Genomic DNA, 72089 nt, shown 5'->3' with positions numbered 1-72089 from the left:
TACTTAAATATGTGGACCAGCTCTCACCTATTCCAATAAACGAATACCTAAAAAAAAAAACCTACACCTGGCAGATACTTGTATCCCTAAAATGCTGAAAGTTGCCTGACCCTATCGACTCCCCCCCCCCCCTTCTTTAGAGGTCAAATTGGTTCAACGGGAAGGCCAGAGATGGTGGCAAGGGAACCCTATTATGACAATCTGCCAACCTATGCCAACCCTCACAGCATTCACTCTTTTTTCTTCCTTACTATCCTTCCAACCCTACTCCTTTCCCCCCATCCCAGCCTTACCATTCCCCCTCTACTGACCTTTAAAAAAAAATCTCCCCCCCCCCCCCAAGATGTGGCTTATCCCAATGATTTAGCCTTCACTTTATAAGAACAACTTCATGAGGAGACCTACAGCATTATCTTCTGCTCCACGAATGCTACTGTAGTCTGCCTGTTGTTCTCTACCTTCGTAACCTCATTCCACTCCTCCATCCATAAGATCTCTGTATAGTCAGAGCATGACTGAACACCTGGAAAGATGGCCATATGCTAGAAGAATTTAATTTGAAAGAATTAGGAAAATTGTTTTCAGGACATTGGTTCCATTTTCTAATAGTTGATGAGGTCAAATCGACACATTTTGACATTTTTGTCATCTTGTCATAGAGGAGGATAGAGGTTCATTTCTTGAACTAACAAAATTCTATCTGTGAATGTGATTTTCATTTGAGAAAAAATGTACTTATTGCAATGTGCATCCTGAAATTGAATATACCATTCAAATCAATGACATGAATATGCCAAGAACAATTTATAATAATATATATAATATATAATAATAATAGTACTAATGCTCTGACAATTTTTTTAAATTTCGATATGTATGATTGAATGGATTTCTATTGGTGCTTAAGGGCTCCTTCACACGGAGCGGACCGTTTCTCGGTCCGCTCCGTGTGTCCGCCAAAGCTCAGCGGGGATACCCGCTGAGCTGTCGGCGGATAGGGCGGTCCCCGCACACAGTGCAGGGACCGCCCTGTCTCTGCTCCGCTGTCCCCTATGGGGAACCTGATGCAGACGGACCGTCTGTCCGTCTGCATCAGTTCCGCTCCGCCGAACGGAAGAAAAATAGGGTTTCTTCCATTCGGAAAAGCGGAACCCGACTGACGCGGACGCTAGCGGATGCTCCATCCGCTAATGGACACGTCCCTATAGGGATTCATTACAAGTCCGTTAACGGACTTGTAATGAACGGACAGACGGAGCGGACGTCTGAAAGGGGCCTTAGACTTGTCTGAAGATTTTCCTCTGCTGCCTACCCTGCCCTATAAATTCAGTTCCTTTCCTTATAGTTGAGCTCTTCCATGCCTCTTAACAGTTTGGTTGCCCTTCTCTGCACTTTCTCCAGTTGCCCGATATCCTTTTTGAGAACTGCTGCCCAAAACTGAACTGCATATTCCAGATGAGGTCTTACTAATGATTTGTACAGGGGGGGGGGCAAAATAATATCTCTCTCTCTGGAGTCCATACCTCTCCTAATACAAGAAAGGACTTTGCTCGCTATGCAAACCACAGCTTGTCATTGCATGTTATTATTGAGCTTATGATCTACCAAAACCCCCAGATCCTTCTCCACTACGGATCCCCCAAGTTGTACTCTCCCTAGTATGTATGTGTAATAGATTAATTAATTTCCTGACACAATTTCAGGATTAAACCCATTCTGCCGCTTGACCCAAATTAATATGGTGAAATGTGCAATCCAGACAAAAAGATTTACAAATTACCTTTCCAGCTTCTCAGCTCAACAGGAAGTGATTGGGCTTGCCCAGTTAATTTTATTATTGGTAACATGACATCACAAAGTCGCCCCGACTCGCCCCCAAAGTCGTACAAGAATCTTTTTCTAAGTCGGAGCGACTTTCGTCGCCCCTATTAGAACGGTTCTATTGAATACAATGGGACGCGACTTGTCAGGTGGCTGAGTCGCCCCAGTGTGAACCGACATTAAAGGAAGCTATTTAGGGAAAACAAATTGTACCTTTAAAACCCCTTTAACCACTAAATAGTATATTATAAAATATAAAATGTATTATAATTAAATATAAATATAATGACCATACACATTTATAAACAAAACCCCATATACGGTAATATAACATTCTGCATAAAATTGACTCCCATACTATTTCTGTTTTTCAGTTTTTTAAATTCACATAAATCATTTATTAGAATGAAATCTTACACTGCATATTGTGGTTTCCTAACACACACAAAAAAATAATATCCCAGGTTAATTATTTCCCAAATTCAAAAGCCCTGACTGCGAAAAATGCAGATTCCTCTCTTCAATATTAACTCCAGCCATCTGGTCATCTCCGCTCACTGACCTTTCCTGTTTGTTTACTGAGTTATTAATGAGATGGGCTAATTCAATATGCTACATGGACCATATGCTGTTTAGTAAGAGCTACAGTCTACCATCCAAATTCCACGTCTGCACTCTTACTAGATGGAAACCCAATCACATAATCTTTAACATGTTCATGTCATTTCAGATCTCGTCTCCAGTCTTTAGAACCAATTGCCCTCTGGACGATTTATCCTCCTTCAAAACTCCTTTTTTTGCTTTTTGGCATTGCGTTACTTTAACTGACAATTGCGCAGTCATGCATTGCTGAACGAATTAATAAAAAAAAAAAATACCACAAAAAGAGCTTTTTGTGTGGTATTTGACCACTGCGCTTATTTTTTGCGTTATAAATAAAAAAAGACAGAAATTCTTGAAAAAAATAAAAACAAACAATATATAGCCAGATTCAGAGAGGTTTACGCCGGCGTATCAGTAGATACGCCGCCGTAACTCTGAATCTGCGCCATCGTACATTTAAGTGTATTCTCAAATTGAGATTCACTTAAATGTAGCTAAGATACGACTGGGCCGTCGTATCTTAGCTGTCTAGTTCCGCTGGCCGATAGGGGCGTGAACGCTGATTTACGCCTAGAATGCGTAAATCAGCGAGATACGCCTATTCACGAACGTACGCTTGCCCGTCGCAGTAAAGATACGCCGTTTACGTAAGGCGTTTTCAGGCGTAAAGTTAGTCGAACAAAAAGCTGGCCTAGCCAATGTTAAGTATGGACGTCGTTCCCGCGTCGAATTTTGAAAATTTTACGTTGTTTGCGTAAGTCGTCTGTGAATGGGGCTGGACGTAATTTACGTTCACGTCAAAACCAATACGTCCTTGCGGCGTACTTTGGAGCAATGCACACCGGGATATGTCCACGGACGGCGCATGCGCCTTTCGTTAAAAACGTCAATCACGTCGGCTCATGGTTTATTTACATAAAACACGCCCATCTCTTCACAATTTTAATTAGTCGCGCTTACGCCGGCCCCATTTACGCTATGCCGCTGTAACTTAGGAGGCAAGTGCTTTGTGAATACAGCACTTGCCTCTCTGACTTACGGTGGTGTAGCGTATATGCGATACGCTACGCCTGCACAAAGTTAAGCCAGTCTTTCTGAATCTGGCTAACAGTTTACATTTTGTTATAAAACATATCCAATAAAATTTTGAAAAAATCAAAATTCTGACTTTAAATCTCACAATTCTGTAAGAATTCTGTAAAAAAAAAAAAAAAATTAAATTTACAATTCTGATTTTGAAACTCAGAATTCTGACTTTTAATCTCAGAATTCTGACTTTGAAACTCAGCATTCTGACTATCAAACTCAGAATTCTGACTTTCAAACTCAGAATTTTGAAAAAAAACTCAGAATTCTGTAAAAAAAAAATCTGAATTCTTACTTTTAATCTCAGAATTCTGACTTTGAATCTCAGAATTCTGACTTTCAAACTCAGAATTCTGACTTTCAAACTCAGAATTCTGACTTTCAAACTCAGAATTTTGAAAAAAAAACCTCGGAATTCTGTAATAAAAAAAACACCTCAGAATTCTGTAAAAAAAAACACCTCAGGATTCTGTAAAAAAAACCCTCAAAATTCTTACTTTTAATCTCAGAATTCTGACTTTAAATCTCATAATTCTGACTTTAAATCTCAGAATTCTAACTTTCAAACTCATAATTCTGACTTTCAAACTCAGAATTCTGACTTTCAAACTCAGAATTTTGAAAAAGAAATCAGAATTTTGAAAAAAAAATCAGAATTTTGAAAAAAAAAATCAGAATTTTGAAAACAAACCTCAGAATTTTGAAAAAAAACTCAGAATTTTTAAAAAAAAAATCAGAATTTTGAAAAAAAACCTCAGAATTCTGTAATAAAAAAAACACCTCAGAATTCTGTAAAAAAACAAAAAACACCTCAGAATTCTGTAAAAAAACAAAAAACACCTCAGAATTCTGTAAAAAAAAAAAACACCTCAGAATTCTGTAAAAAAAAAACACCTCAGGATTCTGTAAAAAAAACCCTCAGAATTCTTACTTTTAATCTCAGAATTCTGACTTTAAATCTCATAATTCTGACTTTAAATCTCAGAATTCTAACTTTCAAACTCATAATTCTGACTTTCAAACTCAGAATTCTGACTTTCAAACTCAGAATTTTGAAAAAGAAATCTGAATTTTGAAAAAAAAATCTGAATTTTGAAAAAAAAAATCAGAATTTTGAAAACAAACCTCAGAATTTTGAAAACAAACCTCAGAATTTTGAAAAAAAACTCAGAATTTTGAAAAAAAAAATCAGAATTTTGAAAAAAAACCTCAGAATTCTGTAATAAAAAAAACACCTCAGAATTCTGTAAAAAAACAAAAAACACCTCAGAATTCTGTAAAAAAACAAAAAACACCTCAGAATTCTGTATAAAAAAAAAACACCTCAGAATTCTGTAAAAAAAAAACACCTCAGAATTCTGTAAAAAAAAAACACCTCAGAATTCTGTAAAAAAAAAACACCTCAGAATTCTGTAAAAAAAAAAAAACACCTCAGAATTCTGTAAAAAAAAAACACCTCAGAGAATTCTGTAAAAAAAACACCTCAGAATTCTGTAAAAAAAAAACACCTCAGAATTCTGTAAAAAAAAAAAACACCTCAGAATTCTGTAAAAAAAAAACACCTCAGAGAATTCTGTAAAAAAAACACCTCAGAATTCTGTAAAAAAACACCTCAGAATTCTGTAAAAAACCACCTCAGAATTCTGTAAAAAAACACCTAAGAATTCTGTAAAAAAAACACCTCAGAATTCTGTAAAAAAACACCTCAGAATTCTGTATTTTTTTTTATGATGGCCCCAGGGCTCTTCCATACAATATATTATTTATTCAAATTGGTTGTTATATTTTTTGGAATAGCCCAGCCATGCAATACAAGCCATCTCCGACCTGAAAACAATAGGAGGAAAATGTTGTGTTTTATTAAAGATGTCATTCCTAGTGAGATGTCGGAACGGCTGAGGACGGATATTTATGAAGATACTGCAGAGGGTCTCCTGGTTACGGAGTCAGTGAGACGTGATGGAAGCGAGAACATGTCCTGGCAAAGTTTCCCGGCTCCTTAACCTTGATAGGTCAGCGCTCATCTTCTACGGGTGACCTCTGGGGTTTTCTAGAGCAAATCAAATAAATTGGTGTGAGCTCAACTGTCAATAAAAGCCCAGGAGAGCGCAGCCCTCTTCTCGCATTTCCTCCGCTATAAACCCGGCGTACGGTTTAAGTTGCATGTCCTTGTGCTCCTGAATGACTGATAGATTCGAATGGAAACTTTTCTGCACTTTTGTTTCTTCTCTTCCATTTGAAGAAACTTCTCTTTGGCTTAAAGGGAATTTATGTTTTTCTTTTTAACCATTTGGGATCCGCCTGCCGTCAATTGACGGCTACAGTGCGGATCCCAATTTCCAAACCGCCGTCAATTGACGGCCGCCCCTTAGGGCGGTCCCCGCGCGCGCTCCAGAGCGCGCTGCGGGGAAAATCTGTGTTGGCCGTGTCCCTCGGACACAGCCAATTACAGATCGCCGCGAACGGCCAATCAGAGTGGCCGTTCGCGAGGCGATCTGTGCGGCCAATGAGAGATGATCTCATATGTAAACATATGAGATCATCTCTCATTGCCGTTTTACACAGAGACAGCGGTGCTGTCTCTGGAGAGGAGACGGATCTGTGTCCCTTGTACATAGGGACATAGATCGGTCACCCCCCCAGTCACCCCCCTTCCACCTACAGTTAGAACACTAAGCAGGGATACATTTAACCCCTTCCTCACCCCCTAGTGTTAACCCCTTCAATGCCAGTCACATTTATACTGTAATTAGTGCATATTTATAGCACTGATCGCAGTATAAATGTGAATGGCGCCAAAAATGTGTCCGATGTGTCCGCCATAACATCGCAGTCCATTAAAAATCGCAGATCGCCGCCATTTCTAGTAAAAAAAATAATTAAAAAAAAATAATTCTGTCCCCTATTTTGTAAGCGCTATAACTTTTGCGCAAACCAGTCGCTTATTGCGATTTTTTTTTTTTTTTTTTTACCAAAAATATGTAGAAGAATACGTATCGGCCTAAACTGAGAAAAAAAAATGTTATTTTTTTTTTAAATTGGGATATTTATTATAGCAAGAAGTAAAAAATATTGTATTTTTTTCAAAATTGTCTCACTTTTTTGTTTACAGCGCAAAAAATAAAAACCGCACAGGCGATCAAATACCACCAAAAGAAAGCTCTACTTGTGGGGAAAAAAGGACGTCAATTTTGTTTGGGAGCCACGTCGCACGACCGCGCAATTGTTAGTTAAAGCGATGCAGTGCCGAAAGCTGAAATTTCACCTGGGCAGGAGGGGGGTATATGTGCCCAGTAAGCAAGTGGTTAAACTGACATTCACTTTCAAAAAGGGAAAAATTCAATTTGCTGAGTGAAGAGCCTCTGCTCCTTAACCAGTTGCCTACCGGACACTTTCACCCCCTTCCCGCCCAGGATCATTTCCCGCTTTCACACTTTGAACGGAAATTGTGCGGTCACGCACCACTATACATACATGACATTGTGTATCATTTGTTTCACACAAATAGAGCTTTCTTTTCTTATTCCCTTTTATTTTTTATTTTTTTTTGCTTAAAGCGGGAGTTCACCCCAAAATTTTTTTTAACATTAGATGGATGCTCATTTTGTCTAGGGGAATCGGGTATTTTTTTTTAAAATCGAAGCTGTACTTACCGTTTTAGAGAGCGATCTTCTCCACCGCTTCCGGGTATGGGCTGCGGTACTGGGCATTCCTATTTGATTGACAGGCTTCCGACGGTCGCATCCATCGCGTCACGAGTAGCCAAAAGAAGCCGAACGTCGGTGCGGCTCTATACGGCGCCTGCGCACCGACGTTCGGCTACTTTCGGAAAATCGTGACGCGATAGATGCGACCGTTGGGAAGCCTGTCAATCAAATAGGAATGCCCAGTCCCGCAGCCCATACCCGGAAGCGGCGGAGAACATCGATCTCTAAAACGGTAAGTACTGCTTCGATTTAAAAAAAAAATAGCCGATTCCCCTAGACAAAATGAGCCTCAATCTAATGTTAAAAATTAACATTTCCGGGTGAACCTCCACTTTAACAAAACACCCAAAAAATTTGGAAAAATAAAGAACTTTTTTTTGTTTCTGTTATAACATTTTGCAAACAGGTAATTTTTCTCCTTCAATGATGTGCGCTAATGAGGCTGCACTGATGGGCACTGATAGGCAGCACTGATAAACACTGATGAGGCAGCACTGGTGGGCACTAAGGCACTGATTGGCAGCACTGATAGGTACTGATTGGCAGCACTGATGGGCACTGATAGGCTGCACTGATGAATTATCCCTGATGGGCAATTATAGGCAGCACTGATGGACACTGGTGAGGCAGCACTGGTGGGCACTAAGGCACTGATTGGCAGCACTGATGGGCACTGATTGACAGCACTGATGAATGAATGAATGAATGACTTGTATTGCGCAACGCATGCGAACTGAGTCGCCTCTGGGCGCTTTCTCCAGCCAGTGTCTGCTTGGCTGGTGCGGTCATTTTTTACCCCGTAGGATCATGACATGCTAGGGACACACAGTCATACACACAGATATACATATATACTGGGCCAATTTTGGACGACTGATGAGCACTGATAGGCTTCACTGATGGGGCAGCACTGATGAACACTAAGGCACTGATTGGCAGCACTTATGGGTACTGATAGGCGGCACTGATGAGCAATTATATGCAGCACTGATGGGCACTGATGAGGTTTCACTGGTGGGCACTAAAGGCACTGATTGGCAGCACTGATGGGCTGCACTGATGGGCACTGATGAGGCAACACTGATGGGCAACAATAGGCAGCACTGATGGACACTGATGAGACGGCACTAGTGGGCACTGAGGCACTGATTGGCATCACTGATAAGCACTAATAGGCAGCATGGATGGGCACTGATAGGTTGCACTGATGGGCACTGATGAGGTGGCACTGATAGGCAGCACTGATGAGGCAGCAATGTTGGGCTGCGCTAATGGGCACTGATGAGGTGGCACTAGTGGGCACTGATTGGCAGCACTGATAGGCATTGATTGGCAGCACAAATGGGCACTGATTGGCACTGTTGGTGCTGCACTGATGATCAGTGCCCTGATCATCAGTTTAGATGTTCCCTTTCACACTAGCCGGTTACCAGCTCTCCTCACACTGTGACAGAGTGATGAAAGGAAAGCCGATAAGGGAAATTAAGGTAAGGATTCAATACAATTTTCTAGCGCCAGTTCATGGCAGCATACATGTAGTAGGCAGGGATTCTACCACAAGTATGATGCTATGGATTGGTGTAAGGAAACAAAAACTATGGTAAGTATTTGATAACATTTTCCTAATGCCAATTCATGGCAACATACATGTAGTAGGCGGGGGTTCTACCACAAGCAAGGATTGGTGTAAGGAAAGGAAAATTACGGTCAGAATTTGATACAATATTCCATTTTTCTGGCACCAACATGGCAGCATCCACGTGGTAGTCTCCCCACCTACTACATGTATGTTTCCACGGACTGGTGCCAGGAAAATTTTATCAAGTTCTTACTATAATTTTTTTTTTCTGGCGTCAATCCATGGTGGCATACCTATGGTAGTATCCCTATCTACAACATGTATACAGCTATTGATTGACACCAGGAAAGTAAAATTACTGTGAAGCCTCGTACACCCGACCGGTTTTCCCGGCAGGAAAACTGCCAGGAGAGCATTTGGGTGGGAATCCCGTCCGTGTGTATGCTCCCTAGCAGTTTTCCTGTCAGAATAACAGCCAGGAACCCTGCTCTCTATTTTGCCGTCGGGATTCCCGGCAGAGTGTTTCCTGCTGAGAAAACCGGTCGTCTAAACATTTATAAAAATATATATATATATATAAAAATAAAAGAAATAAAAAAATATATAATTTTTATTTTTTTTTATAAAATAAAAGGGGGGTTGTCATCCAGGGCTCTGGGGACCTCCGGACCCCTAAAAAAAAAAATGTCCCTTTAATAAAAAATAAAATAAAAATATATAAAAAAATATATATATTTAAAAAAAAATTTAAATAAAAAAAGGGGAGGTTGCCATATGGGGCCCTGTGGGCCTCCGGGCCCCTGGGGACCTCCGGACCTCTAAAAAAATAACAAAAATTGTCCCTTTAATAAAAAATAAAATACAAATATATTAAAAAAATATACATCTGGGGTCCTGGGAACCTATGGACCCCTAAAAAAAAAAAGGGGGGGTTGCCATCCGGGCCCCTGGGGACCTCCGGGCCCCTTACAGGTGTACTGCATGTACCCCCCTGATGGCCGCCCTGTTTGTGTGTACTTTGAGCCCATTGACTAGAAAGCAAATTTTGATTGGTTAAGACATTCAGCCATTAATTTAAACATCTTGGGCCAGATCCACAAACGAATTACGCCGGCGTATCTATTGAAACGCTGCGTAATTTCAAAGTTCCCCCGTCGTATCTTTGTTTTGTATCCACAAAACAAGATACGACTGAATGAGGGCTCGATCCGACTGGCGTACGTCTTAGTACGCCGTCGGATCTAAGGTGCATATTTACGCTGGCCGCTAGGTGGCGTTTCCGTCGATTTCCGCGTTGAGTATGCAAATTAGCTAGATACGCCAATCCACGAACGTACGTCCGGCCGGCGTTTTTACGACATTTCCGTAAGGCTTTTTTCGGCGTATAGTTACCCCTGCTATATGAGGCGTATCCTATGTTAAGTATGGCCATCGTTCCGGCGTCAAATTTTTTAAATATTACGTCAATTGCGTAAGTCGTTCACGAATAGGGCTTTGCGTAGAATGACGTCACCGTTGTAAGCATTGGCTTGTTCCGGTTTAATTTCGAGCATGTGCACAGGTATACCCCCACGGACGGCGCATGCGCAGTTGAATTTTTTTTTACATAAAACACGCCCCCATCACATCCATTTGAATTGCGCGCCCTTACGCCACCAAAGTTACACTACGCCGCCATAACTTACGGCGCAAATTCTTTGAGGATACAAAAAAAACTGTAAGTTACGGCGGCGTAGTGTATCAGAGATACGCTACGCCCACCGGAAATATGCGCCAGGGTACGTGGATCTGGCCCCTTATGTCTCTTTTAATTAATGATTTTTTAAATAATAGGAAGTAAAATGAACTGATAAACTTTTACGATTCTTCCCTTTCAAATAATTTGCATAATAACTGGCGGGCAGATCCGGTTTTGACATCCATATGCAGCGCAAAGCAACGTAGCATATAGTATTAGCTTATGCAAATCAACTGTGAAAATATTTAGTGATACGCATATCATTAACAAATACAAGAGCACTTCATCCCAACCCAACTGAAATGAACCCACGTAAGTTTGGAGAAGTGGCGTCTCCTTAGAGATTTCCTATGTAAATTGAGAGAAGATTGATAGATTTACAGCGAAATCAACCATGTCCGATCAGATGGACCATTACTAACCGAATTTAACACGCCACCAAATATTGCTTTAAGATCCATTTGCCGTAATGCCAAGATGACATGGATGGTTTCAAAGTTAATACCGGGGAACGTCTTTATACATAATGCAAATTTAATGCAGACAAAGGAAAATAAAGATCCCAAATTAAATCAGTACTTATTGGTGTATGTTATGGAAGATATCATCTGCTTTTCCAGGTGTCAAAAATGTTTGGTGTTGGCTTTCAGAAAAAGACTCAAACATTCATAGAGTAATATTAATCACCAACTCCTTCTAAAACTAATATTGCATGATTGCTTAAAGTGGTTGTAAACCCTTTACAACTGCTTTATGCTACAGGTAAGCCGATATTAAAGTGGATGTAACGCCACTCTCATCCTTTCTAAATTACTGCCATAGTGCTGATCTATAAGGATATTGATGTCTCCTGCATGTATCCTTACCTGTCAAATGTCTCCCCTCTGTCTGTTATAAGAACTGAAAAACTGCAGATTCTGTGGGTGGATCTGTTGTCTGGAGCTCGGTGGGTGGAGTCGTGATGTCAGTAGACTCCCCGTCCTCCTCGACACTCCCCTTGTCAACATGCATTTTCTCCTGTGTATTTCTTACACTAAGGGCCAGATTCTCGTACATTTGCGGCGGCGCAACGTAACACGTTTACGTTACACCGCCGCAAGTTTTCAGTGTAAGTGCCTGATCCACAAAGCACTTACCAGTAAACTTGCGGCGGTGTATCGTAAACACGTCCGGCGCAAGCCCGCCCAAATCAAATGGGGCGTGTACCATTTAAATTAGGCGCGCTCCCGCGCCGGACGTACTGCGCATGCTCAGTTTGGAAATTCCTGCCGTGCTTTGCGCGATGTGACGTCATTTTTTTGAACGGCGACGTGAGTTACGGCGTTTCGTATTCCCGGACGTCTTACGCAAAAACAAAAAAAAATTGAAATTCGAAGCGGGAACGACGGCCATACTTTAACATGGCTCGTGTAAAGTTTAGGCATGTTAAAGCATGACTAACTTTGCGACGGGAAAAAATTACTAGCGACGACGTAACAAATGCGAAATCCATCGTGGATCGCCGTAAATGCTCATTAGCATACCCGACGCAGGAAAACGACGCAAACTCCACCCAGCGGGGGCCGAAGTATTGCATCCTAAGATCCGACGATGTAAGTCAATTACACCTGTCGGATCTTAGGGCTATCTATGCGGAACTGATTCTATGAATCAGCTGCATAGATACGACAAGAGATACGACGGTGTATCAGGAGATACGCCGTCGTATCTATTCTGTGAATCTGGCCCTAAATTCTGTTATGATCACTAACATCCAGTCAAAATCCAGAAAAGTAACCACATGACTTCAGAAAAGGAGTGGGAGTGGGAATTAAAAAATAATGGCTCCAAGCTAGTGCATGAGATATGTAAATAACCTGTCAGTCACAGCAAGGGGGTGGAACGGACTAAAGTTTTTCTCTGTAAGTCCGTTTTATTTCACTGAACAATAAAAGAGGATTGCTCAGAGCTGGATTAACTCTGTGTGACAAGACTGGGCACAGATGATAGGAAATATTTTACTCTACATTGTGACAGCAAAAATAAAAAAATAACAAATTTGGGTTTACATCCACTTTAAGGCTTACCTGTAGCTACCCAGGATATCTCGTAAAGCGGCACGGTTTAGGAGATACCCCCTATCCCCTGCATGTGCCGTTGATTCAGTCCATGTGCCATTACCGGCAGCTCCCGCGTGCATGCGCGGGACTGACGCCATCGTGCCTCCGGCCAATCACAGTGCCAGAGTGGGGGACTAGGACCACTGCGGGGGCTTTGATCTAAGGTAAATAATTCATAATGTGCTAGTAAATAATTTTTCATCATACAGAAAAAAAAAAAAGTTCCCAGTGTGAAGAATTTTTGGTGACAGGTTCTCTTTAGTGAGAGACATGCAGCAGTGATGGTACACACTGAACAGCGATGTGCCCTCTCCAATCTCCCTCACAGCTTGGGAAAATGCAACTCTTTTCCCTCCTCCTGGCAATCTTCCTGGAGTTCAAAAGCTCTTGATTACAGTAGAGTCTCTCTCCTCTGGACTACAGTTCCCACAGTGCAATGTTGCCTGGCTTAGTCTACTGAACTCTTCCTGCTTCAGCAGCTCCCTCCTCTTGCTGATATAGCCGGTAACCAGTTCTGTTACACAGGGCAGCAGCTACAGAGAGCAGCTGCAGCCAGTGTTTTCTTTCACTTCTCAATTCTTAGCCAAGCACCTGGCTACACGTGGTTCACCTGTAAGGGGCCCGGATGGCAGCCCCCCTTTTTTTTGTAAGGGGCCTGGAGGTCCCCAGGGCCCTGGATGGCAACCCCCCCTTTTGTTTTTATTAAAGGGCCCAGAGGTCCCCAGGGCCCCGGATGGCCCCCCCTTTTTTTATATTTTTTTCTATATATTTTTTTTTATTTCTTTTTTTGTAAGGGGCCCAGAGGTCCCCAGGGCAACCCCCCCCCAATTCGTGGCACCCCCTGCTTCTCAATTTACTGCCCCCCGCTTCTCAATAAGCGGCGGCACCCCCCAGCTTCTCAGCTGTGTAAGAGGCCCCATAATTCCTGATGGCGGCCCTGGTGACCACGCAATTGTCACTTAAAATAACGCAGTGCCGTATCGCAAAAAATGGCCTGGTTATGAAGAGGGTAATACTTACAAAGTTGTTAATTACGGGCCAGATTCACATAGAATCCGGCTGCGCTGCGGCGGCGTAACGTATTCCATTTACGTTACACCGCCGCAAGTTTACAGCGTAAGTGCTTGATTCACAAAGCACTTACCTGTAAACTTGCGGCGGCGTAGCGTAAATCCGCACGGCGCAAGCCCGCCTAATTCAAATGGGGCGGGCACCATTTAAATTTGGCGCGTTCCCGCACCGAACGTACTGCGCATGCTCCGTCCGTAAAATTACCCGACATGCATTGCGCTAAATGACGTCGCAAGGACGTCATTGGTTTCGACGTTAACGTAAATGGCATCCAGCGCCATTCACGGATGACTTACGCAAACGACGTGACATTTCAAATTTCGACGCGGGAACGACGGCCATACTTAACATTGGCTAGACCACCTAGTGGGCAGCCTTAGTTTTACGCCACGTATCTCGACGCAAACAACGTAAATTTAGAGCGACGGGCAAAGCGTACGTTCGTGAATAGGCGTAACTAGTCATTTGCATATTCTACGCCGACCGCAATGGAATCGCCACCTAGCGGCCGGCCTAGAATTGCAGCCAAAGATCCGACGGTGTAAGTCAATTACACCTGTCGGATCTTTGTGAGAACTATGCGTAACCTGATTCTATGAATCAGGCGCATAGTTACGACGGGCGGATCTCAGAGATATGAAGGCGTATCAGGAGATACGCCGTCGTATCTCTTTTGTGAATCTGGCCCTACATTTTTTTTTTCTTGTGAAAGATTATTTTAATGAAATTATTTTAAAAGATTGAAAATTTAATTTGAAATGACATTCATGTGTTAAAGGGTGCGGGCGATTTTATTGTTTGGGTTGACCATATTTTAAAGTTAATAATATACATTTTAATGGGAGAAGAATAAAAAAACACCACATCAATAAAATGGTATAGATATTTTACCCAAATTTTCTAACAAGTGGGAATAATTAACGTTTGGATGGATTTAAAGACATGATAAAAAAAAGTTTTTTTTTTTTTAATAGCATTAAAAATGGCAAAACTTGTACTTTTCATGAACCAATTACTAAAACAGGAGTTTTTGTTTTAAAACAAAGTCACAAACTGAAGCCGCGGAATAAATTTTCAGTGTAATTGAGGAAACAACATTCATAAAATAAAATGTTAAATTTAAAAAAGTCTACAAAACCTGCTTACATTCTGACTCCCTGGCAAAGTTTCCCAGTTAGGATGAGTTAATGAGAATATATTGTTATAAATTGTTGCCGGCAACCCTCTGTTTGGAGTCATTACCTCCCAATTGCTGTTTTTTTTTTTTTTTACTGTTTACTGAATTATAATTACTCCACTATTAATTCTCCACCTCTGCGATTTGCAAGATATATTTTCCGATGTTGCATAGACTCTGTTTTATCGCCTCGTGCATACAAATGAGATAGCACAGTTTATGGGGCCCCTGAAAGAAACCATGTAGAAGAAAACCTGCTTCCTACATGTGCTCGATGAGATTTTATAGAAATGTCCTGGAAATAAATGTAACAAGATAGTGAGATGACTATAATGGGTTTGGCAACAAGAAAACAAGATTGAACTTACAAAGATATGGCCAGTAGGCAATTCCTAAACATTGGACGGCGTCTTTTGTGGTTAGTATAGACCAGGGGTTTCAAATGCCATTTCATTGCGGGCCGCATTAGCAGTATGGTTGACCTTAAAGGGCTGGTTGTATCTGGGGTGCTGGGTTCAAGAGTATGTTACTTACAAAGTGCAGAACTCAGGATTATACTATGTACAGAGTGCAGGGTTCAGGAGTGTGTTGTATACAAAGTGCAGGGTTTAGGAGTGTGCTGTATAAAGAGTGCAGGGTTCAGGGGTATGCTGTATACAGAGTGCAGGGTTCAGGGGGTGTGCTGCATACAGAGTGCAGGGTACAGAATTGTGTTGTATACAGAGTGCAGAGCTCAGGAGTGTGCTGTATACAGAGTGCAGTGTTCACGAGTGTGCTGTATACAGAGTGCAGGGTTCACGAGTGTGTTACGTACAAAGTTCAGGGGTGTGTTGTATACAGAGTACAGGGTTTAGGAGAGTGTTGTATACAGAGTGCAGGGTTCATGAGTGTGCTTTATACAGAGTGCAGGGTTCAGGAGTGTGATGTATACAGAGTGCAGTGTCCAGGGGTGTGCTGTATGCAGAGTGCAGTGTTTAGGGGTGTGCTGTATACAGAGTGCAGAGCTCAGGAATGTGCTGTATACAGAGTGCAGAGCTAAGGGTTGTGCTGTATACAGACTGCATAGCTCAGGACGGAGAAGATGCATCTCGAAAACGGTAAGTACAGCTTATATTTTAAAACAAATAGCCGATTCCGCTAGACAAAACGAGCATGAAGCTAAGGGGATTGTTTAAAAAAATATATTAATGGGTGAACTCCCGCTTTAAATAAGAATTGGCCTTGGTGGGCTCCTCTTGAAGCTGGGGGAAACCCAATGTAATGCCTTCCTGCAATTTAGCTGAACTCACTCGCCTCCTCTCATTTCCTTTCTCTCTCCTCCATTCTGGCTGAAGCTCTCCTTATTGGCTGTAGGTTTTGACTCTATGCATAGATCATGAATAGGATCCCCTGAGGAAGCCATCTGATTGACGTTTTATTGATCCCTGCACATGGCCCAGTATATGAGGTGTGCTCCTGCCCCTTTAACTACTTGCCGACCGCCCACCGCCGTTATACGTCATCACTTTAGAGATGAATATCTCGGTAACGGTAGCAGCTGCTGCCACAATCGAGATATTCATCTCTTCTGTGGGCGGCCGTGTTAACGATAATGGCGGTCTCCGCGGCGAATCCACCGCGAGATCGCCGTTATCGGTGGCGGGAGAGGGGCCCCCCCCCCTCCCGCCGCTGTTCCGCGCCCTCCGCCGCTTACCGGAGCCGTCGGTAGCGGCGGAGGAGATCGCGACCATCCGGCAGCTGAGCGGGGACGGGACTGAAGGAAAAATCTCCTTCGCCCGTCCCCATAGCTCGGCTGGGCGGAAGTGACGTCAAAACGTCAGTCCCGCCCAGCGTCTTAAAGAAACAATTTTTTTTTTGTCATTTGAAAAAATTACATTTCCAAATTTTTTTTTTTTTTTTGCATTTAAGCCTAAATATGAGATCTGAGGTCTTTTTGACCCCAGATCCCATATTTAAGAGGACCTGTCATGCTTTTTTCTATTACAAGGGATGTTTACATTCCTTATAATAGGAATAAAAGTGATAATTTTTTTTTTTTTTTTTTTTCAGTGTTAAAAATTGTAAAATAAATAAAAATAAATGCGAAAAGAAAAAAAAAATGTTTTTAAAGCGCCCCGTCCCGACGAGCTCGCGCGTAGAAGCGAACGTATACGCGAGTAGCGCCGACATATGAAAACGGTATTCAAACCACACAAGTGAGGTATCGCCGCGATCGTTAGAGCGAGAGCAATAATTTTAGCCTTAGGCCTACTCTGTAACTCAAAAAATGCAACCTGTAGAATTTTTTAAACGTCGCCTATCAAGATTTTTAAGGGTAAAAGTTTGACGCCATGCCACGAGCGGGCGAAATTTTTAAGCGTGACATGTTGGGTATCATTTTACTCGGCGTAACATTATCTTTTACAATATATAAAAAAATTGGGCCAAATTTATTGTTGTCTTATTTTTTCATTTAAAAAAGTGAATTTTTTCCAAAAAAAGTGCGCTTGTAAGACCGCTGCGCAAATACGGTGTGACAAAAAGTATTGCAATGACTTCCATTTTATTCTCTAGGGTGTTAGAAAAAAATAAAATAATGTTTGGGGGTTTTAAGTAATTTTCTAGCAAAAAAAAATGGTTTTGTCTCGTAAACACCGACTCTGAAAAACAGGCCCGGGGCTAAAGTGGTTAAGGAGGACTGGGTTACCCCCAGTCACCTGCCCCTTATCTATTGATTAGCACACCTGTGCTCCTACGGAGGAGACTTTAAAATTCATAGTTAGGACTGCAGCACACGGAGTGCCTTGACGGGGACTGCAGCTTACACAGGTATTTGCAAATGCGTGCAACTAAACCTCTGTTGTTAATGCATACAGCTAGACAGGTTAATTTGGTTTATTGCTTTTTTTGGTTGGTAACTTTGAGCCTGGTTATTATGGAAAAAGAAAAATTCATATATATATTTAATTATTGCTAAAAACGCATCTCATTTAAAGTCCCAAAACCTTCCCTTCCTCTAGCCTAGATTAAGGCTTACCTGTAGGTGCAACAAATATCTCCCAAACCTAAAAGGTTTAGGAGATATTTGCAGAAATAGCAGCATCGATGTCTACGGCGCATGCGCCATAGACATTGGGCGCAGGCGCACTGAGCGTGCTGCTTCTAACGGCGATCATGCTGTTAGTGGCGGCACCCGTGCGCATGTGCGGGAGTGACGTCATCGCTGCTCCGGCCAGTCCCAGCGCCGGAGCAGCGATACCCGGAAGTCACTCTGGGTATCATGGTGGCGATGGAGGAGGTGACTGAGGACCGATGCGGGGGCTTTGATCTCAGGAGAGTAATTCATAATGAGCTAGTATTCTATGCTTACTACTAATCATAGGTGTGCACAGCCTATTGTATTAGGGTGTGCACCCCAAAGCTCCAACACACGAATGACATATTCTGTCATAGGGAGGAGGCTCTGATGGTGGGATATAGTTGATTGGGATCATATTATGTTACACCCTAAATACGTGTGAAATGGGTTCCTAAATTTGAACCTAGCCTTTAATATAATAGGGATATTATATAGTGGGGTGCCACTGGCACCCCAACCAACCACCTGATGCCATTCCTGGATAATGCTAATGCACAAGGGGTAATTAGGGTGTGCCCAGGCACACCCAGCACACCCTGTGCGCACGCCTATGCTACTCATTATGCCTTTGTCTTGCAGGGTGTTTTTTTGTTTTTGTTTTTTTTAGAGAGTATTTACTTCCTCTTTAAAGTATAACTAAATTGCTTTAGTCTTGGTGTCAGGAACCATGAATCAGACCAAGGCAGGAGTACAGTTAAATTGCACTTGTTTAATAATACTAATAAAAAAAGGGTAAACAGAGTAAGCTTTACGGAACTGGAACGAATAGTCAGACAGGTGAGGAAGTCAGGAAGCAGCGTAGTGAAACAGCAAGCAGGATCTGGAGCCAGAAGGAATGTCAGCCAAGCAAGTCTTTAACAGGAACGCAGGAGATCTGTGGAGTCTCTGTGATGTTGACCAAGGAGAAGGCAGAGATCATCTGGGCTGGACGGCTTAAGTAGGCAGGACTGGCGAGCAGGAAATCATCAACAGGTGAGTCACTGTGGAGAGATAGGAGCTGACAATTACCCGACAGCTGAATTGCCAGCTCAGAGAAGGAAGGGCTGAACCCTTGGATTGAGTGGAGAGAGAGATAAGAACACCTGACAGATTTATATTGCTGTCTATGTGCCCAATAGAACAGAAATCTTCCAATGGGGACACTAGTTCTGGTGACAACCAGGGATTCCCTCAATTTGGAGGGAATTTTAGCATTTTTTTTGTTTTCATGATTCCGGAGTTTATTTGGCTGATTTAAAGCGAAATTCCACCCACAAATTGAACTTTCCTTTTTTTGGACCCCCCCCCCTCCGGTGTCACTTTTGGCACCTTTCAGGGGGAGGAGGGAACAGATACCTGTGTAATCCAGGTATTTGCTCCCACTTCCGGGCATAGATTACCACGGTGACCTACGCCACGTCCATCGCCTACTCCTACACACACCGGTCCCAGAAGACAGCAGGGCACCAGTGGGATTGCGCATGCGCTATGGGGAACCAGGAAGTGAGGAGGCTTCACTTCCTGATTCCCTTACCGAAGATGGCGGCTGCAGCACCCGAGGGACAAATCGGCTTCAGGACTCGACATCGCAGGCGCCCTGGACAGGTAAGTGTCCATATATTAAAAGTCAGCAGCTGCAGTATTTGTAGCTGCTGACTTTTAATATTATTTTTTTTTCGGTCGGAAAGCCGCTTTAAACTCAGGGGTCAATTAAGCGTTCAACCGATAGCTTTCCTTTAAAACATTCATTCCACCTTTTTTTCTACCTTGGCCTTGCTTTCAACTGATCTTTGCTTTAACAAAGCCCACAGACAATAAGAGTAAAAGTGAGAATTAGGAAACAGCAACAACATTTTCGTCTTCTAAGTGATATGAACACGGAATATATTCAGAAGTGAAAAGTAAACAAGACAGCTGGGAAAAATACCGTCATCCTCATAAAAAAAAGATAGCATTCGAATCAAAGCAAAACTCGCTTTGCCTTATGCACTTTGGGTCCACGTAGGCCGTAAATGATATCGGCGGAATGTTTGAGATCTGAGACTCCATTTCGAAAAAGCGTGTTCTCCGTAATGAGCCTTTTTAATCTCAATATGCTGCTTTGATATTCTGTGTAATGCAAAGCTAAAGCACTTAATTGGTTTGCTTTGCTCAGCTCAGCGAGCTCGTAACGTTCAAAGTGAATGTATGAGACAAGGAGCCCAGTTGGATAATTCCTTCTTCTTCACACAACCCCAGTGTGGGTGCTTGGTGTGAACACTTTTTTTTATAAATTTTTTTAATTCTTACATATTTTTGTGATTATTTCCACCAAACAATGTCACATACTGAAATGTGAGAATTAAAACGATAAAAATGTTTCTTTTTGTTGCTTTAATTTACGCAAGATTTTACACTCTTGTCAATTTGGCGCGTACACACGATAATTTTTCGGCATGAAAAAAAAACGTTGTTTTTCAGCATGTCCAAAAAACGAAGTTTTCCCAACTTCATCATTAAAAACGACGTTGCCCACACACCATCGTTTTAAAAAAATGATGACCAAAGCGCGGTGACGCACAACACGTACAAAGGCACTCTAAAGGGGAAGTTCTATTGGCCTTGGGGCTGCTTTTAGCTGATTGCGTGTAAGTAAAAGACGATTCGCGTTTTTCCGTCTGTTACAGCGTGATGAATGTGCTTACTCCATTATGAACGGTAGTTTTACCAGAACGAGCGCTCCCGTCTCATAACTTGCTTCTGGGCATGGGCGGGTTTAAAACGTTGTTTTTTCCCACACACGATAATTTTTTACAACCCGAAAAACACATTTTTTTTAAACTACGTTAAAAAATGCAGAATGTTCGAATTTTTTTTTGGTCGTTTTTCAGAAGCCGAAAAACGATGTCAAGCCCACACACCATCATTTTAAATGACGTTTTTAAAAACGTCGTTTTTTTCATGCTGAAAAATGATCGTGTGTACGCGGCATCACATTTGGTAAACAGTGGGGTAGATTCAGGTACCGCTGAAGGCGGAGGCACAGTGTCCCGTTTTTGCCCTGCGCCCCCGCAAATTATTTGCGCTACGCTTCATTCATGAAGCAGTAGCCACGTAATTTGCGTGGGCGCTCCTCAAAAATGCCCGGCGTAAGGGCGCGTAATTTAAATGATCCCGTAGGGGGCGTGGATCATTTACGTAGTGCGCATGCTCCGTCGGGAAACTTTCCCGATGTGCATTGCGGCAAATGACGTCGCAAGGACGTCATTTGCTTCAAAGTGAACGTGAATGGCGTCCAGCGCCATTCACGATTCACTTACGCAAACGACGTAAAATTTAAACTTCGCAACGCGGGAACGACGGGTATACGTAGCATTGGCTGCCCCTGCTATTAGCAGGAGCAGCCTTACGCGAAACCCGACGTACGCAAACAACGTAAACTGCGTACGCAGGGCTCGCGTAGGGTTGTGAATCGGCGTTAGTATGCAATTTGCATACTATACGCTGACCACAACGGGAACGCTCCCTAGCGGCCAACGTAAGAATGCAGCCTACGATATGACTGCTTAAGGAGCCTTATGCCAGTCATTTCTTAGGCTGCAGTCAGCGTAACGAGGTTCCTGAATCAGGAGCATTCGTAACGCCGGCGCAGGTAAGCAATTGCGCTGCGTAACTATGGTTACGCAGACGCAATTGCTCTTTGAATCTACCCCAGTGTTATTAAGGTTTTTGTTGGCATGTAGGGAAAAAGAGAAAATGTTGTGCTCGGGAATATGTTTAATGCCGCGTACACTCGATCATTTTTCGGCATTAAAAACATCATTTAAAATGATCGTGTGTGGGCTGCACATCGTTTTTCATCTTCTGAAAAATGACAAAAAAATAAAATTTGAACATGCTGCATTTTTAACGTCGTTTTAAACTATGTCGTTTTTCGGGAAGTAAAAAATGATCGTGTGTGGGCTAAAACGACGTTTTAAACCCGTGCATGCTCAGAAGCAAGTTATGGTAAAACTACCGTTCATAATGGAGTAAGCACATTCATCACGCTGTAACAGACAGAAAAGCGCGAATCGTCTTTTACTAACAAGGAATCAGCTAAAGCAGCCCAAAGGCGAAAAGAACTTCCCCTTCAGAGTGCCGTCGTACGTGTTGTACGTCACCGCACTTTGTTCATCATTTTTCAAAATTGATGGTGTGTAGGCAACATTGTTTTTAATGATGACGTTGGAAAAACTTAGTTTTTTGGAAATGCCAAAAAATGATCGTGTGTACGCGGCATTAGTAGATTACTAATCCCACCTAAAGATGTTTGGTTTAACTCAAAAGTAGGAGCTCGCCTTAAAATACTTCATATACTTCCAAGGATAGAGAAATAAGGCTTTTAACCATTTCAGCCCCGGACCTGCCCAAAGACCCAGAGCACTTTTTGCGATTCGGCACTGCATCGCTTCAACCGACAATTGCGCGGTCGTGCAACGTGGCTCCCAAACAAAGTTGACGTCTTTTTTTTCCCACAAATAGAGCTTTCTTTTGGTGGTAATTGATCACCTCTGCGGGTTTTATTTTTTGCGCTATAAACAACAATTTAAAAAAAAAAAGCAATATTTTTTTACTTTTTGCTATAATAAATATCCAAAAAAATCTAAAAAAAAATAGATTTTTTTCCTCGGTTTAGGCCAATATGTATTCTTCTACATATTTTTGGTAAAACATTCACATTAAGTGTTTATTGCTTGGTTTGCGCACAAGTTATAGCGTCTACAAAATAGGGGATAGTTTTATGACATTTTTATTAATATATATTTTTTACTGGTAATGGTGGCGATCTGCGATTTTTATAGTGACTGTGACATTATGGCGGACACTTTTGGCGCTTTTTTGGGAACATTCACAATTATACAGCGATCTGTGCTATGAAAATGCACTGCATTGTGTAAATGTGACTGGCAGGGAAGGGGTTAACCACTAGGGGGCTAGGATGGATTTAAGTGTGTCCTAGAGAGTGATTCTTAGGCCCCATACTCACGACCAAACATGTCTGCTGAAACTGGTCCGCGGGCCAGTTTCAGCAGACATGTTCGGTCGTGTGTGGCCTTGTACTCACGACCGGATCTGTGCGCTGGAAACTGTCTGCCCGACAGTTTCCGGCGTACAAGGCTGATTTGTGTTTTGTTCCGCTGGCGTGTACACACCAGCGGACCAAATTCCCGTCGTACCGGAACGCGTGCACGTAAACTACGTACGACGTCACTATAAAGGGGAAGACCAAAGTTAATGGCGCCGCCCTCTGTTCCTCTTTTGCTAGTTACGTGTTTGCTCGTGTTAGTGAAGGTTTGGTTAGAGCTGATTCGCGCTTCTCGGTCTCCAGGCTTTGACAGCGTGTATTCACGGGTTCAGTGCGTGTGCTTGCGGTAACGTAGTTGTCATTCGGCTATAGGCAAGCAGGTTGTTTCTGCTTTAGCAGTTGCATCCTGTGCGCTCGTATCTGTTTGTCGCGCGTTTGTCGCAGGTAGTGCTGGATTTGCGAGTGCTTTCTGTTTCAGTGTGTTCTTGACTGACCAGCCGGCCGGTTTGAAGCCATGATGGAGCAGCAGCGTCAATTTTCGCGAGTTGGTGCTGTTTATGGGATGGCTGCTGGATATGTTCATTTGTCCAGTACTTTGGCCAGAAACAGGGGGCGGAGGCGTTTCTGGACCAAGAATTGGTTGCGCCAGCGTGACCAGTTCTCACATATGCCTCTGCTTAGGGAACTCCAGGAGAATAATCCTAATGACTTTAGGAATTTTCTCCGCATGACGGACCCCGTATTCAACCGTCTGCTGGATCTTCTGTCCCCCTATATCACGAGGCAGGACACTGTGATGCGCCAAGCCATCACGGCCGAGCAGAGGCTTATTGCCACGTTGCGGTACCTGGCGACTGGGAGGAGCCTGCAGGACCTCAAGTTCTCGACAGGCATCTCTCCGCAGGCGCTTGGGGTCATCATACCGGACACGTGTGCTGCCATCATCAAAGTTATGCATGAGGAGTATATTAAGGTAAGTTTCCTGGCTCTAATAATGTGGCCAACTAACTTTATTTTTATTTTCCCAGATATGCTGTGTGTTTAACTAACGTTAGCTTTTCTCCCTATGCATGTTGATATCAGCTTTACATGTTTTATTCTTGGCCTACCTGCATATTTGTCCCTTACCCAATATTAACCTGTCCAGCATGCTATCCTAGGGACAAACCCACCTTGCCATTTTTTCAAACAGGACTTTTTGGGGTTTTCCCCCCCCCCCCCCCCCTTCAAACTTTTATTGTCCCCATCAGAGGGCTGTGGAGTCTCTTAATGAAGTGGCCCTATATATTTCATTTTCCAAATTCTCCATGCACATTTTTCTAATGCAATTTTAATACTGTGAACTGTCACAAGGATGCTTGTAGGATGTATTTGTTACAAAGTACTAAATCTCTAATTTTGTTTGTCCCCACAGCTACCCTCCACACCACAGGAATGGCAGTCTGTGGCTTCCCAATTTGCCCAGCGGTGTGATTTTCCAAACTGCGGTGGAGCAATAGATGGGAAACACGTCCGCATTGTGCCCCCACCCCGCTCGGGGTCCTACTATTATAATTACAAGGGTTATCATAGTATTGTGTTGATGGCGGTGGTGTCGGCACAGTATGAGTTTCTATATGTGGACGTGGGGAAGAATGGCCGGATGTCTGATGGGGGAGTGTTCGCACGGACTGATTTCTATGATCGTCTCCAAGCTGGTGGTCTGGCATTGCCACCAGATGAAGATAATGTGGAAGGACTTCCGTTTGTGTTCCTAGCGGACGAGGCTTTCGGGCTTGGTCCTCACCTCATGCGGCCTTTTCCCCAGAGGACCCTCACCTCAGAGAGGAGTGTGTTTAATTTTCGGTTGGCCAGGGCTCGGAGGGTAGTCGAGAATGCCTTTGGGATACTCACCAACCGGTTCCGCCTGTTCAGGACATCGATACATCTGGCGGAATATAAATTGGACACCGTTGTATTTGCCTGCTGCATTTTGCACAACTTTTTACGCAGGCACTCCCAGACGTACCTACCCGACATCGGTTCTGAGGCAAGACTACCCTCAGATCCCCTTCCCGGGCTGGACACTGGTCGCGCTGGCTTGGCCCCCCAATCAGCTCGTGAGGTACGCGACAAATATGTTGAGTACTTCATGGGTCGGGGGGCCATTGCTATGCCAGATCATATTTCTTTCTAATTCGGCCCCCAAAGAAAGGAATATTCTAAAAAATAATAAATAATTAGACCATTGGACTTTATACAGTTGTTTGTCATTAATGCTTTTTCTCTTTTTCTGTCTTCCTGGTTCTCTAACTAACTTCTTCAATTGTAATGCATAATTGATTTCTCCACTTTTAGTAACTAACCACATTTTGCACAGTATTCACTCATCTACAAACAGGGTATTGAGTCTAGAAATAAGAAGCAACTCCATTTGTAAATGTTGAGGTCAATTTTTTTTTATTTTTGCTTGTTCATGACCCCAAAAAAATTTTTTGATTTTTTTCATTACTCCCTGCTTTTGTACTTAGGAGTCTTCAAACTTTTTTAAAAAATTTTTTTTTTTTTCAGGTAATTCAACCAAAAATATTATGCAGATTATACATTTATTAACAAGTTCACTTTTTTTTTCCTCAAATATAGTTAGATTTATTGTTTACATATATATATATATATATAGATTATATTTGGTGGGGTGTTTACCGCCTTAAATTTATTTTTGGCCATATTTTTTAGGCACAAAAAACAATAATTTTGTAACCATTTTTCTTGTTTTTGGTGTGTTTTTCTAAAACAAAATTTTTGGGTGAGAATTTGGAGTCAAATCTCTACTTCACTAAATTCAGTGATTAGAGAGATTTATAATTCTATATATATATTGAAAATAATTTTTGGCGTTGTTTATTCTTTATGGTCTAAACTTTATAGTATCCCAAAATGTTCAACATGGTCAAAAAGTAACAAAATCAAATTCAAAAAATATAAAAACTCACAACAGCAGTCAGTCATGGTGTGCTTTCACACTGGAACACGCCAAAATTGGAAGATACACACATTCAGTGCAAACTCGCCAAATGTCATTGGTTCAACAGACAAATGGCCACATGTGCTATCTGACATCATGGGTGATCAATGTCTGTGTTTTGTGGGAGCAAACCCTTCCTCTCAACTACTTGAGGATGGAGGAGGGGGTTGGACCCACAAAGCACAGACATTAGATATTCTGTGATGGCAGATAGCACATGTTGGCACACTGTGTGTGTATCTTCAAATTTTGGCGTATTCATTATTCAAACTGTTAAAATGTTTGTGGGGGCGGGGGATGGGCGGGGGGTGTTTCAGTCTTTGACACGGCCCATCATGTCAATAATGTTCTTAAAATTTGCTTCGATTACCATCATTCTTTGCCGCATATTGTCCATTTCCGTGCTGCATTCCAAAAGGACATTTGTTACATTCTGTTCCATGAGAAACATCCTTTCACGCATATTGTGCATTTCAGTGCTGCACTCCATTACCTGCTGAATAATTATAGCAGCACTTGCACGTGAAAATCTTGGCACACCATCCTCCTCCCCTAAACCAACAAAAAAAAAATGGCATTTACAATATTATTTTTCAATGAGGCCTATCTACATATGTTTTTTGGAATCAAGCTAGGGTGACACTGACCTGATGGGCTTCTCCTTTCCACCTCTTCGACATCTTCTATCACTCCTCCTTCTTCCACCACCTCCCCATCATCTTCAATCACTCCTCCTTCTTCCACCACTTCCCCATCATCTTGGACTCCTCCTTCATCCATCAATCCACCTTCTTTCAATTCGCAAAATTGTTCTTCCGCCACTTGCCCTTCATCTGCTATGACTTCTAAGTCCAAAATTACTTCTTCCTCCTCTCTTCCTTCCTCCTTTCTTCCTTCCTCCTCTCCTTCCACATCCTCCTCTCCTTCCACATCCTCCTCTCCTTCCACATCCTCCTCTCCTTCCACATCCTCTTCTCCTTCCACATCCTCCTCCTCCTCCACATGTTGAGATGGCAGATTTTGGCCTTGTCTGGCCCTCTCTGCCTCCTCCAAATGCTGGCGACTTCTTTCCCCTGAAATAAACCAAAAAAAATGTAGACTCATCAGCACACAGATATTGGAGAGCATAAATCGCACACATTGCTTAGAAGATGCTTTCATTTAGTTACTTTTATCTTTCACCAAACCTACATTTTGCAATTACTTCTATATGGCAAGCTCTGATCCTGCCCCTTTTTAGCAAAGTGACACACATGGATGTCCCCCCTAAACTGTATTTCTGGGATACCCTACCAAAACCCATTTTTGATTTGGGGAGACACAGGTGCTCTGCATTGCAGATGTGAAAACATCTGCTTTATTACCACTGTTTTTAGAATGAATCCTGTTTGCCTTTCCCATTCTCCTTCTTTTTTTTTATAGAACTAGCTTTTACACAATGTTTACAAACAAAGTTTTTGGCCAGTGAGCCATGTCCAGGTGTGTTGTTCCTGGAATAACCGAGCCTTTCTGATAAACTATGTGATGTTACGTTGTTTACTAAGAACACTGTTTGTAAATATGTAGTTATTTATGTTCTAAAAAATAAATAACAACATGTCTTTAAAATTACAAGCAGGCCAAGGAGGCAGATGGTGAAATATACATGGCAACACATTATTGCAGACAATCACCACCCCCCCCCCCCCAAACCCAATATATATTTACTTACTTTTACGCAGAATTTTAAGTATTTTCTTCATCTGATGTGGCTCCCTCAATTTTAAGTCTGACCATCGTTTCCTCAGCTGTTCCTTGGACCTGGTGATCCCAAACATCCTCTGCATTCTCCTCGCCACCTTGTCCATAATATGTGCCTTTCGGCGGTTAGGGGTCTTGTATGGCCCTAATTCACCATCATAGTCCTTTTTTCGCATGATGTAAACTAACTCCACCATTTCCTGGAACCGCATATTAGTGGCTTTATATCTTCTTTTCCTTGATCGGGACGTCCCTGCCTCTGTCCCTTCACTTGTGGCATGAGAGCATCGTGCCCGCTCGTGTGACATCGCCATCTTTCCTTTCCCACAGAGATTATGGGCGTGGAAAAGATGAATTCTTACGCCATGGGCGGAGAAGAGGGCGGCGTTTAATACATACGCGGAGTGTAGAGAATGCAAACAACGTGTTTACGTCCGTTACGCGGAGAATCTTCGAGCGCATCCAGAACATACACAGTTAACGCCATATTTCCTAAAATCATTGATTAGGGGCCTCGCAAAGGTGACGAGGGCGGGGTTTCATAAATACGCGGAGTGTTAAAAAGGTTTACGCCGTGATTACGCATCTTACGCGGTAATTAGGCGAGCGTGAGAAACGAGGAGCGAGAGACAGGAAGGTAAGGAATTTAAAAATGTGATCAGCAGAGGCCTTGAAAATGTAGACACATGGGATGGGGGTTTGGGCTGTTGGTTGCACCCTTTTTAAGCTATTCTGTCTATGGGGTACCACAATGTTATTTTGGTATCCAAATGCTTTTGGACACCTCACAAAATAGAGATGTGAACAATGCTGTACCTCATTGACAAGTTTTTGAATGGTGTATTCAGATCAGGCAAAGTATTGTTCAAGTGTTGGTTGTACAGAGGTCATTAGGAAGTGTCTTTTATGTCATCCATTGTCAGGGGTATGAGATTTACACATGAAAGAGTGCCTAGATGAAAACTGTCATTTGTAAGCATTGTTTAATTTAATATATTTAAAATATTTACTGCAATGTGAACAATGGCTCTGCATCTAGCAAATCAATGTTTGGTACAAGCAATGCGGCCGAGCTGCCAATCATTGTTTAAACAAGAGAGACTGTGTTTGGAATTAGATATAGGTAATAAATTTGAAGACACATATTAGATCAAGGTCAACGCTGATCCTTTGGAATATTTATTTTTCTGTGGTTTATGTTTTTGTAATCTAGACTCAAAAAGAAATATAATTTTTCAAAAATTGAAATGGACCTCCTACAAAGCAAGGAATCTATAGAGGCCTTACTTCAAAAATACCAGGACACGCCCATCCTGTGGAATTCAAAACACTCGTTATATTGCAATAAAGAGGTACGAGCGGCAGCACTAGAAGAGCTAGCAAATTATATGCAAACTTGGGTGCCAGGATGCACTGCCAACATGGTGAAGGATAAACTTGCCAACCTCAGAAGCACATACAGGAGAGCATACAAAGCTAATAAAATCAAAAAATCGGGAGCAGCAGCAAGACAAGCAAAGGAACCCAAACTGTGGTATTATAAACAGATGGCTTTTTTGCGGGACGAAATGGAAGGCAGGAAAACGATGTCCAGTCTTTCTTCCAACCTTTCCTCCATGCTACCTTCCAGCGGACATTCCCCAGATGACCACAGCCCTGCAGAGTCGGAGGAAGAGGGCCTGGCTGACAGAGATGCAGATCTGCCACCCTTCGATGAGGAGGTATAGTAGTTTCCTCTATATTTATGGCCTAAATAATTCTTGGTGGATTAATGATTAGATATTGAAAAAAAAAAAACAAGCTGGAAAAAAACAAACAAAAAGGTGTACAGACAAATAGGTGTCAGGGATGACAACTGCAGGGGTCAGAAGTAGAGTGTATTCAAGTAATAATGAACAGAAAATACTGAACGAAAAACTTGAAAATGAGTGTGGTTTTATTTAGCGAAATTGTAAAAAAATTCCTTTTTTTTACACACAGGAAGAAGAGATCAGCCAGGAGGTGGCAGATCCTCAGGTGTCTGTCAGCCAGGAGGAGGCCGGGGTCAGTGGCAGCCAGGAGGAGGCCGGGGTCAGTGGCAGCCAGGAGGAGGCCGGGGTCAGTGGCAGCCAGGAGGAGGCCGGGGTCAGTGGCAGCCAGGAGGAGGCTGGGCCCAGTGGCCTGCAGCAGGTCCACCCGGCCAGGAGAACCACCACCAGCCAGTCTTCTCCCCCCCAGGTGAGGCCATCAGGCCGAAGGAGGCAGTTGAGGCCTGTGGAGGAGGCAAGCCTCCGCATGATCCAGGAGGCAAGCGCCATCATGAGGGCCCCCCTCAACCCCACAGAGGCCTTCAGTGCCTCATTGGCCCATGATTTAAATGAAGGGGAGGAGGACCAGAGAAGACTGGCAAAGGCCCTGATGAACCAGGTACTTTGGTGGATGCAGAGGGGCCTGCTGACCCCAGACACTGGGCTATGTGACCCGGCCCGGCTTGCGGAACACCATCCTCCTGCTGCCACATCAACCCCACCTGCAAGACCCCGTGTTCGATCCGCTGGAAGGCTGCCTGGAGGGAAGGCTGGAAAGAGGAGGAAACGTTGATTTTCTGCCTTCCATTTCCTTCCACATAAAGGACATCTTGTTTGTACTACCACAGTTTGGGTTCCTTTGTTTGTGTGCTGCTGCTTAATATTTTTGTGTTTGGCTCCTGAGGCTTGGAAGTTTATCCTTCACCATGTTGGAAATGCAAGTTTGCATATAGTTTGCTATCTATTCTAGTGCTGCCGTTCTTTTTATTTTTTTGTGATGACATTTGCCAGAATAAAAGGCCTTTTGCTTTCATTTGAAAACATGTCTATTGTTTGATATACTGTGGGGATTATTAGGCAGCAAACCTTTAATAAATATACAATGGGTAATTTACAAAGGACACACTCCTTGGGGGGGGGGGGGACATTTGGTGTGCCAACATGGTTTAATATTCTCTAATGAAACACCAAAAAAAAAAAAAAAAAATTAAAAATACATGTAAAAAAAAAATAGTTTAAATGGTGACATAACTAGAAACAAAAAAAGAAATTAAAAAAATGCACATTCCTTTACAAAAATGAATACTCTAAATTATGGAGGACCACCAACCAAAACACACGTCTGGCATAGAAAACATTATTAAAGGATTACATCACAAGCAAGAAATGTGACATTTCAGTATGGGACAACTCTATTGAAATTGCATCAGCAAGAGAACGGGGTTATTCTAGCAAGAGAAGAATTAATCAAACGAGGCTTTAAAATGTGGTTTAGTGCGCCTTTTTAAGACATTGTTCTCTTGCTAGAATAAAAGGTTTCTAATGACGAATGTGCCATATCCCAAAGAAACGCGAGTTTTACCTGAACGAGCGCTCCCGTCTCCTCATTTGGACTGAGCATGCGCGGGGTTTTTGTACGCTGCTTTTGTGTACAGACGACCGAACATGTCTGACGGACACGATTCCAGCAGACTGTTTTAAAGCAAGACCAGGAAACAGTTGTTCGTTGGAAAACGGTCTGGCCGACGATTGTTTGCTGGAATTCTGTACGTTACTGCCTACACACGAACGAACATGTCCGCTGAAACTGGTCCGCGGACCAGTTTCAGCAGACATGTTTGGTCGTGAGTACGAGGCCTCTGGGCGCGAGCGGGCCGAATTCCAGCAAACATTTGCCCGCCGGGCCTTTTCCCAGCAGACAAATATTCCTGGACGTGTTTTAAAACCGTCCGCTGGAATCCTGCCCGCTCGGACATGTACGGTCGTCAGTACAGACCTACCGTACATGTCCAGGCGCCCGCCGTCCCTCTCATGCGTCGAATGACTTCGACGCATGCGTGGAAGCATTTTAAAGGCGGGCCGCCCACGTCGCTGCGTCATTGTCGCGGCGACACCGCGTCATCAACGCGGCGACACCGCGGACACGCCCCGCGTATTGTTTACGCGCGGACTTCTGTACGATGGTGTGTACAACCATCGTACAGAAGCCCTCTGGCAGACATGTATGGTGAAAACGGTCCGACGGACCGCTTTCACCATACATGTTTGTTCGTGTGTACCCGGCCTGACTGTTAGGCCTCGTACACACGATAGGTTAACCAGAGGACAACGGTCTGATGGACCATTTTCATTGGTCAAAACCGATCGTGTGTGGGCGCCATAGGTTATTTAACCATCGGTTAAAAAAAAGCCAACTTGCTTTAAATTTAACCGATGGATTCCTAACCGATAGGCCAAAACCGATCGTTAGTAGGCACAACCATCGGTTAAAAATCCACGCATGCTCAGAATCAAGTCGACGCATGCTTGGAAGCATTGAACTTCATTTTTTTCAGCACGTCGTTGTGTTTTATGTCACCGCATTCTGACACGATCGTTTTTTAAACCGATGGTGTGTAGGCGTGACGGACCATCAGTCAGCTTCATCGGTTAACCTATGACAACGGTCCCTCAGACCATTCTCATCGGATGGACTGATCGTGTGTACGAAGCTTTATGGTTGCCTTTAATGGTGAAAAGGATAAAAAGCACTACAAAACACAGCAGACAGTGGGATGTACAGCTAACGCGTTTCGCACTAAGATCTAGTGATTAGTCATAGCTTAGACCTGGCAAGGATGGGTTATATTGTCCCGGTAGAGGTATTTACAGTAAAACCCTATAAAATAACTTTTTTTTTTAAAGGTCTGGCTGATCTGATCACATCATGGGTTCTTCCTCCTAGCTTCCTGCAAAAGCAGTGGATGGGCCTTTATCCTGCATTGAACAGCACTTTTTCAATGCAGTAGTACTCTGAGCCTAGGCTGGTGTGTTGATGCACCATTAGGGTGTAGACAGGGTACTGATGGGGTGGTAGAACACCGCCTCTTCAGCAGGTTCCTGTAAGTCTTGGAATCCTGCAAGGGGAATCGAACCTTCCAACACTTTCCACATGGGAGTGGTCGACGTATAACAAGTTACGCCGACGTAAGTGCAAATGTGCGCCGTCGTATCTGTGCGTCAGACCCACAAACTAATATGCGCCTAAAACCAGGCTACACCCCGCCGACGTATCTTGCTTACGCCGGCGTAGAGTGGGCGCACATTTAGACTGGGAGCAGGGTGCCGCTCCCATTGATTAGCCATTCAAACATGCAAATGAGGAAAATACGGCGATTTACGAACCTGCGTGTGCCCGGCGCATGCTACGCGAGATGCGCGTAAGTTGTACGTCTGGCGTAAAGTTATTCCCCATAAAGGAGGTGCAATCCAGCAACAGACATGCTCAGGTCTGCACCAGGGAACACAAGCCGGCGTATTCTGCGTTGGACGTGTGTCTGGCTGGGCGTACGTTCTGTTCACGGCGTACGAAGTGATCCGGCGTAGCTTAGGCAGTTTTGCCGGCGTGGTTGTGAGCAGGCGCATAGGGGTGCGTCCACGTCACGGCCCATGCCCAGTTCGTGATACGTACCTGTCTGGCGCTCGGGCCATCATTTGCATGGGGTCACGCCTCATTTGCATGGTTTCACGCCCACTTCCACCTACGCCGACGTGCGCCTTCGAAACCCACGCCACGCTGGCGCAGCGTTGGGAGCACTGGCTTGCTGAATGCAATGCTTGCCTCTCTGCGCTGCGTTGGCGTAGCGTACAGTGTGTGCTCTACGGCGGTGTAATGTGCGCCCTGCTCTCTGTGTATCTGGGCCATAGTACTTAATGGTCCAAAGCATTTACTGAACCTCTTAGTAACTTTTACATCTCAAAAAATATGATAATGGAATCAAAGTTTCTCAGAAAAAAAACACGTTTGTCTTCATGGTGAGGGCACTGCAATAGAGGAAAGGTTGTTGTGTTCCCATAACATAGTCCAAACAAATCAGGAAACCTGCTACTTTTCAATTTATCTCAGTCTTGGGGGCCTTATGCCGCGTACACATGGTCGGAATTTCCGACAACAAATGTTCGATGTGAGCTTGTGGTCGGAAAATGCGACCGCGTGTAGGCTCCATAGGACATTTGCTGTCGGAATTTCCAACAACAAATGTTTGACATCTGGTTGTCAATTTTTCAGACAAAAAAAAGTTCTGAAAAAGGTCGGAAATTCCAATCATGTGTAGCCAATTCCGACGCACAAAAATCCACGCATGCTCGGAATCAAGCAGAAGAGCTGCACTGCCTATTGAACTGAATTTTTCTCGGTTCGACGTACGTGTTGTACATCACCGCGTTCTTGACGTTCTGAATTTCCGACAACATTTGTGTAACCGTGTGTATGCAACACAAGTTTGAGCCAACATTCTGTCAGAAAAAAATCCACGGTTTTGTTGTCGGAATGTCCGATCGTGTGTACGTGGCATTACTCTCCAATGCTTTCCCCCATAGGGGAAGCAAGCTGACCCAGAACTGTCTCCCTGAATTTCTCTCGTTCTCACTCTACATCACCATACTGAACTAACCATTTCCCAAAGGCAAGACAACCCCAAGCTCACGTAACAGGGGACCTATGCCCCGTAACAAGGTGGTCTGCCCAGGACAACCTGGGTTCAGAGGAAGCTGGCTGAATAACGTTGGCTGTCATTCAATCTTGAAGACTAGCAACAGCATGTATTACATCATTTATTGATAGTTTTTTATGATGTAGGTTTAGTAACACTTTACACCACAGTCACGTCAACCAGCACCAGGTTCTTCTTCTCTCTGTTTACTTCCTGGAGGGTTCCTCGTTCCAGGAGTCCACATCACGCAGTCAATCCCCACTGGCCAGCCAATCTCTTATGATCCCAAAGGGAGATGATGTCAGATTGAAGAGAGTGGAGGGGGTGGATAACAAAGGTTAACAAGCAGCGCTGAATTAGTGATTATTATTATTATTATTATACAGGATTTATAGCACCAACAGTTTGCGCAGCGCTTTACATCAGGGAAGACAGTACAGTCACAATACAAATCAATGCAGGAGGGATCAGAGGGCCCTGCTCGTTAGAGCTTACAATCTAGAAGGGAGGGTCAAGTGGAACAAAGGGTAGTAGCTGTGGGAGATGATCAGATGGACTCAAATGAAAATACAGTTGTTAGGTGTGGGAAGGGTAGGCTTCGCTAAAGAGGAGGGTTTTCAGGGATCCTCTAAAAGCTAATAGAGAAAGAGATAGGCGTATAGATTGGGGTAAGGAGTTCCATAGGCTTGGAGAGGCTCTGGAAAAGTCCTGGAGATGAGCATGGGAGAAGGTGATGAGAGAGCTAGAGAGTAGGAGGTCTTGAGAAACGAATCCCCAAAAGGACTTGGATGGGAGGACTCCGGTGACTAGTATTGTCGGAAAATGTCTGTATGCAATTCCGATGCGCAAAAAAAAACGCATGCTCAGAATCAAGCAGAAGAGCCGAACTGCCTATTGAACTTCATTGATCTCGGCTCGTCGTATGTCTTGTGCGTCACCGCGTTCTTGACGGTCGGAATTTCAGACAAGATTGGTGTGACCGTGTGTATGCAAAACAAGTTTGAGCCAACATTCCGTCAGAAAAAATACACAGAATTTCCAATCGTGCGTACGGGGCATAAGAGGAAGGTGAGACTGAGCTATGGGCAAAAAAATGATTTTGGATGAAGTTGGGCTTTAAGTTTTTCAAGAAAAAATTCTATATATATTATTTAAGTTGAATAGGATAATCATATTGCTTGAATCAACTGCAACAGATCGCCAAAATGCTGCAATGAGACAAAGATTCATATTTCTACAAGCATAGTTTGGGTATGCCTGCCAAATTTTGGTAGAGTGCCCTTGAAAACATGAGCCAAATGTCTCCTTATAACTCCAACCATAGCGTACAGACTGTACAACACAATCTTTCTGTTCTTTGGTATCCATGTTTTCAAAGACTTGTTTATATAAGCGTGTGAACGGGGCCTGGAGCTTGGTACCCTGAAAGGAGAGAGGGCACACAGAGACCTGGAATTGTGGAAACAGGTATTTAACAAAAATGTTCTGGCAAGGTGCCAGGGCCATCTTTAATGTTGATTGGACCCTGGGCAAAAATTTTCTTGACTTAAAATTGCATTAAGAGAGGTATGGACTTCAGAGAGAGAGAGATAATTTTGCCCCTGTACAAATCATTAGTAAGACCTCATCTGGAATATGCAGTCCAATTTTGGGCACCTGTTCTCAAAAAGGATATCGGGGAACTGGAGAAAGTGCAGAGAAGGGCAACCAAACCGATAAGAGGCATGGAGGAGCTCAGCTATGAGGAAAGATTAGAAGAACTAAGGGCCAAATCCTCAAAAGGGATACGCAGGCGGAACTGCTGTTCAGCCTGCGTATCCCTGTGCCTATCTTTGGAACTGATCCTCAGAAGCAGTTTTCCAAAGATAGGCAGAAGATCCGACATCTGTAAGAGACTTACACTGTCGGATCTTAGGATGCAGTACCGCATCCGCCGCTGGGGGCATTTCAAGTCGAAATGCCGCTTCGCGTATGCAAATGAGGACTTACGGAGATCCACAAAGCTTTTCAGCTTTGTGTTTTCTGCGTAAGTTTACGTTTGCATACGTAAAATTAGTTCTGCTTTTACAAAGTGTAAACTAGTTACACCTTGTATTTTATTTTTCGGCGCGTAACTTTTTTTTTACCCGACGCAACTTTATTGTCCCGTCGCAATCCACAAAGCCCGACGTAACGTAATTTTGCGCGCTGCCCGTCGGGAAAATGATGTCACGAGCATGCGCAGTACGGCCGGCGCGGGAGCGCGCCTCATTTAAATTGTCATCGCCCCCTGCAGAAGAGGACCGCCTTGCGCCGGAGACATTTAAGTTACACGGCCTGAAATTTCTAGGTAAGTGCTTTGTGGATCGGGCACTTAGGTCGAAATTTTAAGGCAGTGTAACTTAAATGGGAAAAGATAAGTTAGGCAGAATTTTTGAGGATTTGGCCCTAAATGTATTCACTCTTGAGAAGAGGAGAATTAGGGGGGATATGATCAACATGTACAAATATATAAGAGGTCCATATAGTGAACTTGGTGTTGAGTTATTCACTTTATGGTCAACACTGAGGACAAGGGGGCTCTCTTTACGTCTAGAGGAAAAGAGATTTCATCTCCAAATACGGAAAGGTTTCTTCACAGTAAGAGCTGTGAAAATGTGGAACAGACTCCCTCCAGAGGTGGTTCTGGCCAGCTCAGTAGATTGCTTTAAGAAAGGCCTGGATACTTTCCTAAATGTACAGAATATAACTGAGTACTAAGACTTGTAGGTAAAGTTGATCCAGGGTAAATCCGATTGCCTCTCGGGAGATCAGGAAGGAATTTTTCCCCCTGCTGTAGCAAATTGGATCATGCTCTGCTGGGGTTTTTTGCCTTCCTCTGGATCAACTGTGGGTATGGAGTTGGGTGTATGGGATTGTACTGTGTTTTTTATTTTGTTTGTTTATTTATTTTTTTGTGGTTGAACTGGATGGACTTGTGTCTTTTTTCAACCTGACTAACTATGTAACTATGTAAAATCTGTTTATTGTATCAGATCAGACAGTGATTGTGATTGGTTGCCAGAGGTTCCAGCGTACTAGACATGTGCGCAACAAAAGAATTTTGTTTTTTTCTGTTTCGTTTCGTCTCGTTCCGTAGATACTGAATGATTCGTAATTCTGTCTGATTTATTTTCGTTGATTCGAAATTCGTAATTTTGTTAGATAATAATTTTTGTTTATTCGGTACACTATTTGTAATTTAGTAATTGTTACTTATGTGAGATGATGATCGATTAGATCGAAACGCGTCGGGAACCTGCTGACATTACTGCCTATTGTTATATGCCTGATACAAGTGCTGAAAATGTGAGTGTAACTTTTTAAACTTTGCTGCCAAGTAAACTTTTTTAAAAAACGGATTTACACTATGTGCATCTTTGCCTTCTTTCTCCCCCCTTCCTTTGAATTGAGTATCTGAACCTCCCTATGGATCTGAGTTTATAAACATCACAAGCTGACTTCAAGCCGTTTCTTTCCCTGATCCTGCATTGGACTTCACCTTCATGCTGGGTACCATCAATTACAAGCGTGTTTGACCCATTAGGTATAAGCCTATTTTGGGTCCACTGTTTGCGGTAAGCCTCCATTCACTTTGGTGCTGGATTTATTTCATCTCATATCTGCGAAGATTAGTCATTTTTATTTTTGCACAATCACTAATTCTGAACTGTTTCTAAGGATTTATTTAGTAGAGACTTTTTTTCAGTTTTTATCTGTATCTGTGGATGTATCATTACATTCACATATACGGTCTTATATGATTGGACAATATCATTATATCCAATCTCTTTTTCACATATATTTAGCGCTACACTTTATGTTTTTATTAACTTATGTGAGATTGCCTTTTCTGTTGATTCGTAACATTGTTTTGTTTTGTTTTCGTTGATTCGTGTCTATTACCGTGCTTCAGGTGGATTCGTAATTTTGTACTTTCGGAAATACATCGCGGCGCGGTCATTCGCAATCTCGTATTTTAGTTTCATTTTCAACACGCGGCTAATCCATATTAAGATAGACTTTCTCTTAAGCCCCTTACACACGGTCAAACTTTTTGGCAACAAACTTCAAAATGAGCAAGTTTTCCAAAAAATCCGACCGTGTGTTTACGCTTCATCGGACAAACTTTTTCGGTTTTCATCGGACAAAAGGTCGCTCTGCAAACGGACAAACTTTTCGGCAACAAAAGTCCGATGGTGCAAAGTCCGACCGTGTGTATGCTCTGGGTGTGCCCGGCCAACTCCCTTCGGACAAAAAATCCACGAAAAAGTTTGTTTGAAGTCCGATCGTGTGTACAAGGCTTTACACTGTCCAATGTGACTCAGCACAATTTTTGGGCTAATTTTTGGGGCCTGTAATGGCCGACACTTACTTCTGTATCCGGTGAATAGCTTAATGTACCTCCAGCCACAGAATACAAAGTTGTTTGCTGTCAGGTGAACGCCTGTCGGCTAATTTTTGGGGCTTGTAATGGCCGGCACTTACTTATGTATACGGTTTTTCACTTAATACTTCTGGTAGGTCAGTGTCCATGTTGTGGGACTATTTGTGCACAGCTAGTAAGTATTTTGTGGCTGCAAATATGACCTGCAGGTTTTTAATATTCGCCTGCCATTAAAGTCAATGGGCCCGCCGCAAACTTGCGGTTCGCGGACATTTGCGAAAGTTTGCGGTTAGCATTTGCGAACCGTCCCGTTGGATGTTCGTCCATCACTAATCCTGACTGGCTATCTAATCTAGATACACTGCCAGTGCCTTGGTATTTAGGTCTGTGTTAAACTATTCAACACAACCTGTTTACTATCATGCTCCTGAAGAAGAATAATGATACGCGAAACATGTAGAGCAGAGCAAGACAATTCTTCTGTATTTGGACCCACTTTAAGGCTATTCAATTCACACTTATATCGTTCAACTATTACTGGGGTCGATTCAGTAACATCTGCGCTTTTTTTACTTAGGCGCATGGCACAGTTTTTGCCCTGCGCCCCTGCAAATTTTCTGCGCTACCCGCGATTCACGGAGCAGTAGTAGTATTTAAATGATCCCGTAGGGGGCGGGATTCATTTAAATTAGGCACGTTCCCGCGCCTAGCGTAGAGCGCATTCTCCGTCGGGAAACTTTCCCGACGTGCATTGCGGTAAATGACGTCGCAAGGACGTCATTTGCTTCAAAGTGAACGTGAATGGCGTCCAGCGCCATTCACGATTCACTTACGCAAACTACGAAAATTTTAAATTTCGCAACACGGGAACGACGGGTATACGTAACATTGGCTGCCCCTGCTAATAGCAGGGGCAGCCTTACGCGAAAACCGCTGTACGCAAACAACGTAAACTGCGTACGCAGGGCTTGCGTAACGTTGTGAATCGGCGTTAGTATGCAATTTGCATACTATACGCTGAGCACAACGGGAACGCCACCTAGCGGCCATCGCAAGAATGCAGCCTAAGATATGCGGGCATAAGAGCCTTATGCCACGCATATCTTAGGCTGCAGTCGGCTTAACAAGGTTCCTGAATCAGGAGCATTCGTTACGCCGGCGCAAGTAAGCAATTGCGCTGCGTAACTATGGTTACGCAGGCGCAATTGCTCTTTGAATCCGGGCCACTGTTTGTTGGATGTGTATTTACTCATTTGAGTTTACTATAATAATTGTAGTTGTTGGAAGTGACAATAGAGCATTATTTTGGGCCATGTATTGATAACTACTATATAAACAGCCTTTGACTGTATTGTTTTTTATATATTTCCCTTCGATTTTTTACACAAAATATCCATGTGCCGTTTAAAGTCCAATTTCTTAGCATATTTATTAGCACTGCCCACTCTTAAGATGGCCGCAGGGGTCAACCAAGGTGGCAGCTTCAATCAGACTCACGCCCTTTATCCCGAAAGAGGACATTGCAGTCGTGGTGGGAACAATCATCAATTCCAGACTCGACTACGCAAATGCCCTCTACCTAGGACTCCCCAAATACCAAATCACTCGTCTGCAAGTCGTTCAAAATCCGGCCGCTCGACTAGTGACTGGAAAAAAACCATGGGAATCTATCTCACCGTCGCTGAGATCTCTTCATTGGTTGCCAGTAAAAGTCAGAATCACTTTCAAGGCACTCTGCCTAATGCATAAGTGTATTCAAGGAAACGCCCCCCAATATCTATGCGAAAAAATAAAAGCCCATAACCCCAATCGCATTCTGCGATCCACCAATCAAAACCTCATCCAGATACCCAAAGCCAGATACAAGTCCAAAGGAGATCGAAGATTTGCAGTCCAGGGACCTCGCCTGTGGAATGCACTACCAACCCCCATCCGACTGGAGTCGGACCACTTGGCCTTCAGGAGAAAGATTAAAACCCATCTCTTCTGAGGTCAAGGGGTTCCTTACCCATGAAATGAATACAGCGCCCAGAGGCGATTCAGTTTGCATGTGTTGCGCTTTACAAGTCACTCACTCACTCACTCACTCACTCACTCACTCAACCTCGGGTTGCCACCTCATCCCTTTAAACTCGAACACATATGAATTACACAGGTTCTGAGGCTAATTCAATGCAGATTAGGCAACAAGTGAGTTTAAATACCACCTTAATCAGCCACAGAACCTGTGTAATAAATACCTGTTCGGTTTTAAAGGGATGAGGTGGTAACCCTTCTACAAGCGTACCAGCCTCATCTCAACTCGACGTCTAATGGAAGCTTCCTTATAGGGGGAATGATTTCTCTGTGCAAATGTACCAAAATGCTTTCCTAAGTATTCATTTTTCTTGATCAACCTAGAAGTCTGAAGCAGCATTTTCTCTTAAATGAGTTTGCTGATGCCCAGGTGTCTCTTGGGGGACCACGAAGGAAGAAGACTGAACTTCTGAAAAGTTTAGAAATAGATGGTTATGAGCGCGCAGTCAATCTAGAGAGAAGAAAACTTGCAGTCAGCAGAATGATATCACAGTGTGGAAGTATACCTTTTAGTTAAATTGTTTGCTGCATTACATTCACTCGGCTGACAGAATTCTAATCCGCCGGGGAGCAATAGGCAAGAAAAGGAAGAGGTTTCATTATATGCTCTTCTATCACAGGCCGACAATCTTCTCCAACAAGAAGCCAACTTTAAGAAGCTCATTTATCAGGCTCAGCTCACCTAGGGTTTCCCAGCGGCACTGGAAGCAAGCAGAATATATTGATGTAAACTCGGAATAAAATTCAGCTCAAAGTAAAAAGCTAAGTGTAAAAGTTCTCGAAGTTGTGTGAAGGCCCATTTCTACTAACCAACGTGTGATCACGTGTGCTACCCCAATTATCGGTTACTGTATTGAGGTTCCATTTTTATTTATATATGAATATTCGCTGTTGTAACACACATTGGTGCGCTCTGCGACCAGAGCCCACCCTATTTTTAAGCCGATTAGAGCCTCTGGCTCTAATCAGGTGCTTCAAAAAAATCCCCTGCCGATGTAATTCATGCGCCCGGTGACCCGAAAGTGGCCGGACGTATTAACCTCCCTGGCGGTATGATTATGTCAGGAAGGCAGTAACGTGAGCCCAGAGAGAGGGGGTGCCCAAGAAGGACAGCAATCTGGCAGTCATGTTCCCCCAGCTGCAGCATACTGCCAGTTTTTTTACAGTGATGAGGAGGGAGGGGATGATGAGGTCACTGACTCTACCTGGGTGCCTGATAGGAGAGAGAAGGAGGAGGAGGAGGCACGGGCACATCTCCAACGAGGCAGGATGCCCTCCAGGGGCCAGCTTAAGGGCAGCACACCGACTGCATCACAACGCAGAGCTACACATGTGCAGGGCGCTTCTGTCTCTCAGCGTTATTCCAAAAGTTCTTTGGTGTGGGCCTTTTTTGAGACTAGTGCATCAGATCGCACCGCTGCTATTTGCAACATATATCTCAAGCGTATCTCGCGTGGCCAAACATCACCCGCTTGGGCATCACATGCTTGACCAGACATATGTTGACCTGCCATGTAGTTCATTGGCAAGGGTACCTCAAAGACCCACACCAAATAACAAAGTGGACATCCCCTTGCTCCTCATCAGCTGGGATCTCCAACCCCACTATACCCTCAGTCCTCTCTGAAGCCTGCACTGATAGGACTGAAGGTGTAGAATTAGGTGTGTCACAGCCAAGTACTTGCGGGCAATCTACTATCGGTACACCGATACATTTATACATGTTCCCTGGGGCAGGACCCGGGTTCTCAAACCCGTTTTCCGACAATAACTTGCATATTAGGCTTTAAAATTAGCACTTTTGAATTTGAACGTTCGAGTCCCACAGACGTCAATGGGGTTCTAAATGTTCGCGCAAACGTTCGGTCAGTTCGAAGGTTCTGGTGCGAACCGAACGGGGGGGTGTTCGGCTCTTCCCTAAATGTGAGTTTCTAAATGTTGTACCTTCATTAAATGTAACCACATTGGTACACTTAGAGGCGCCTCTCTTCTCTTTTATACTCAGTTGTGATATGACACTACTTGTATATCAAGACATCGCTTGTATATCAAGTCAAAATGTATTTAAAAACTTTGCTTGTCTTGCCAAACACTCTCAAACCAAGTTTCTCTCAAACCAAGGTTTTACTGTATAGCTAAAAAGAAGAAGAACAAAAAAAAAAAAAACAGAGATTATCAGATTGAACATTCTGCAATGCGCTTATGTGAAGGATCATAAGAATCCTTCTTCCTCATGGATAGGAGAGGACATTCAGGGACTCGTCACCTACTCTTTATAGATGCATACTGAGTTATGGTACTTCCTGCCATGACAGCACTGTCTTGTGAAGAGGCTGCGATCGTCTAAGGTTCAGTAAGATTTTGCCGTCTGATGGATAACTCCTGACAGCCTTTACCGCGTTTCCCAGAGACAAGTTCATAAAAAACAATATTACAATAACTCAGGCTGCAATGCACCTCTCTGGACATTTTTCTCTGCTGTGTTGTGGAGTCTGTCTACATATGATGGGACACCTGTGGCATGCTAACAGTATAATAACATAATACAACATTAAAAAAGGATTTTATTGCTAGAAAAAAAAATGTATCCAGTTCTTCTTTTAGAGTGAAAATAACATTACACTATAGCATGAAAACATTTTATAACACACTGCAAAGTCAGAGAACACTCTGTGACTGTTTTTCATTTATTGGGGATAATAACTAGGATAGGGATCGGAAATTATGGGATGCCCACTTGACTTCACAACAACTTTAGGGACAACTCTTTCTACATACAGTTCAGTGGCAGCTGGTGCTCAACATTTTTTGGGGGGCGCAAACAAAGTTAAAAAAAAAAGCATCAATTGCAGCCACTGTGCCCATAAAACGCAGACACTGTGCCCATCAAACGCAGCCACTGTACTCATAAATTGCCACCACTGTGCCATAAAGCGCAGCTACTGTACCCATTAGCAGGCCTGGACTGGCCATAGGGCATACCGGGCATATGCTCGGTGGGTCGCCAGCGGCCCACGACGGCCTGCGGTGGCCTGCTGGCCGCAGGTCACGTCTCTGTAATGTAGGGGGGTCTGCATGGTCTGTATTGTAGAGGGGGTCTGCAATTTAGGGGGTCTTTACTGTAGGGGGGTCTGTACTGTAGGGAGGGGGTCTGCACTGTAGGGAGGGGGTCTGTACTGTAGGGAGGAGGCTGTACTGTAAGGAGGTCTGTGTAACATGCAGGGGGTCCGGAACAGTTAGGGGGTGTCTGTGTAACAAACTGTGGGGGGCTGTGTAATGTAAAGGGGTTCAGAGGTGCAGGGTGCTGAAACCCCACATCCCATCATGAACCGCCGCCGCAAAGCACCGCCGCAAACCTGCGGGCAAACCTGCATTACATCGGATGGGGGCGGGGTCACCCGCACGTCACTGGGAAAGCCTGGGTTTTCCCTTGCATCAGAGGGGGACGGGTGGCCCTGCCCTCACCTACATAAGAGCTGTCACTGGCTCCCGCCGCATCATTCCTGGGGTGTCTCTGGTGGAGACAGGTGATGCGCTGCGCTGCAGACATCTCATCACTGGATCCTGGACCTGGATGAAGAGGAGATCTTCTCATCGATGGACCCCGGAGAGGAGATCACCCATCGCAGGAAAACAGACAGTGTTGGAGCGGAGACCGAGAGTGGATTAACACCGCTGGAATCTTTTTTTTTTAATTATTTATTTATTTTTAATAAAGGACTTTCCCAACGGTGTCTGTGTTTTTTTTTACAATTTGTTACACTTTCTTTGTGAAATGGTAGGGGTACAATGTACCGGGGAGCGCCGAGTCAAGAGCGGAGACGATGGAAGAAGACCCCCCTCCCCGGAGAATGGAGAAGACCCCCCGGAGAGCGGAGAAGACCCCCCGGAGAGCAGAAGAGAACCAGACGGCGGTGAAGAAGCCCCCCCTGCTAAAAGAGCTAAAGAAGACAGGGGGGCCCCCGGAGCAGACTAATAAATTACTTTAAAACCACTGTGTCGTGTGTTTATTAACTTTAACACTTTGCCTCCAGGTGAATGGGTAGGGGTACGATGTACCCCATATTCATTCACTTAGGGTGGGGGGCCAGTATCTGGGGGCTCCCAGATTCCGATAAGCACCCCGCCCGCAGACCCCGACAACCAACGGCCAGGGTTGTCGGGAAGAGTCCCTGTCCTTATCAACATGGGGACAGGGTGCTCTGGGGTGGGGGGGCGCAGTGTGCCCCCCCTGCCCCAGAGCACCCAACATGGGGACAGGGTGCTCTGGGGTGGGGGGGGCGCAGTGTGCCCCCCCTGCCCCAGAGCACCCAACCCCCCATGTTAAAGGCATGCGGCCTGGTACGGCTCAGGGGGGGCGCTCGCTCATCCCCACTCCTTTCCTGGCCGGCCGGGTAGCGTGCTTTGGATACGGGTCTGGTATGGATTGTGGGGGGACCCCCACGTTGTTTTTTCGGCTTAGGGGGGGTCTCCATACAACCCATACCAGACCTAAGGGCCTGGTATGCTCCTGGGGGGGAACCCATGTCGGTTTTTTATTTAAAATTTGGCATGGGAGTTCTCCCTCTGAGGATTCATACCAAACGCCGCAGCTAGAATTGGCGGGAATCCAAGTCGGATCTCCCGTCGCTTCTATAACGTCTTTGTCTCCATCGCGGCAAGCCAGCTCGGCGCTGGCTCCCGCGATGGGGCTCGTAGGTGGTCAATCTCGCCGAGAAAGGGAGCGAGATTGACACAATATCGCGGTCACCTACTGTAGTAGGGTGACCACATTTCCAAACTACCATTCAGGGACACCCCCCTTCCCAAAAATCAGCTTGTGCTGTAACGAATCACAGCACAGTGATTGGTCACAAGAGGCGGGATTTATGGTTTCTCCAATCACAAGCTGGGTGCAGGGACTGTGCTCCTCCAGGCATTCCCGACCAGGACAAGTACTGTCAGTGAGTAAAGTGGTGATGTGGCGGCCTTTTTTAGGGGCAACGGATCAGCCCGGGGGTGGCTATATCAGTTTAATTCCGGGACAATGTATTGTCCCGGAATAAAGGAACCCAGGACAGACCTGTAAAATTACCCACCCCTTCCTGTCAAGGCCACACCCCATTCTGTTTAAAACCCGCCCTGAAATTTTCAAGCCAGGGACACTAGTTCTGAGAGCCTGAGGCAATGGATTCCCCTAATTTGCATAGATTTCCTCTCACTTCCTGTTTGACTATGTGGCAGGAAGTGAGGGGAAATCTCTTCAATTGGACAGGGATGGTACAAAATAAACTGACAGGGGCTATAACTCTCCCTTACTCTATCCAAAATTTAAAAAAAAGTGTTGCTTATAATTTTACTTTAAGCACAAATTTATGATAAATTTATGGAGAGGACTAAGACAAAACAACCATGCCAATGGTGCAGCAGAAACCATATAGCACAGTGAGAAAGGTTTGTGGTCCAGGATGATAGGACAGTCAAAATTAGAAGCAGCACCCCCCCCCCCACCCCCATACACACAACACAATTTAGCTCTCAGCCCAGTCTGCCCCATCAGACTAACAGTGTAGCGCAAGCCGACGGGGACTCTTTCCGTGCTGCCCCCTGCAAAGTGCTTCCCTAGGCCTGGGCCTTGTTGGCCTAGGCCAGGATACAGCGTTGATCATAACTCCTTCTCACACAAAGCAAGCCTGTCTGTGGGTACCAAAATTATAATTTGTATTGCCAAACCTAAATGTGCTGTTTTCTAGGGTCTGGAGGCAAATGCAAGCTTTGGATTAGGCTGGCACCAGCAGTGCAATTTGTAGAAAAGAGCGAATGTACACAGGGCTTTGTTTGCTTCAGCACTGCTTCTCTCCCTATTCAAGCCTGCCTGTGGGAACCCAAACAATAATTTTTATTGTGAAAGTGTTTTCCCTAGGGTCTGAAGAGAAATGCAAACTTTGGCTTAGACTGGCACCAGCAGCATAATTTGTAGAAAACCACTTAAAGTAAGGGTGTGTGTACTACGGGCTTTGTTTGCTTTACAACTGCTTCTTTCCCCACACAGGCCTGCCTGCGGGAACCAAAATAATAATTTGTGGTGTGTCCAATATACATGTGTTGTGTTTACCCTGGGGTCTGGCATTTGATGGGGCACAGTAGCGACAATTTAAATATGGGCACACTGGCATTTGATGGGGCATAGTAGCGACAATTCATGGGCACACTTGCAGCATATGATGGAGGCACAGTAGCGACAATTCATGGGCACACTGGCAGCAGTTGATGGGGCACAGTAGTTACAATTAATCAACACACTGGCAGCATATGATCTGATGGGCACAGTAGCGGCAATGGATAGGCACACTGGCAGCATCTGATAGGCACAGTAGCGGCAATTGATGGGCACATTGGCAGCATTTGATGGGGCACAGTAGCGACAATTGATCGGCACACTGGCAGCATCAGATGGGGCACAGTAGCAACAATTGCTGGACACACTGGCAGCATTTGATGGGGCACAGTAGTGGCATTAGATGGGGAACAGTGGCGGCATTTGATGGGAACAGTGGCTGCATTTGATGGGAACAGTGGCTGCATTTGATGGGAACAGTGGCTGCATTTGATGGGAACAGTGGCTGCATTTGATGGGAACAGTGGCGGCATTTGATGGGGCACAGTGGCGGCATTTGATGGGACACAGTGGCTGCATTTGATGGCACAAGTGGCTGCATTTGATGGCACAAGTGGCTGCATTTGATGGCACAAGTGATTGCATTTGATGGCACAAGTGATTGCATTTGATGGCACAAGTGATTGCATATGATGGGGCACAGTGGTGGCATTAGATAGGGCACAGTGGTGGCATCTGATGGGGCACAAGTGATTGCATTTGATGGGGCACAAGTGATTGCATTTGATGGGAACAGTGGCGGCATATAATGGGAACAGTGGCGGCATTAGATGGGGCACAAGTGGCTGCATTTGATGGGGCACAAGTGATTGCATTTGATGGGAACAGTGGCGGCATTAGATGGGGCACAAGTGGCGGCATTAGATGGGGCACAAGTGATTGCATTTGATGGGAACAGTGGCGGCATTAGATGGGGCACAAGTGGCGGCATTAGATGGGGCACAAGTGGCGGCATTAGATGGGGCACAAGTGGCTGCATTTGATGGGGCACAAGTTGCTGCATTTGATGGGGCACAAGTGGCTGCATTTGATGGGGCACAAGTAGCTGCATTTGATGGGGCCTAGGGCCCTCTTTTGATCTTGCACACGGGCCCGCTGATTTCATGATACGCCCCTGCCCCCAAAATACGCAAAAAAAATATGTAAAAAAACATATATTTTTTAGGGGGGGGGGGGTGTGTCCCTGAATGGCAGTTTGGAAATGTGGTCACCCTAGGTCTGAAGGCAAATGCCAGCTTTGGCCTAGGCTGGGTGAGACATGTACTGAGCTGAAAATGGCATACATGACAGGGTGGAAGGAACTACCAGACTGTTATAGGATAAAGAGGGGGTTGGGTCTCTTTAGACAAAATAAACTGGCCCTTACCTGATTGGAGGAGTTTAGTGCAGGATAGGGAGGAGCTAGATACTTAGTGAAGGGAGAAAGAGAAGGCATCAGTTGCAGGTGGAAAGTCGGTGGTGGAACGTCCCGCCCTAGTGGAGAAATTTGGAGATACTTCAGGGTGCAAGTTGTGGCAATTGGGGTCCTTGACGAGGGTTACAAAAATTAGGTGTTTGATAAAACAGTGGGGCCCGTCTCAGGTAGGGAGTCCTCCTGGTTTGTCTAGTTCAGTCTAGACTACCGGGTATTAAGGTGGTAGGGGTCTGTGGTCAGTTAGCAAGTCCTCGAGGCGGTATTGCGGCTGGGGACAGAGTAATGCCGCGTACACACAGTCGGAATTTCCGACAATAAATGTTTGACGTGAGCTTTTTGTCAGAAATTCTGACCGTGTGTAGGCTCCATCGGACATTTGCAAAACAAAAATTTGAGAGTTGGCTCTCAAATTTTCCAACAACAAAAGTTCTTGTCGGAAATTCCGATCGTCTGTATGCAATTCCGACCCACAAAAATCCTACGCATACTTGGAATCAATTTGACGCATGCTCGGAATAATTGAACTTTATTTTTCTCGGCTCTTCTTAGTGTTGTACGTGACCGCGTTCTTGAAGTTCGGAAATTTTCGACAACATTTGTGTGACCGTGTGTATGCAACACAAGTTTGAGGCAACATTCCGTCAGAAAAAAATCCATGGTTTTGTTGTCGGAATTTCCGATCGTGTGTACGCGGCATAACTTAGAGGTACCACAGGTTCCAAAAGTTTGGAAGATGGTGTCGTCAAGGATCTGCAATCATTTATTCATATTAGAGCTGGACCAACAAGGTTTATGTTTAACCACTTCCCGACGGCCGTACGACTATATACGGCCGCAGGGTGACTCTAATTCTCTGGGACGCCGTCTTTTTACGGCCGCCCCTTTCCTCCCGGGCGCGCATCAGGGAACTTCTGTGCTTGCCATGTCCCTTGGACACAGCCAATCACAGATCGCCGTGAACGGCCAATCGGAGTGGCCGTTTGGTAGGCGATCTGTGCGGCCAATGAGAGATGATCTCATATGTAAACATATGAGATCATTTCTTATTGCCGGCTCTCACAATGACAGCGCGCTGTCAGGGAGAGAGGAGACCGATCTGTGTCTCTTGTACATAGAGACACAGATCGGTCACCTCCCCCAGTCAGTCCCCTTCCCCCACAGTTAGAACACTATATAGGATACACATTTAACCCCTTCCTCACCCCCTAGTGTTAACCCCTTCCCTGCCAGTCACATTTATACAGTAATTAGTGCATATTTATAGCACTGATTGCAGTATAAATGTGAATGGTGCCAAAAATGTGTCAAAAGTGTCCGATGTGTCCGCCATAATGTCGCAGTCCCAATAAAAATCGCAGATCGCCGACATTACTAGTAAAAAAAAAAATAATAATTCTGTCCCCTATTTTGTAGGCACTATAACTTTTGCGCAAACCAGTCGCTTATTGCGATTTTTTTTTTTTTTTTTCAAAAAATATGTAGAATACATATCGGCCTAGACTGAATTATTTTTTTTTTTTAAATTGGGATATTTATTATAGCAACAAGTAAAAAATATTGTATTGTTTTTCAAAATTGTCGTTCTTTTTTGTTTATAGCGCAAAAAATAAAAACCACAGAGGTGATCAAATACCACCAAAAGAAAGCTCTACTTGTGGGAAAAAAGGACGTCAATTTTGTTTGGGAGCCACGTTGCACGATTGCGCAATTGTCAGTTAAAGCGACGCAGTGCCAAAAGCTGAAATTTCACCTGGGCAGGAGGGGGGTATATGTGCCCAGTAAGCAAGGGGTTAAAGTGCAGTTCCACCCAAAAGTGGAACTTCCGCTTAAACCACTCCTTGTCCCCTTACATGCCACATTTGGCATGTCATTTTTTTTTGGGGGGGGGGGAGTGGGGGCTTCAGTAGGAGTGGGACTTCCTGTTCCACTTCCTCCTTCCGCCCAGGGACCGCTTAGGCGATATGTTATATCGCCTACGGTGGCACCTCCCTGTAGGCGATCGCCTGGGACACGTGACAGGTCCCAGGCGATCGTCTGACCACTCACAGAGCGAAGCGCCGCTCGTGCATGCTTAGTGAGTGCCCGGCCGTGAAGTCGAAAGCTGTCACGACCGGGTGCCCACACTAGGAATGAAGACGCCGGCCGGAGAGGAGGGAAAGGAGCGGAGCTCCGGGCGTCGCGTCGCTGGACAGTGGAGCAGGTGAGTGTCTGTTTATTAAAAGCCACCAGCTACACTTTTTGTAGATGCTGACTTTTAATAAACATAAAAAAAAGCCTGGAACTCCCCTTTAAATTCATTTTTTTAGTTAATAAAAGGCCAAGCGGCCATTTAAATCCAACACAGTGTCAGTGTCCTTACTGGGGGAGAAAAGGGAGGTGTTGGCAGGTACATACCTGAGTTGAGGCAGTAAATTATCTGAACTACCCTAGTCTAAGGTGACCAGATTTTTTAAATGAAATCCAGGGACGTATTTTTGTTTAACTAGTAATGGCGGCAATCAGCGACTCTCTGCCCGTCGCCGCAACACCGCCCGCCTCACAGCCTGTCAAGTCTTACGCTCCGGTCCCCGGCTACTACTGGGTGGGGAGCGGAGGAATATCACTCCGCCAGGGAGGGCAAGGAGATAAGCAGGCAGGCGGCTGGCCAGGACTTGAGCCAAAGCAGAAGAACATGCGAACGGAGATGGATGGGCATGCGCCCGAAACTGAAGAAATATTCCCTCCGCTCCGACCAGCACATGATCATCAGAAAGGGGCACAGATAATGGAAACAAATACACCCCCCTAAGCTAGTAGGAGTGGCTATTTTTCAGAATTTTTTTTTTTTTTTATTCTGCACTGACTGTCTTTGAAATTGCCCCAGTCCCTGTTCAAATCCGATCCGGGGACAAAACCGGGGACAGACTTGGCCCGGGGACAGTGTCCTCAATCCGGGAACTGTCAACTGAAAATGGGGATGTCTGGTCACCCTACCCTAGTCATGTGTACGCAAGGCTTTGTTTGCATCAGAGCTGCTTCTCATGCCATACAACAGGGGTCTCCAAACTGCGGCCCGAGGGCCGGATGTGGCCCATTGTGAGCTTTCATCCGGCCCTTGGGGCAGTATTGCTCCCAACGATATGAGGCACTATTCCTCATAATGACAACAACAATGGGGCACTATTTCTTCCACTAATAGCAATGATGGAGCACTATTCCTCCTCCAACTGCCCAGCAGCATTGGGGCCGTGTTTATTCTCACTGATGCTCAGCCCTTGGGGCATTTTCTACCCCCCACTGGTCAGAATCCGGCCCCCCTGAAGTCTGAAAGACAATAAACTGGCCCTTTGCTTGAAAAGTATGGAGACCCCTGCCATACAAGCTTGGCCATAGGTACCCACATGTGCATTGTACCCATAGCAAGGATACAATTTAATTGTTTCCTCATGACTGATGCACTGGGGTACACTCATGGGGCTGGATTCAGATACATTGTCGTATCTGTCCGCCCGGCGTAACGTATCTGAGATACGTTACGCCGCTCTAACTTTGGGCGCAAGTTCTTTATTCAGAAAGAACTTGCGCCCTTAGTTACGGCGGCGTAACGTATCTGTTGCGGCGTAAGGCCGCGTAATTCAAATGGGGATGTTGGGGGCGTGTATTATTTAAATCTAACTTGACCCCGCGTTTTTGACGTATTATTTGAACGGCGCATGCGCCGTCTGTAAAATATCCCAGTGTGCATTGCTCTAAATGACGTCGCAAGGACGTCATTGCTTTCGACGTGAACGTAAATTACGTCCAGCCATATTCGCAAACGACGTAACATTTCAAAACTCGGCGCGGGAACGACGGCCATACTTAACATTAGCTACCCCTCATATAGCAGGGGTAACTATACGCCGGAAAAAGCCGAACGCAAACGACGTAAAAAAAAAAAAAGCGCAGGGCGGTCGTTCGTTTCTGAATCGGCGTAAATCCTCATTTGCATATTCCTCGCGTAAAAATACGGAAGCGCCACCTAGCGGCCAGCCTGGAATTGCAGCCTAAGATCCGACGGTGTAAGACACTTACACCTGTCGAATCTTAGGGATATCTATGCGTAACTGATTCTATGGGCCAGATTCACAAAGAGATACGACGGTATATCTACAGATACACCATCGTATCTCTGACTTACACTGGTCCTATCTATGCGCCTGATTCATAGAATCAGATACGCATAGATAGGGCTAAGATCTGACAGGTGTAACTGTGTTACACTGTCGGATCTTTTTTTCAATTTAAAAATGGCGCCGGGGGCGTTCCCGCTGATTTACCTTGAATAATATGTAAATCAGCGAGATACGCAAATTCACGAACGTACGCGGACCCGACGCAGTCTTCTTACGACGTTTCCGTAGCGGCGTACCCGTCGTATACTTACCCCTGCCAATGTTAAGTATAGCCGGCGTTCCTGCGTCAAATTTGAATTTTTTAACGTCGTTTGCGTAAGTCGTTCTAGAATATGGATGGACGCCGTTTACGGAAGCGTCGAAACCACTGACGTCCTAGCGACGTCAGTGGGAGCAATGCACGCCGGGAAATTCCCCGGACGGCGCATGCGCTTTTAAATCGGCGCGGGAACGCGCCTGATTTAAAAAGTACACTCCCCTAGCCGCGGAATTTGAATTCCGCCGGGGGATTTAGGATCCGCCGCCGCAAGTTTGGAGGTAAGTGTTTTGTGAATTAGCCACTTGCCTCTCAAACTTGCGGGAGCGGATCTTAAATCACGTAGATCGAGCGGATCTATAGATCCGCTGATCTACGTGAATCTGGCCCTACGAATCAGTCGCATAGATACGACCGGCGGAACTCAGAGATACGACGGCGTATCAGGAGATACACCGTCGTATCTCTTTCTGAATCTGGCCCATGGGCTTTAGCAAATCATGGTCAATCTCTTTGTCTATGTAGTCATCACCTAGAAATTTAGGAAAAGGCTTTGGGCAGGCAATGTCCAGTGAATAGAGGAAGTGTTTGCGTTTTTTGCTCAGCCAAACTCTCCTAGGAGAAGCATGTCACAGCAAACAAATGCTCTCTTACCTGTGATCAATACAGCGAGGCCGGGCTATGTCTGGAAACAGGATCAAATGACTGGATCGATACAGACAAATTGTTGGCTGTCCAATGGTATCGTACTTTGTTGCACTTTATGTGAACTGTAATGAGAGGAAGTGAAATATTTCCCAGGTGTGAACTGTGGGGCACTAAAACTTCTATATACACGCTGTACGTCTTCATTCGTATACACCTGCTAAAATGGATGTTGCTTCTATGAAATAATCAATACTCGAATGGTATGGAGGAGCTGCGGCTGATGTTTGCTTTCATCATGTAAAAAAAACAAATCATTACTGGGAAACTACAATTTATTTTTAGTATGCTTGCATTTTGAGCTATCACTGTGAATTGTTTATTTTAAAGCGGCTCTTCACCATTTAAAAAAACGTTCCCTCTCTTCATCCTACTCCCCACCGCTACACAAATATCTATCTATTTTTTTAATTACCGTATTTATCGGCGTATACCGCGCATTTTTTTGCCCTGGAAATCAGGGCAAAATCGTGGGTGTGCGATATACGCCGATACCTGCTTTCCCGCGCCGAGTTTGAATACTGCGCCGGCATATACTGAGCGCAGTACACTCGTAGGGCAGACTCGCAGTACACTAGTCGGGCAGGCTCGGCTCCTCTCGTGCTCATGTCCTGGACGTACAGGACTTGAGCGCGAGAGGAGCCGAGCCTGCCCGACTATACACGAGTGTACTGCGCTCGGTATATGCCGGCGCAGTATTCAAACTCGGCGCGGGAAAGCGGGGATCGAGCGGGGAGGACGCCGCAGAAGGACGCCGGACCCGACGAAGAGGACACCTGAAGCCGCAAGACGGACGCCGGACCCGACGAGGCCGCCGATGGACGCCGCGCAAGACACCAAAACTGTAAGTACAAAAATCTTTTTTCCACAGGAATGCGGGTCCACTTTAGGGGTGCGCGCTATACACCGGAGCGCGCAATACCCCGATAAATATGGTACATTTTTTGGTTTAATTACTCATATTTTTAATAGTAGAGGTTCAACCTGCCTCCCTCATCCTCCCTCCATGCCTAGGTGAATAACGGGCAGTCCCCCATTGCCTTCTGGAATAGGTAACATGCATATCCAAGGACCTCCAATCAGGGCTGGTGCAAGGATTTTTGACACCCGAGGCAAAAATCTAATTTTCTAATTTTAATGGGAGTACAGCGTGTAGACTGCAACCACCAGATTCACATAGGGCACCAGCATCCAATCAGATAGCTTCCCCTGTGTCCCAGGAAACCATAGAGAAGCTAAGTGCCTTGACTTCCTCTCCATCTGCATTGCCGATACAGTTGAGCACCACCTGCAGTGGAGAAAGCAGACTGCACTTGCCTACATGCCACTAAAATCGAGCTGAAGGATGTTTTTTTCTTTTTTTAACAATAAAAGCATATTATTGTTGTATATTGTAACCCCAGTCAAGTCATTAAGACTTGCAAAGTTACTAAAAAGCTCCACTTTAAATATGGAGAAAAACAATAGAGTGCTCTCTAACAGAAGCATTTTAGCTGAACATTGAAGGCATCTTTCATTTCTCCATGTCGCCTAATGGAAAAAGATTTCTTCAGCATTCGAAATAAGCAGGCTGCAGTGTGAATATATAATTGGTCATTAAGACTGATTGATTTTATGTTTTAACATTCCAGTCAGCATTAGCAATTTAAACAAAGGAGACGGACACGTTACTTTTTCTTTTTCTGAAGTATCTATTTTGAAAAAAAGCAGTTTTTTTTTTCTTTTGTCTGCTTCAAATCGATCGTCCCCTTTTTAATGATAGTTATGACATCTCATAAATTATCATATATATTACCTCTTGCTGATTATTGACTATAAAAAACTCTCCAGGCGATCATTTATTTTCCAGAAAATGTTCCATTTGTGTTTTTTTCCCCCTTTTTAGTATTAATGCTAGATATATTCTGTCTGTCTATTCCTGTGGTTACATTTTGGAGATATGTGTTTCCACACAGCCAGAACAAAAACTAAAAAAGATAACCTGAAAGTAATTAGACCCAGAGGTTGGAGACCGGTGCAGGGGCATACTATACCATAAACTAGGGTTACACCGAAAATGGTATCGGTTAGCGTGCTGATACTAAGCATTTGCACAACTATCAGTTCTTTCAGCTGTCAGCGGGATTCACCCACTGACAGCTGAAATGTAAATTAAAAAAGCCGGTTGTTAAGGAGCAGGGCCACCACCTCCTTTACAATAGATGACCAATTCAGCTGCCAGTGGGGTTCCCCTGTTGACAGCTGAGGTGGGAAATGTTTATCAACAACATTGCTCAGCCGCTTTAACAGAAAGATAAAAAGAAACATTGTTTCTTTTTGTAACATTTAGTTTATTCATCTACAGATCAAAGGGATGAACTTCGATCTGCAGATGAGGCAACCTTCGAGAGATGGAGATCTACACGAACAACACTAATGGAGTCAAAGTTCACCGCCCCCTCCCCCCCAAAAAAAGACAGTAAGACCGACCTTTTAATATATATTTTTACTCATAATGCACTCAGAATGCAGGGTTAAGGAGTGCATTTAATGCACAGAATGCAGGGATCAGGAGTGTGTTACACTCAGCATGCAGGGATCAGGAGTGCGTTAAGCTCAGAATGCAGCGATTAGGAGTGCGTTAAGCTCAGAATGCAGGGATTAGGAGTGCGTTACGCTCAGAATGCAGAGATTTGGGGGATGTAATGTGAAGGGTGGCAGAGGACACTCCTATGGGGGCTGCCCATAACAGTGTCCTCTGCTCCTTCACATAATCTCCCCTCCCACACACACAGTGGTGTCTTCTGCCCCCATCATCTCCCATAGCATAGCAGTAACTTATGGCCCCCTGTTGTCTCCCATAGCAGTGTCTTAACTGTTTCCACAGGAGACCTGAAGGCAACACAGAGGGATAGAGGGCGGGATTTGGCAGAGTCAGTTGTCATATTAGCAAGCTGGTGATTGGTTGCTTAGGAAAACCCTGTGTCCTAGCAACCAATCACCAGCAGTTTAACTTAAATGTTCATCTGGCCAGCTCCTTCCCCCACCCTCAGTCCTGAGCTGTGCTTCCTCCCGGTCTTAGCTGTTCACTGATAACAACGGCAGAGAAGGCTGGAAGCGGGAGGGGGAGAGAGCCTGGGACCGGGACATAGAAGGCACAGCAGAGCAACGGAGGAGACGGGAGAGAGAGAGAGCCTGGGACCAGGACATAGAAGGCACAGCAGAGCCACGCTGGAGACTGGAAGGAAGTCAAGGACCGGCACCTAGAAAGCGGGGGTTGTTCGGCGGTCTACCTGTTACCTGCAGGCAGTCGACAGGTGGGCCGCAATCGACGGGTTGCCGACCTGGTTTAAAGCAACCTGGCAAGTAAAAAAGATTTTTTATTAAATGTTCCTCTGTTTAAAGGAACACTAAAGGTTTGTTTTTTATTAGATCAATTGATTGCTGTAAGCTAGAGCATTTAAATATCACTTACCTCGTTTTTCCTTTTGACCTCCAAAATACAGTAATCCAGGTTTGAAAGCAGAATGTGCTCACCCCCTCCCTATGACTACAGCCCTGCGTGAAGATGCTCTCTTATCCCTCACAGGCATGGAGGCTAAGCCTAAGGCCTCGTACAGACGACCGAACATGTCTGCTGAAACTGGTCCGCTGACCAATTTCAGCAGACATGTTCGGTCGTGTGTACGGCTGACCGGACAGGTTTCCAGCGGACATTTGTCCACCCGACCGTTTTCGAGCGGACAAATGTTTCTTAGCATGCTAAGAAACATGTCCGCTGGAATCCTGTCCGTCGGACATGTTCGGTCGTCTGTACAGACTCACCGTACATGTCCGAGCGGCCACCATCCCTCGCATGCGTCGAATCACTTTGACGCATGCGTGAAGCATTGACCTTCCAGCGTCGCGCATGTCGCCGCGTCATCTTTGCGGCGACGGCGCAGACACGTCACCGTGCTGTCTGTCCGCGCGGATTTCTGTCTGATGGTGTGTACAACCATCAGACAGAAATCTCCGAGGGGACATGTCCGCTAAAAACGGTCCGGCGGACCGTTTTCAGCGGACTGTCCCCTCGTCTGTACGAGGCCTAATGGGAACTGTAGTTCCCATTAGGCCGTGATGTAGCAAGAATGAATGCGCACCGCAAACCAGGAAGTCAGTGAGAATAATGATTCAGGAGTGACGGAGGTGAATAAAACAGCTCGATTTCAACAGGTATCAAACTAGTTATAATGCAAAACATTACTTTTTACTTTATCAGCTACTGTCAGACTTTAATTTAAGAGGAAAATATTTTTGTCTTTACAACCCCTTTAACCCCTTTTTAACCCTTATTTTACTCTAATCAGCCTTAATTAACTCCCTTTTCTCCTTCTCCATTTAATTATTATTTTCCTGCTGGTTTTTATTTTTTATTCACTTCTATTTTACAAACTATTAAAAATTAAAACTTTTTTTTTGTTTGCTTTGTTCGTTAATATTTTTACACCTTTAAAATATATTTATATGTTTTATACATTGAAAAAAGTGCAAAAAAAAAAAAAAAAAATGCTATTTAATTTGTAAATAACTTTTCAATGCTTTGTGCCGTTGCCGACAGCTAAAGTATAACCAAAACAGTTGCAGTAGGCATTGGTAATTGGTATCAGTGAGTACTAAAAAGAGGATTAGTACTCGCTGTAAAAAAAATGGTACACGTGCATCCCTACTAGAAACTATATGGACTGGCTGTGGGTAAATTCTATGGGCCAGATCCACAGAAGAATTACGCCGGCGTATCTATTGATACGCCGCGTAATTTCAAATTGCCCGCGTCGTATCTTTGTTTTGTATCTACAAAACAAGATACGACTGCATCTGGGCTCGATCCGACAGGCGTACGTCTTAGTACGCCGTCGGATCGTAGGTGCATTTTTCCGCTGGCCGCTAGGTGGCGTTTCCGTCGAATTCCGCGTCGAGTATGCAAATTAGCTAGATACGGCGATCCACGAACATACGTCTGGCCGGCGCTTTTTTTTTACGTCGTTCGCGTTCGGCTTTTTCCGGCGTATAGTTATAGCTGCTATAATGAGGCGTACTCAATGTTAAGTATGGCCGTCGTTCCCGCGTCCAATTTTTTATTTTTTACGTTGTTTGCGTAAGTCGTTCGAATAGGGATTTGCATAGAATGACGTCACCGTCGTAAGCATTGGCTTAGTTGGTTTAATTTCGAGCATGCGCACTGGGATACCCCCAGGGATGGCGCATGCGCAGTTAAAAAAAACGTCATTTACGTTGGGTAACTTACGGCGCGGATTCTTTGAGGATTCGAAAAAAGAAAAGTAAGTTACGGCGGCGTAGTGTATCTTAGATACGCTATGCCCGGCGGTAATATGCGCCGCTGTACGTGGATCTGCTCCTATGACTGTTGAGGGGCGTTGATCTGGATTCTTTTGATGTTTGGAGTAGGACATTATAATTAATAAACTCTCTCATCCATCTTCTTCTCCAGACCTTCTTCCCCCTGTGTATCCTGGATTGACTTTTTATTCCTAGCCAGAAACTATACTGTGGAGATTTTTAAAACTGGAGCCCATCATTGCCATGTGCGTTTATTTTCTAGGAGTCATGGACTAATAATAGATCTTACTTCCTTCTTTTTCCTTCAGCACATTTGAATTTTACATTTGGTCCCATTAAGGGCCTCTACACTCTCCCCCCCCCCCCCCGGAGATTTCAGATTATTGATTGTCCAATCTCTCTTGGAGGTATTGACGAAGGGGACTCCAAAATGTCCATATTTTCCCTTGCAGTCCTTCTAAGGACTCCTAGTATTTGTAGCTGCTTTTATTTTTTTTCACACATCATATGAAGAACCTTTTTTTAACCACTTGACCTCTAGAAGACTTATCCCTCCCTCCCTTCATGACCAGGCAATGTTTTTGCGATACAGCACTGCGTTACGTTAACTGACAATTGCACAGTCATGCGACGTTGTACCCAATAAAATGTATGTATTTTTTCCCACAAATAGAGCTTTCTATTGGTGATATTTGATCACCTCTGCATTTATTTTTGTTTTTGCGCTGTAAACAAAAAATATCAGCAATTTTGAAAAAACAAACAAAAAAAACAAACATTCTTTTTTACTTTCTGCTATAAAACATTTCCCATGAACAACAAAAAAAATTGAATTTTTTCATAAATTTAGGCCAATTTGCATTCTGCTACAGCATTCTGCTACTCCAACAGCTCTCCCTGCTGATTGGACAGTCTACTGAGGGGAAGTTTGAATATCTCTGTGTACCTGTGTTTCAATAAACAGTTCCATGTCGCCGTTTTGTAAATGAGCTAGTCTCACCTAGTTCTTACAATATATGAGCTGTAATATATGATATCTGAAGTGCCAGACTGGAGGAAGCAGTGTGCTGATGGAAGCACTCAAGCGGAGTGTGGGACCTTCCGTTACATGAGAAATAAATAAGTGTAGACAAGTGTTACTCCATACAATCATATTATGTTACTAAACAAAACTTATTTGTGTGTATTATAGTGACTCAGAAGTCCTGCCAATGTCGATTCACTCTTCCAATACTCTTCAGTAGCTGGTACCTTCATTTTCTGCCTAACAGTCTTTCTCCACACGGCACCTAATGCATCTTTAAGTCTCTGGAGGAGCAAAAACTCCATAGAATCCTCACATGGTAAGCCTCAGTTGTCTATTACCTCCAGTAGAAATGTGTATATTCCCTGGACTGCAGAATGACCTTTTGTCAGGACCTGGGTCACCTGCTGGTGGCACTGTGCTCTCCAAAGTAGAAAGTTGTAGTTCCAGTGTCCACCAGCGGGTGTCTCCCAGCAGTCAGCAAATCAGAGAAATCAGGCTCCACCTAATGCTGGCTGCTGGGAAGGTACTTAGTCCCTCTTATGCTTATACACCTTGCCTCAACATTTTGAATTGCTTACTGCCATACAGTGTGTGCCTTTTATTCTGCAGCTAATCTTGCTCTTGCCCTGCATATGCCCCTGCCTTATTTCTGGTCCCCCTTGTACCTGAACCCAGTCCTGGTTTTCCCATCTCATCTGTTCACTGCATCGCCAATCTACCCTGTTGATTCATGTTCCCCATATTTGTACATATTCTCTACAGTTAGTTTGTAGTTAGGTTTCCTGTTACTTAGGTGTTTTGGTTATATGGTTGTAGCTCACATGTATCTTCACGCTTCCTTCCTGTTTGCTGGTCTTGGGATGTCTTTTTTTTCCGATTAATAAATTGACTTTACTATACATAGTCTGGTCTCATCTTCTAAATCTAGCCATGCAAATCTGGCTATCTCTGCTGCTGATCGCTGACACCTTAGCACCCCTACAGAAAGTGCACTTTCTCTTGATTACGGGACTATTTCCACCATTCAGAAACCTCTGCTATGAAATCACGGCACAAGAGAAGATACAAGCAAGTACACCTCCCTCTTTCAGGTGCACATTGGTTCCAACAGGACTGTATCCTTAATAATGTTTTTTTTTTTTTCTGGCCAGTGCCTAGCGTAGCAGAGTAAGGGTGGAAACGCCAAGCCTCAAAGCATGCTTAAACCACATCAGTTATCTTCTAGTTATTTTTCTTTTTCTCTTTTTTACACCTTTGGACCTTTTTTTTGCAAAATTTGACCCTTTGTATACAGCTTATTAGGCCTAAACTTATTTAAACCACAAGACAGTGTATAATAAGGTATATTTTAGCAGTTTAAATTAGGAAGCTGCCCCCTTCAAAACTATTCTGCACTGCTTACGTTTCTACGGACCTTGAATATTATAAAGCAATCTGTCCCACTTTGTTCATCTCTATTCATTTTAACATGCTGAACTTTATTAAATCGAAATAGATGTCTGAATCAAGATTTTATCTCTTTTCATATAACTGTCATGATGATATAGAATGACTGCAAGAAGCATTTATTCTCGATAAAAAATACTTTAGACTTTAGCTCAAAAAAAGGGTGAAAATTGTATATTCTCAGTGCCGTCGGCTTGTTTTCCTTAGCCTGACTGAAGATATGAATATCATAATTGGAATTGTTCTGTGTTAGCAAGCTTTGCAAAAAAAGACGCTGGATATAAGGGCTCTTATATGGACCTAACCATATTTTATGAAGAAAAAGAAACAAAGCAAGAGATTTCATAAAGTTTTAGGAGACTAAAGGTTTGCGAAAATCCGGATTTAGAAATGATTCTATGATGATTGAAATCTAACGTTCCCTAGCGAATACCCTACTGTATAAGGCAAAATTGGGTACTAAGCATGGTGGCAATGTTAGCTGGTTTCATTATTGCTTACATTACTAGTAAATGCAAAAAGCAGAAGAGATGAAATAACCAAGACTCAACAAGTTCTTGGAAACCATTAAAATTTACTTTTCCCTTTCCTGAATATTTGAACTTTATAATATCTTTAAAATCTGCTCCTTCATCTGTTTCAAGTGGACTCAGTCTCAGGGCCGATCCTAGACAGGGTGCACAGGGTCTCCTTGTTTGTGTCCATCCAGAACTAGTGTTCTGAGCATAGGTGTGTCTGTCCAGAACTGATCATCTCCTGTACTATGTCTGCAGTCTCTGACTGTCTCCTGTACTATGTCTGTATCATGTCTATACTATTTCTGGGGCACTTTCTCTAACGGAAGCCCTCTCTGTGTCCATCAGAGAGGTCTTCCTCCGGGTCCCAATAAAGTACTCTGCTTCTCTTCCTGTATTTTGTTTATTGTTAAGAGATCATGTAAGGATCCCAGGGTAATGTGGTTGAGTAATTGACATAGAAACATTTGAGTCACAGCTGGTTTCTCACAGTAAATATGCTGGACCTGAAGACTGGTGATTAACCGGACTGGGTGAGGACAGTGCTGGATTCCTGGACAGATAAGTGTCCTTTTATTAAATGTTAGCAGCACAATTTTTAAAGTGCCCCCATTCCCCCTGTGCTCGCATGCAAAGGTTGGTCCCGGACGTATATGTAAACAGCGTTTGCACAACAATTTCAGATATGGGAAGCAAAGTTTGACTTGGCCTCCCCCCTCACAGTGGAGTATTGCACTCAAGAAAATTTATAAGGCAACCCATTCTGTCCAATACTCGGAGTTAACTCAAAATATTTCTCTGGGTTGATATTTTACGCCATTACAGCTAGCCCAGATCTCTTCTGTACAATCCCCCCTTTGTTGGCGAGCCTGTGGACAAACAGGGAATCTCCTTAGTTAGTTCTGGTCATGTAGGTGTATTGCGAGCTTCTGAACAAAAATATTTAACATCTCTGAGTTTACGGGTGTAATTGTTAGACATGTGCATTAGTTTTCGTCCAAATGCATTTTCGTCCGAATTTTGGGGATTTTCGCTATTGTTTTAACAAGTGAAAATGAACGCGCAGAATCCGAAAGATCCAACATAACAAAATGCTTTATTTAAGTTTTCGTTGCTACAACAGTTCGATATAGATACATACATCGAGCGTCAAATCTGTCATTGAAGGCTTATGGTGTCTGACGAAAGTTCTAAGAAGATTCGACAAGCAGCTAAACTGTACGACGCCACAATCATACATTTCCGGTCAAATGCTCGGCCCATAAGCTATAGAAGAATTTGAATGTTAGTTGACTAGTAATAATAATTTAGAAATATAATTATTACTAGTGTCATACAACATTAGCATTCTTCTATAGCTTGTAGGCGGAACATTCAACGGGAAATGTACGATTGCGGCGTCGTACAGTTTAGCTGCTCCGTCGAATCTTCTTAGAAACATTTGACAGAGACCATAAGCCTTCAATAACAGATTCGACCTTAATTAATTTGGATTTTCGGACGAATGCATTTTTCAACGAAACAAAATAAATAAAAACAAATTTCGAGAGTAACTAAATAAATGTATTTTTTGGACGAAAGAGTCCCTCCCCACACCTGGCAATCCTGAATCTAGGTATCGACACTGTGCCCCACTCTTTCCGCACGGTAGTAACACACCTACTTATCGCTGCCAGACTCATAATTGCCAAGCACTGGAAATCTCAAGATGCCCCTAACCCAGTGTTTCTCAACTTTAGTCCTCAAGGCGCCCTAACAGTTTAGGTTTTCAGGATTTCCTGCAGATGAAACGGCTGTGGTAATTACTAAGGCAGTGAAACATACTGCGTCTTAATTGTTGTAAAAAGTATCTCGATATCAGACTTGTGAAATGGTGATAAAGACTGCTGTGCTACTTTACATGCTCCTAGTTCTTGTTCTACTGTTGCTGCAATTAATTGATTACCTGCCAAAAGCATAATATTTGTATTTTGCTTAAACTCCAATAAAGAACTAAAGTTAAAAAAAAAAGAAATTAATTACCAAAGGTAACAAAGGTTTCTCAAACAGCCTGTCGTAAATGTGTTCATGTGACAGGTGGGATTACTTCTTGCAGGAGAAGTTGTTGTCGGGACTCTTTCCAAGAGCAGGTCTGTCTTCCACAGCAACGGGAGCAGATCTGCACTGCGGAGGTCTCCAGACTATGCACAGGTTCGGAAGAGGCCATGCACACAGCTCTGCTATTTTCCCTCGCTGCAGCCGATCTAGCTGGGATCGGCAGCAGCATGCTTTGGAGCCTTATACAAAAGGCACGGGGCGACTTTTGTACTCTCTGAAACTGCTGTTTCATCATTTGGATTTAACCTAACCAGTCCTTTGGACTATAATTATGGAAACCTTTGATGTGGGACATATAAATACAAAGGCCTTGCCCTGGTCGTGTTCCTGATTTTTGTCTGTCTTCCATTGCATGCCCTCCCTCTTCCCGGTTTGGCTGCTCTCCCCTCTCCCTCCACCCATTATACGGAATAGACATTCCATTCTCTCTGTTCTAACCTTGTGCCAATTAGGATCCCTTGAAGAAGCCGTGGGCGAAACACGTAGTGATCCATTTGGTGATAACACAATAACCTTGTATGTGGTCCTCATCTATGGATAACCACCATACAGATGCATTTGACTTATGTTTGTACTGTGGGACATTTTGCTTTATGAACCACTTATACTATTCCTTAGCATATATGGGAGAGAGAATGTTGTGTTAGGCACATATTATATGATATTTATGTCAGATAAAACGTTGTTGTCTGTATATATTTTAATAAATTCATATATCTATGCTCCTGAGGATGCATTTCAATAACGCGTAACATGTAGAGCGAGCCCTCCTTTCCTCTGGACCCACCACCTGATTATACATTCTACAGTTATATCTTTTGATTGTATTTTTTTGTTTGTTTTTTATAACCAAAATGTATTATACCACCAATATTGTGATAACCTGTGTGGACCAGTTATAACATTGTTTAAATCTCTTTGATTTTATATAACTGTTTTATATGATATCTCTAAAAATAAAATATTTCAATTGGTTTACCATATCTATTGTGTGCCTTTAACCACTTCATTACTGGGCACTTAAACCCCCTTCGTGCCTAGACCAATTTTCAGCTTTCAGCACTGACGCATTTTGAATGACAATTGCGCGGTCATACAACACTGTACCCAAATTATATTTTTATAATTTTTTTCCCACAAATAGAGCTTTCTTTTGGTGGTATTTGATCACCTCTGCGATTTTTATTTTTTGCGCTATAAACATAAAAAAACAGAACATTTTGAAAAAAAAACACAATATTTTTTACTTTTTGTTATAATAATATCCCAATTTGTTTTAAAAAAAAAAAAAATTTCCCTCGGTTTAGGCCAATACGTATTCTTCTACATATTTTTGTTAAAAAAAATCACAATAAGCGTATATTGATTGGTTTGCGCAAAAGTTATAGCGCCTACAAAATAGGGGATAGATTTATGATTTTTTTTTATTTACTAGTAATGGCGGCTATCTGCGACTTTTTTTGTCAGGCCTGCGATATTGCGGCGGACGTATCGGACACTTTTGACACAATTTTGGGACCATTCACATTTATACAGCGATCAGTGCTATAAAAATGCACTAATTACTGTATAAATGTGACTGGCAGTAAAGGGGTTAACACTAGGGGGTGAGGAAGGAGTTAAATGTATTCCCTCATTGTGTTTTTACTGTGTGGGGGGAGGGGACTGACTGGGGGAGGTGACCGATGCTGTGTCCCTATGTAAAGGGACACAGATCGGTCTCCTCTCTCCCTGACAGCACGTGGAGCTCTGTGTTTACGCACAGAGCTCCACGTCCCTGCTGTGTCACCGACGCAGGTGTCTGGCGGACATCACGGCCACCAGGCACTTGCATCGGCTCCCGAGCGATGCGCTGGGCACGTTGTTTCCCTGCTGCGCGCCCCCAGCGGCGCGCACAGGGAATGACAACAATAGGACGTCTAAAGACGTCCACTCGGCACTTGAGAGCCGTGCTGTGGACGTCTTTCGTCTATAGCGCGGCCCTCTAGTGGTTAACCACTTGACAACCGAGGACGTCATATGACGTCCTCAACTTTGTGCGGTGATATCTGAATGATGCCTGCAGCTACATGCATCATTCAGATATCACCGTCTTCAGCCGGAGATTTTTTGCACGATAAGAATGATCAAAGCGGCAGTTCCGCCGATTGATCGTTGTTATAGGCAGCAGGAGGGGACTTTCCCCCCTCCCGCCGCCATCCGGTGCTTCTCCGGGCTCTCCTGTGCCATCGGGGGCCCGGAGAACGAATCGGCCGGCGCTGGCTGGGAAGCATAGAGATGACTGGTGACCAGATGGTCACCAGTCATTTCTTTGACCGTCGGAGGCCCGGGCACAACGTTATGACCTCACACCTGGGTACCCGGAAGTAAACAAAGCCGTAATCGCGGCTGTTGGAATGAGATCAGTGAAGTTTTTTTTCACAGATCTCATGCTTGTAAGCCTGGAGGAGAAATGTTGGGTCTTTTTGACCCCACATCTCTCCATAAAGAGGACCTGTCACAGTGATTCCTATTACAAGGAATGTTTACATTCCTTGTAATAGGAAAAAAAATGTGATAAAAAAAATGTAAAAAAAAATAGTGTAAAAATATATATATATATATTTTTTAAATGCCCCTGTCCCCAGTAGCTCGCGCTCAGAAGCAAACACGCATGTAAGTCCCGCCCACATATGTAAACGCCGTTCAAACCACACATGTGAGGTATCGTCGCATGCGTTAGAGCGTGCGCAACAATTCTAGCACTAGACCTCCTCTGTAACTCAAAAATAGTAACCTGTAAAAAAATGTAAAGCGTCGCCTATGGAGATTTTTAAGTACCAAAGTTTGGCGCCATTCCATGAGTGTGTGCAATTTTAAAGTGTGACATGTTAGGTATCTATTTACTCGGCATAACATCATCTTCACATTATACAAAAAAATTGGGCAAACTTTACTCTTTTGTTATTTTTTAATTTATGAAACCGTTTTTTTTTTCCCAAAAAAAGGGCGTTTGAAAAATTATTGCGCAAATACCGTGCGAGAAAAAAAAGAAATTACCGCCATTTTATTTTCTAGGGTGTCTGCTAAAATAAATATATATAATATTTGGGTGTTCTGATTAATTTTCTAGCAAAACATTTGAGATTTTTACATGAAGGAGAGAAGTGCCAAAATAGGCCCGGTGGACAAGTGGTTAAAAGTCCAAATCTACTAGTTGCTAGTCAAAATCTAGATATATGCGGCTAGTGGTAGAACACCCCATTAATTGGCACCTCATCCCACAGTGAAATATGTAAAATGGCAGGGGGAAAGAGATTGTTACGGCGCTTACAAATAATAATGATAATCAAGTAAAACAATATATAATTTTTATGAAAATAGAATTAAAAAAGTACAACAGAGCTAACTGATTTAGGGGTATTTAACATTTCATGGTAAAGGTGGTCAACGAACAGATGTTTAATTTAGGCAGAGATTTAACATTCGTATATTAACCCAACATGTTTGGCCTAATAGCTTCATCAGGGGATATACAAATCAATTAGGGAATACGTAGAACACACCAGGGTTCCTGAAAATTGCCACTGCCAATAGGAAAAGAAGGGACCAACCAGCCCACGATCAGAGAGCTATATACGGCCACAGAGGGCACACAGTGACCAGGTTAAAACAAGTAGATTCAGAGCATGGGGTGGAGGGTGATTTAGATACACAAGGAATAGTATCCAATGAGAAATAAGGAAGATAATTATATAGCAAAGAAGTTTCCGCAGCAATTGCCCTCCATCTTTAGCTAGAGACGGAGGGCGATTGTAACTTTTTTGCTCATTAAAATTATATATTTTTTTACTTGGTTATCATTATTATTTGTTTCCCTTCCCCCCCTCCAATTTTACACATATTATATGATGTTTACATTTTCTTATCAATTTTAATGTGTCCCAATAAAATGTGCATTTTTATACTTATATTGTATATTGTTGAGCATTTCTTCCAACTTGGGACAGTAGTGGATACCTTTAAAGTAAATTTTTCCCCTCTTTTTCTTGTACTATACCTTTGGATGTGGAGCCACACCATGTGAGTTGACGTCTCCTAATATTGTTATGGATGAGGAAGAGTTAAGTGAAAGTGAGTGCATGCATGTGGTCTGGACAACCTAATCAAGAATATAGATCTAAAATTGGTGATCATTGAAGAGTTAAAGTGGAGGTTCACCGAAAACTTAATTTTTAACATTAGATTGATGCTCATTTTGTCTAGGGGAATCGGGTAGTTTTTTTTAAAATCGAAGCAGTACTTACCGTTTTAGAGAGCGATCTTCTCCGCCGCTTCCGGGTATGGGCTGCGGGACTGGGCGTTCCTATTTGATTGACAGGCTTCCGACGGTCGCATCTATCGCGTCACGATTTTCCGAAAGTAGCCGAACGTCGGTGCGCAGGCGCCGTATAGAGCCGCACCGACGTTCGGCTTCTTTCAGCTACTCGTGACGCGATGTATGCGACCGTCGGAAGCCTGTCAATCAAATAGGAACGCCCAGTCCCGAAGACCGTACCCGGAAGCGGCAGAGAAGATCGCTCTCTAAAACGGTAAGTACTGCTTCGATTTTAAAAAAAACTACCCGATTCCCCTTGACAAAATTAGCATTAATCTAATGTTAAAAAAAACATTTCGGGTGAACTCCCGCTTTAACTTAGACCCTTCACTTGTCAATAATTTTTCGTTAATCTGTCATGATGGTTGATAATTTGTAAATGAAGCATAAAATTCCATTTTATTACTTCTTATAATAACCTTACAATGTCCTAATCTCGCCGGCCAAGAGCCCTGTACGGTATGCTAAGACAGATAGGAATAGGCCCTGCTTGATAAATCTAGTTCTAACAGGTAATGGTTATTGCTCCCTCTCTGTTTATGGTTTTCTAAAAGCTGTAGAGAGGAAATGGCAGTTTATCACGGCACAGAACTCAGAGTAAGGTCAAATACCTGGAATATTCTGCTATAACTCAGAAAATATACCAGGCAATACCACCTTCAGATAATTCACTTTTCCTGACAAAAGCTGTAATGAGGAGCAAGAACAGGATAAATTTGTCTCCTCTTCTGACAAGTGGGGCAGGCAATGGCCCACTTCTGATATTTTGACGTGTTTCTTTCTGTTGTTTTTCTAACTTTATTTTTCAGACTATTTGACACTCAATTACATTTTTTAAGAATGTTTGCCAGCATTGTTTTATTTAAAGTTCAACTCAACCTTCAGTTTAAACCAGCTTAATACATTTCAGGTGCACCAAAACAAAAAGGGCTAGATTCTGCAATGAATTACGCTGGCGTATCTATAGATACGCCGCGTAAATTCAACGCTGCGCCGGCGTATCTTTTTTCTGTATTCAGAAAGCAAGATACGCCGACATTAGCCTAAGATTCGACTGGCGTAAGTCTCTTACACCGTCGTATCTTAGGGTGCATATTTACGCTGGCCGCTAGGTGGCGCTTCCACCGTTTTCGGCGTAGAATATGCAAATGACCTAGATACGCCGATTCACAAATTTACGTACACCCGGCGCTATTTTTTTACGTCGTTTATGTTAGGCTTTTTCGGCGTAAGGTTACTCCTGCTATTAGGAGGCGCACGCAATGTTAAGTATGGCCGTCGTTCCCGCGTTAAAATTTTAATTTTTTACGTCGTTTGCGTAAGTCGTTTGCGAATAGGGCTGGACGTAATTTACGTTCACGTCGAAACCAATACATCCTTGCGACGTACTTTGGAGCAATGCACACTGGGATATGTACACGGACGGCGCATGCGCCGTTCGTAAAAAACGTCAATCACGTCGGGTCACCAAGAATTAACATAAAACACGCCCCCTCATCCACATTTGAATTATGCGCGCTTACGGCGGCCCCATTAACGCTACGCCGCCGTAACTTAGAAGGCAAGTGCTTTGTGAATACAGCACTTGCCTCTCTAACTTACGGCGGCGTAGAGTAAATACGATACGCTACGCCACCGTAACATTGCGCGCCCCTACCTGAATCTAGCCCAAGGTGTGCAAGGTCTTATGCCGCGTACACACGATCATTTTTCGGCATGAAAAAAAAAACTTTGTTTTTCAGCATGTCCAAAAAACTAAGTTTTTCCAACTTCATCATTAAAAACAACTTTGCACACACCATTGTTTAAAAAAAATGATGAACAAAGCGCGGTGACGTACAACACGTACGACGGCACTCTAAAGGGGAAGTTCTATTCGCCTTTGGGCTGCTTTAGCTGATTCCGTGTTAGTAAAAGACGATTCGCGCTTTTCTGTCTGTTACAGCGTGATGAATGTGCTTACTCCATTATGAACGCTAGTTTTACCAGAACGAGCTCTCCCGTCTCATAACTTGCTTCTGAGCATGCGCTGGTTTAAAACGTCGTTTTTGCCCACACACGATCATTTTTTACAACCCGAAAAACGTCATTTTTTAAAACGACGTTAAAAAATGCAGCATGTCGTTTTTCAGAAGCCGAAAAATGATGTGAAGCCCACACACAATCATTTTAAATGACGTTTTTAAAAACGTTTTTTTTTTTCATGCCGAAAAATGATCGTGTGTACGCGGCATAACAGTTTAACAGTTGGAGAGCACTAGCTCTGACTCAGCAGATGGTCGTGACTTCACAGGAACAGGAAATGTGATTATTCACAGTGGTAAGGAACGGTAATGCATTTCGAAGTTATAGCTTTTTCATCAGCCAGCCAATCATGGTCTGATGAAGAAGCTGTAGCTTTGAAATGCATTACCATTCCTTACCACTGTGAATAATCACATTTCCTGCTCCTGTGAAGTCACGACCAGCTGCTTTTCGTTTCCTGCTTCCTGGTTCCCAGCCTCCTCTGGATCCCTGTAAAATCACACCAATGCCCCAGGCTCCAAACGGAAAACAGGACCCAAAATAGGACGTTTATGAGACTTCAGGACTGGCGATTTTCACCACATATTGAACTTATCTAATCTAACCTGTGAGTTACCAATTGTTTTTATTAAATATATGATTTATACTGCACTCAGTCTGGCGCCCATCTGGTTCCATTGCTGATTGGAGAGCTCTGTCTGGCTCAGCCAGGGGTGTCATGCTTCTCTGTTTTGATGATCTTGGGTTCTGGCAGGCGTTTGGTCTAAACCTAAGTTTGTCTGAACCTAGAAGGACCAGATGACCTGTACTGTGACCAAAAAAGGCAACTCGAGGGCAAAGGACTAACCTTTAATAGGGATAAGCTTGCCTTTGTTCAGGACCCAGACAGCTGTTACTGCTGCATTAGGTCAATATAAGTGGTGGTTGCTTAATCCAGCGTGGAACTGAATTAATCCTCTGGATCTAAGTTGTACCAGTGATCCGCAAAGCAAAGGTACCTGAGTCTTTTCCCATCCCTCTACCCCTCTGTTGGAGAACTTTGTTTAACGAAAACCTTAAAAGAGACTTTGTGTTTGGTGCAGACATTTTTGTGCACAACTCTTCAAGAAGAACCCCTGAAACGAGCATATGGAACAGTAAGGTAACGGCAGGCCCAAATCTAAACCAGCAGCTCCTTCGGGGGTAGTGCTACATTTATATATGCCTGAAGTTCAGTTTTACCATTTTACCAAAATTACCGGTGGACTGAATTTATAGATATTTGCTTATTACTAATGTTTGCTATTTATGTTAAAAAAATACCCTTGCAGTGGGGCCCCCCAACACTGCTTGGGTTGAGTGCTCATTAAAGTGGAGTTTCACCCAAAAGTGGAACTTCCGCTTAATCCACTCCTTGCCCCCTTACATGCCACATTTTTTTTGGGGGGGGAGTGGGGACTTCAGGAGGAATGGGACTTCCTGTCCCACTTCCTCCTTCCGCCCAGGGACTGCCTAGGCGATACGTCATATCGCCTACAGTGGCCCCTCGCCTGGGACATGTGACAACTGCCGGGCGATCGCCTGACCAATCACAGTGCGCAGTGCCACTCGCTCATGCGCAGTGAGTGCCCACCTGTGAAGCCGAAAGCTGTCACAGCCGGGTGCCCACACTAAGGATGAAGACGCCGGCCGGAGAGGGGGGGGGGGGAGCGGAGCTCCGGCCGGCGCGTCGCTGGACCTTGGAGCAGGTGAGTGTCTGTTTATTAAAAGCCAGCAGCTACACTTTTTGTATGTATAAGTATAGAGGTAGAGGAATAAACTCTAATTACACACAGAAAACTGCAAGGAAAAGAGTGGGGAATGGGGAAGGGACTTTGTGATACCCAGAAAGATGTTTGACATCAATGCCA

This window comes from Rana temporaria, chromosome 1, assembly GCF_905171775.1.
Source record: "Rana temporaria chromosome 1, aRanTem1.1, whole genome shotgun sequence".
NCBI classification, from domain to species: Eukaryota; Metazoa; Chordata; class Amphibia; order Anura; family Ranidae; genus Rana; species Rana temporaria.
Note: the sequence above shows the minus strand (reverse complement) of the source record.